General features: G+C 43.7%; 1 protein-coding gene across 11 annotated transcripts; it reads right to left on the bottom strand.

Moving 5' to 3' along the window:
• Positions 1-26,825: 26,825 nt before the first annotated feature.
• On the bottom strand, positions 26,826-56,145 carry CHST10 (carbohydrate sulfotransferase 10). Of its 11 annotated transcripts, none has more exons than XM_037056770.1 (7): positions 56,039-56,145; positions 45,365-45,453; positions 44,697-44,827; positions 38,668-38,759; positions 32,640-32,874; positions 29,265-29,370; positions 26,826-27,855 (listed from the first exon to the last, which is right to left on the bottom strand). In XM_037056770.1, exons 3-7 carry the CDS (start codon positions 44,794-44,796, stop codon positions 27,318-27,320), a joined length of 1,071 nt encoding a protein of 356 aa, XP_036912665.1. In that variant the 5' UTR covers positions 44,797-44,827; positions 45,365-45,453; positions 56,039-56,145; the 3' UTR covers positions 26,826-27,317. The 11 variants fall into 11 exon arrangements, with proteins under 11 accessions (XP_036912665.1, XP_036912673.1, XP_036912664.1 ...); XM_037056778.1 differs by lacking the exon at positions 56,039-56,145 and adding an exon at positions 55,798-55,973; XM_037056769.1 differs by lacking the exon at positions 56,039-56,145 and adding an exon at positions 55,652-55,884.
• Between the last annotated feature and the right edge of the window lie 12,876 nt (positions 56,146-69,021).

The raw sequence follows: 69,021 nt of genomic DNA, 5'->3' as shown, positions 1-69,021 counted from the left end.
GGAGGTAAAAGACTCAGAAAACTACACAATACAGAAGAAAGAAATTAAGGAAGATACAAACAAATGGAAGCATGTACCATGCTCATGGATTAGAAGAATTAACATCATCAAAATGTCCATACTACCCAAAGTGATTTATAGATTTAATGCAATCCTTATTAAAGTACCAATGACATATTTCAGATATAGAAAAAACATTTCAAAAATTTATGTGGAACCATAAATGATGCCAAATAGCTGGAGCAATTTTGAAAAAGAAGAACAAAGCAGGAGGAATCACAACACCTGATACCAAACTGTATTACAAGGCCACTGTAAGCAAAACAGTCTGGTACTGGCATAAAAAACAGACTCATAGACCAATGGAACAGAATAGACAGCCCAGAGATAAACCCAAGTCTCTATGGTCAATTAAGATTTGACAAAGGGGGAAGAGGCATAAAATGGAGTAAAAATGGCCTCTTTAACACATGGTATTGGGAGGTCTGGACACCTACATGCAAAAAAATGAAACTTGACCACCAGCTTACACCATACACAAAAATAAATTCAAGGTGGATAAAAAACTTAAATATAAGTTGTGACACCATAAAAGTCCTAGAGGAAAACATCGACAGGAAAATCTCAGGCATTTCATGCAGCAACATCTTCACTGATATGTCCCCTAAAGCAAAGGACATAAAGCAAAGAATAAACAAATGGTACCACATCAAATTAAAAACCTCTGCCTGTCTAAAGAAAATAGCATTAAAATGAAAAGAAAACCAACTATATGGGAATACATATTTGCCAATGATACCTCAGACAACGGTTTGGTCTCCAAAATATTTAAAGAACTCACATGACTCCACTCCAGAAAGACAAAAAACACAATTAAAAAATGGGCAAAAAACTTGAACAAACACTTCTCCAAGGAGGATATACAGAGGACCCAGAGACATATGACAAGATGTTCAGCATCACTAGCCATCAGAGAGATGCAAATTAAAACCGCAATGAGATACCACTTCACATTTGTTTATGATGGTCAGAATGGCCATCATAAACAAATCAAAAAACAAGTGTTGGAGAGGATGTGGAGAAAAGGGAACCCTAGTGCACTGTTGGTGGGAATGTAGAGTGGTACAGCCACTGTGGAAAACAGTATGGAATTTCCTCAGAAAACTAAAGCTGCAACTGCCTTTTGACTCAGCAATTCCACTGCTGGGGTTATAACCTAAGAATCCTGAAACACCAATCCAAAAGAACCTATGCATCCCAATCTTCATAGCAGCACAACTTACAATGGCCAAGTGGTGGAAGCAACTAAGTGGCCATCAATTAAATGAGTGGATCAAAAAACTATGGTGTATTTATACAATGGAATTTTATGCACAGAGAGAAGGAAGGAGCTCCCACCATTTGCAACAGCATGGATGGAACTGAAGAGCATATGTTGAGTGAAGTTAACCAGGCAGTGAGGGACAAACACCATATGATCTCACCTTTAACTGGAACATAATCAATAAAAGAAAAAAGCAAAAAAGCATAACCAAAAGACATTGAAATTAAGAACAATCTAACAACAGCCAGAGGGGAGGGGAGAGGTAAGAGTGGGGGGAGAAGGATTTTCAGGAACTAGTATAAAGGACACACAGACAAAACCAAAGGGGAGGGTGGAAGCAAGGGAGGGAGGTGGGTGCACTCTTGGTTGGGGTGGGGAGGAAATGAAGACAACTGTAACTGAACAACAATAAAGTAATTTAAAATTAAATAAATAAATAAGTAAACCAATAAATAAATAAAGGACTACACTCACCAATTCATGACAGACTATGTTAAATTGAAAAACATCCAGTCCAACTATAGTGACACATAAATTTTATAGTTATTTTATAGTGACACATAAATTTTAAGGAAAAATATAAGTTAAAAATAAAAAGATGGAAAAATTAAGATAAACACTCATAAGGAGTTGGAATGGCTATATTAATAGGAGATAAAATAGATTTTAAAGCAAAAAGCATCATTAGTGATAGAAAGTCACACCTAATGATAAAAGGTTTAACTCATCACGAAGATAGTAAAATCTAAATGGGAATGTAGTTAATAAAACAGCCTCAAAACATTTAAGAAAACACTGATGGGACTTCTTAGGTAATGAGGGAGACTCCCTCCTGGTGGCCACTGGCCACAGTAATTGCTAAGGCCACATGGCCAAAGAGAGGAGAGACCAGTGCACTAGCTAAATGTAGGTCTCTGAGCAGTGAGTGATAAGCAAGAGAGCGTTTCTTTGCTCCACTGGAACTATGTTTGTTTTGGGTGTGGGATAGGCCAGGTACTTTCTCAGAATGACCAATTAACTTCCCAAACTTTCATGCAGTTTGAGTGGGTTCATCACCCCCCAACCTCTTCTTTCCCCAGGGGCTAAACTGACAGGCCTCTTTGGACCAGCCCCTCTCCCTGCCACCATTCTGACTTCTATTGTGTTGTGCCAGCCTTCCCCTAGCCCCACCCCTAACTGGGATCAGAAGAGGGTAGGACGACTTTCCCCCTCCATCCAACTGTCTTGCTAGCCTTGTGCACTCTCAGTGTACAAACCTCCCCTGCCAGCATCTTGGTTGAGGGCCAGGCGACCCTCCTGGCACTCTGTCCCCTCTGCATCTCTCATACCCCAGTCCCCCCACATGCAGTGGGTTTCCTTGCACTCGGGACCCACCAACAGAAAACAACCAAACCGAAGCTCAAGTAAAGGGGCCCTGGAAACCCCACACGTCCTCTCAGGCAGCACCGGAGAGGGCAGGAGAGGGCTGGAGGTCTCAGCAGGAGGGGCAAGGCATCTCATCTACAGGCAGGAGCAGGACCTCCACACTGGGCGCGGGGCGGGGTGGGCGGGGAGTTGAGCTGCCGCAAGACACAGCTTGGTTACTTGGGCAACATAGTCTCACAGTCCCCAGAAGTGCAGCCAGGCCCTGCAAAACTCAATGTCCTCACCGAGGTGGTTTGTGAAGGCATTTTTTACTGAATGCCATTCTTTCGGGACTTGAACCACTGACACCCTTGTGGCAGAGCGTAGCTCTGCGCACAAAGGGTTCCCGGTCCGGTTCCCAGGGCCTACTTTCCTGGGAGTGACGTGTGGGCGGTGGGGGCGGTGTGGGCGGTGGGGGCGGGTGAGGGGTGGGGGCAGCTCCTGTTCCCTGCCCTCGGCCGGTCTCTGTGGTCCGGGCAAGCTGTCTATTNTGTCCTCACCGAGGTGGTTTGTGAAGGCATTTTTTACTGAATGCCATTCTTTCGGTACTTGAACCACTGACACCCTTGTGGCAGAGCGTAGCTCTGCGCACAAAGGGTTCCCGGGTCCGGTTCCCAGGGCCTACTTTCCTGGGAGTGACGTGTGGGCGGTGGGGGCGGGTGAGGGGTGGGGGCAGCTCCTGTTCCCTGCCCTCGGCCGGTCTCTGTGGTCCGGGCAAGCTGTCTATTGTTATCAATGATCTATTTATCCCAAGGTATAATTTGAATAGAAAAACTTTTTACCTATCTGTATAAAGTCACAAGTTGGTTTGCTAGCATAGTCCAAAGGTAAAGAGTGTTTTAATGTTAACCTTTTTAAACACGTGGATTTAAAACAACTTCGCTGAATTCTTTAGTAACAGAGACTGATCTGACTGGCATTTCAAAGGAGTAACTGTTCCCCGGCACTTACTGTCTGACCAGACAACTAAAAGAAGCAAATGAGAGTTCCTAGAACTCTGATTGTCGTTGCATCTAGAGATTTATTTTCTAGAGAGCTGATTGTGAAACACTTGCTATAAAAAGACCACTTGGCTTCGTAACTAATTGCAGATAATCTGGCCAGCAGTGTTCCTTTCTCAATCACAAATGGTAATGTAGTAGAGACTGATGTATCGTGTCTTAAAGCACTGGACCGAACGGTACAAATTGTAAAGACGGGTATTAATAATATGTTCCATACAGCACCTCACATTCCAGCAAATGGCCAATAACTGTTATACTATATTGATGATTACTTATGAAATAAGTTAAAAACACTTTTATATTTTTCTGTTGATAAACAGTAGAGTTTAGATTTTTTTCCTTTCAACTATAAGCTTCTTACTTGCAGGTCTTTTACAAATATTTATCATCACAGGCTTCTTACCTCATGTCTCTGTGCCCTCCTGTAGGGAAAGAGAAGAATAATCTACCATACATTCCTTGTAGTATAATTATGAAGATCAACTAAAAATTATACATGAAATGTCTTTGTAATGATATCTTTGGGACAATATAATTTTTCTGCACGTTCTAAAACTTGTTATGGTATTTATGTCCTGCAACATGGCTGAAGGTAGCGGAGAGGGGCTTCTGTGTTTGAAAGGACGCCTTCGGCCAGAATGAGAGCAAAGCGCCCACTCACCCCGTGAGCTTCCTCACTCTGCCCCCTTCCGGGCTCTGCTCTGTTCCTTCCTGAGGGAGAGAGACTGACCTAACACACCCCATTTTCTTATTACAAGATCATGGAGGATAAAATTTCCCAATCTTATTTTACTAGGGAACATTTAGGCCCCCTTTAGGACATCTTAAAAGAATTTTTGCAAGGCATACAAGCAAAAGATGATTTTAAGTTAAAAATTTTGAGAACAGAATTTTCTTTTAAATTATATTATAAAATTGATTTTATACCGTCTATAAAATAATATGTAAATAAAAATAGTTTTCCTGATGTTAAAGACTCACATCATCTAATTATATTAATTAGTTATGTACAAAAAATTTCTCTACAAATTTGTTAGTGCACATTGTTCTCGTTCTCAGAAATGAATGTGTACCAAAGTATATGTTATTATTTAATCATGTGTTTGGGCCTATAAATACACTGTGTTTATGTCTTAATGTTTGGAATTCTTAAACTCCATACTTTGAAGAAATCAACAGTTTCCTACTTATAAATTATACTTTGTTAGTAAACAGCCAGATAATGGACTTACATGTAGAGCTTTCATCTGAGAACAGTATAGTACGGATGTGGGTAGTTGCCCCCAACCCATGTGTGAAAAGCAAATAGAAGTAATTGTCACTATATTCTGAATTTTTTAACATTGACTTTTCAAATACTAGACATCTCTGTGTCCACTATTAGAATGTTGGTGACAAGAAAACAGTTTGTTGGTCTAATGAAAGTCCTCTTTTTTTTCCTGAGTGTCTCATAGATTTTATTCATGTTCTTTGGGACAAAAAGTGTATTATTTATGTTTCTATGGGTTGAGGTTCACATGAAAACAGCTTTTTTTCTTTATTGTTGTTCAATTACACTTGTTCTGCCTATTTCCTCATTGCTCACCCCTACCCTGAGCCCTCCACCCCCATAGTCAATCCACCCATTGTCCATGTCCATGAGTCTTCTATTCTGTTTCTTTTTTCGTGTTGCTTTCCCCTTCCCCCTTTTCCCCCCGTTATCCCCATCCCCCTTCCCCGCTGGTCACTGTCTGTTTGTTCTTTATTCCCAAGTCTCTGGTTCTATTTTGCTAAGAAAGTTCCTCTTAAAACATATTTTAAAACTCCTTACTAATTTTTTATGTTTCAACATCACTTTTTTTATTACAAATACTTGTCTATGGAGGTGGACTAAACAGTATATTCCTAAAAGTAAAAACAGTGTACCAATGGGTAACAATTACAACCCTGTGGGGACCAGGGGCACCTGGCCCAAAACTGAGTCAGAGGACATTGTGCTCACTGGATCCACACTCGGAGACTCTGCAACGGCTTGATTGAANTCTTAAAACATATTTTAAAACTCCTTACTAATTTTTTATGTTTCAACATCACTTTTTTTTATTACAAATACTTGTCTATGGAGGTGGACTAAACAGTATATTCCTAAAAGTAAAAACAGTGTACCAATGGGTAACAATTACAACCCTGTGGGGACCAGGGGCACCTGGCCCAAAACTGAGTCAGAGGACATTGTGCTCACTGGATCCACACTCGGAGACTCTGCAACGGCTTGATTGAAAGGGTGAGACCCTTTAAATCATTATTTTATTCATTAACTCTTAAAACAACAAAAGTAATTAGATGCTATCGTTTCCTTTAATGATGTGGGTCTCAGCACACCTTTGTAAACTGTCGAGGGTTTGGCTGGGAAACATTGCCCTGAGAGAATCGAATGCATTGTGCCTACACATTTGTGCCACTGACACACACTGTTAATTGGCCCCAAATCTGGTTTTACACCCAGGGTGAGTTGTCTTCTGGTGGCTAAATTACAGAATTGTAGGACTGGACAGGAACATAAGCATCGTGCCATTCACCCCCATTTATTTGTTTATTTGGGGATTAATTTATGCAATTGCAGATTCCTAAAGTTTGAGAGATTAAGTAGTTAGTTCAAAGACGCACACTTATTCAATGACAGAACTATGTCTAGACCCCAATGGTCTTGACGGAGTCCAGCAATCTTTTCACAGACCCATTGCTCAACAGTGCCTTGCAGAAATCCCTACCTTTTTTGCCCTCTCAGAATGTCCATTTGCTTTATGCAGAATAATCAGATTGAAATGATTGATGCTTACTCCGCTTCTTCCTCTCCTTTCCTTTCCAACTCTCCCAGAACATTGTGACTGTTAATTCACTGAATCTCTAATTGGTGTGATTTTAGGGACTGATGAGGGAGGGATAGGACTGGTTGAATCTGAACTTGGCCTCCTTGAGAAAGAAAGGAATAGAGCCAGCACTATTTGGTAGATTATTTGGTGAATCTTTACTCCCTGCTTTTATGACCTCCTTTTTCTGTTCAAAATATTTCACTACTGGCCACCTCCTCTCCAAATGCTTCTCCTCAAATAACCAAATTTCAAAGTATTTATATCCACTTTCCGAGAGGTGCTAGATGATCACTTATGTGCAGTGATTTAAGCTTATTCATGAGCCTGAATTCTCTAGGAGGTTGTTCATATTTAAAAATGAAAGTAATTAAGACAAATGAATGTGTGCTGCTCCAGTATTTAGGAACCCACTTGTCACCATGCTTCTGCAGCCCACCTCTTCTCTTATTTTTTCAGGCAGTAACACACCAAATGTGGAGCCACCACGCTTACCCAGTCCTACCTCATTCTCACATTTACAAACAAAGCTCAACTGAAACAGCACAAGTTCTCCAGCTTAATCCCAGAAGTGTGACAGAGTGGGTCTTGTCAGATCACTGGGGAGCAGAGGCGGGGACCCCAGAAGCAACACCTCCTCCCCAGAAGGGAGGGGGTTGCAGGAATCACCTAGGGCAACACAGGATAGGAGCTGGGGTCTGATAGGCTTCCAGGCCCCAGGCAACTGTAAACTAAGCCATTGAGGCTGCAGGAATCACTGTGCTGAGCCAGTGGGTGAGCAGCTCCTGCCCTGGGCCTCACAGAGCCCACACAGACTACAGGGGCGCAGGACACCTTCCTCTGGCCAAGATGCTTGTGCCCTTGTGTGAGGCTGGGAAATTCCAGAAAATGGCGGCCAGAAGAGAGGCAGAGACACTGTGGGGCTGAAACCATGGCGGATATCGTCTGAATTGGTTGGGATTCAGACACTTTCACAGCACGTGGGATTTGGGAGGAAGGATTTAAAACGGTGCTCATGCAGGAACCCACTCTTCCTCGCCCCTTGCCCCCCGTTGGGGAGGGGCAAGGGTACATGTGGGACTCTGCAGGGAGCCAGACCCACGTGCAGTTCTCATCTTGCCCTGCTCCCATGGTCTGGAAGAGGCCCACCTGCAAGATGTGCACCTCGCCAGCAGTGGGGCCGCCATGACACAGCAACTTTACACTGCTTCCATCCTGTCACCCTGAGAGAGGCACACAGATGTGTGGTTCAGGAGAGTTCCTCAGCCCCAGCGATGTGAGCAGCATTGGGTGCCAGGGCCCCAAAGAGAGAGCCCCTTGCACAACTGGCTGGAGTAAGTCAGTAGGTACCTGGCCCCAGAAGAGAAAGGGAAATAGCATGAAGTGACGTTGACACTGGATCCCACAAGTGCACAGCCCAGGGGGAGAGAGCCTGAGGATAGAGACATGTTCATATAGATACCTTGGGCTTCAAAAGGGTAAGGAATGATGGGCCACTTTGGAGCATGGGTTTGGAATTCAGTCTTTCTGGGAACGGGGGGATTTCTGTATTTTGTGGAAGAGAATAGGTTGGAGCAGGGGAGACCTCAGCTCCCCCAAAGTGGAAACCCCGTTTACAAAAACCTCTTTCTTTTCTCACCTATTTCCATGTTATGCTTGTACGCTTGTCCAGCAGGCGGCTGGACCACAGGCTGCTTGGTTATCGAATCCGTATATGCTGGTAGGGGTTGAACAACACACAGTACATGGAAGCCTGATCCAGTTTGATTTGGGGGATAAATTTGGAAAAAAGCCAATACCCTAAAACTGCTTAATTTTTTCAAAATTATGAGAGGGACCATGAACCACTGGCACAGGCAGCTGGAAGATGTTAGTTGCATGGTACTCCCTTACCACCTGCTGCATGTGCCTGCCTCCTTCACGAAACTGTGAATTTGTGTGAGATGGTGATGTATCTTCCCAACACCTCACAGCACGCAGCCTGCCTTGTAGTTTATACCCAATAAACCTCTGCAGAACGAGTGCCTCACCTCTCTTACGCCCACAAAGCCTGCATGACCCTGTAGCACCTCGGCTGATTCCACTCAGTAGGACACTGGTGTCAGTGGATGAATAACTAAACCCTGAAGAATGGCCATACTGGGAACTTTCTTTATCAATCCACCCCTGATACCCCACTTCAAACACACATGTGCACACACTAGAATGTGTTGTGCTTTTGACTTTGAAGACTTGGAGGGCAGCAAGGAAATTGATTTGTTATCCAAGTGAGTTATGCTTAGTGATCCAGACAAAAGCATTTGCTGTCAATGATCTGATTTGTTTAACATCATAAACCATCTGGAGCAAGAGCTCTACCATGCTTATGTGCTAGGGAGCTGAGAAAGAGCCTCTTGGATCACGCCGAACAAACAATACAGCAACCCCTTCCTTGACAGTTGTCAAGATGGGTACTGGATGCCTAGGGGAATCAGACCCAAGGGCCTAGATCTGGGGTGTCAAACCCATTTTCACGGGGTGGGGGGCACATCAGCCTCCAGGGTGCCTTCAAAGGGTGAAATGTAGAGCTCTTTGCCCTTAGTTAAGAAGTAGCTACATTTATACAGTCCTAAAATTACATTTGGTCCTTTGAAGGCACCCTCGAGGCTGATGTGACCCCTGGTGAAAATGAATTTGACACCCTTGGCCTAGATGCTAGCTGGGATTGGTGACCCCAGCACACCAACGCACCAGCTCTGTAAGCAATAGTGCACCAAAGGCCAGGGTGAGCCGGCCCACAGCTCAGACCACAGAAAGCACATTCCGATGCTGCACTGAGCAGATGGAATACTACAGCATCTGTGTCAGCTTCCTGACCATCCCAAACTCTGGGGCCAAACGGGGAAGGTGTATGCACGCACCTGTGCCCAGACAGGTGCTTTGATGCTTCATCTCCTAATGTAGGGAGCACCCCTGTGCTGCTCCCAACTAATAGGAGTCAGTAACCCCCCAACTTCTTCCTCACTTCTCTTATTTTATGTTAAAAATAAAAATGAGGAAAGTGAGGCAGAGAGAGTTGGACTCAGGAAATTTGAATCCTGGCAATGGGTTTGGTGTCTTCTGCTCTTGTCCACACCACAGCATGCCCGGCTTCCTTCTCTCCTCATCGCCAGGACGCAGACACCTGCAGTGCCATTTGCAGTGGTGGCATGTTCTTGCCCTGGCCTCCCTTCATTCAACTTTCACCTGAAAGTTACCTCCTATGGAAATATTTTTACAAGTTCTTTTGTTTTCTACATTATTTTGGGTTCCTTAGTCTAACCTTATGATCTTCTACAAAAATAACCCATTTATCTTTGGCAATATTTAAATAATGTCTCTAATGTATGATAGTCATTTTTATAAGGGATAACCAATTGGTTAGTGTGAACAAGTAAAAGATGTCTTAGTCCATGATTTCTGGCAGGCCAATAAGGCTGAAATACCAGTCCAATGCACTAAATAAAAGATTATTATTGCATGTTCAGGCAGATAAAACTGAGGATCATCAGAAACATGTTGAAATACATTCAGATAACACATGTTAATTATGTTAGTGGCTATGAAATTTAGCAGCTCTCTTTGGTGTTCTGTCTAGGTATTAGAGCAATGTGTTTAAATATAAAGTAAGTCAGGGAAGTTGGTCGGATTACATGTATATATATTTATGCAGAGATAAAGGTGTCTATGAATTAATTACTAATCCTGAAATATTAGAATTGGGGGCACCTTCAAAGCCTGAAAGAAAAAAGTTTAAGTTTGCAATATTGCAAACAAACTTTAAATTGTTCCTACTCACAGATTCTAGAAGGTTTTAATTAAATTCATGCATTTATAAATTATCAACAATAAAATGAAGTCTCACAAAAATTTAGGTGTATAAAATTTTTCTTAAATTTCCATTTTATTGGAGAAGAAACAGAAAATAGAGAGGCTGGATGATCTGGCCAATGCTGAGCCTGGGGAGGAGACTGGGACAAAGGCCCGGTCCCAAGATTCCACTGGTTTATCAGGTTTGGAGTGCCATCTAGCTTTGACGCCAGGATCCCTTTGCAGAAAGGGGAGATTTAATTGATTTAGCAGAATAAACATCTTGGAGAAGATGACTTTAATTAATGTTGTGCTCTGTGTTTATACTTCCATAAAAAGTGAAAAATAAATAAACAAATAACATTGCCAGGCTGCTCCACTTCTACTGCAGGTAGTGTTTGATGTAGTCACTCTGAAACTGCTCGTCAGTGTTGATAAGGTGAACAAATGCATCTCTGTGGCCAAGCAATTCTATTCCTAGTGCCACCACACATGCACATGGTCATTCACCAAGTGACATGCACAAGAAATGTCCATAGCAGCACGATTTCCAACAGTGAAAGAAACCTGGAAATGATCCGAATGGCACGCATTTGCTGTATTCGGCTCTCGGAACACTGCAGAGGAATTCACAGAAACATCTCCAACTGTGCATGACAACACGGACACATCTTGAAAACATGCTGCCGAGAAAAATGAGCGCATACCCAAGTGGGCACTACAGTGGGATCTTGCTTATTAAAAGTTCAAAACCAGGAAAAATGAATCTAACCTCTTAGGAGTCAGGGTACAGTACCTGGGGTGAAATAGGGTGGCTTTTCAGGTGTTGGCAATGCTATTTCTTAATGTGGGTGCTGGTTCACGGGTGTGTTTACTCAATAAAAACTGAACAAGCTACAGATAGAGGATAGATAAATAAATAGATACAGGTTTATCAGAAACATGCGTCAGAGAGTCATCTGACTACTGTCATTGAACAAAAACAGAAGTGGAAAGAGAAAAAAGATTCAGGAGGAAAGAAAACAAAAAACCCCAGATGATCCGGAAATAATGGCTATTGTTTTTATACATGTGTAAATTCATTTACCAGTGTCCACATTTTAAATGTCCAAACCTACAGAGAATTTTTAAGAGTTTATTTGAGCCCAAACTGACAATTGCAGGAGAGCAAGATCTGACATGCTTGAGAGTGACAGTTTTGCAGTTTCTCGTATGCATTTGGAGTAAAGGAGGGAAGGGAAGGAAGATTATACATGGTGGGAGAAAGCAAGGTGGGGAACAGATTATGGGTAGTTAAGATTATGTTCCGTTGTGGGCAGTTAAGCTCTGGAAGAAGGGTTCTCACCATGGCTGGTGTGGCTCAGCGGATTGAGTGCTGGCCTGTGAACTGAAGGATCACTGGTTTGATTCCCAGTCAGGGCACATGCCTGGGTTATGGACTGGGTCCCCAGTTGGGGACATGTGAAAGGCAACCAATCAATGTTTCTGTCCCTCTCCTTCCACTCTCTCTGAAAATAAATAAAAAACATTTTTTAAATAAAAGGAAGATTCTTAAAAAAAGCATTTCAGAGCTGGGTTAACCTAGATACACAGAAACAAAGGAGAGGGCTTGCTTAAGACAACAATGAGCCTTTTACTAAAGAAGTTATGTGCCCGGGGAGTGACTACCCACCATGAACTGCCCAGTGCGTAATTTATGAACAGATCACTGTGCGAGGCTTCTTTAGGCAGAAATCCTTTGTGTCCACACTGTCAGCTAGTGAAGAGGTTTTCCTGCCCAGTCTCCGCAGCAGTGAGCTGACGTGGGGAAGCAGAGCCAACAGGTTCTGTGATGTGGGGACGATCTGAAAGCCCTGACAGTTCAAGCGACAAGTGTGACAAGTGGTCTCTGTCCCAGCAGTTCCTCCACCTTAGGTAGGCCAATGTGGGTTTTATCAAATAGATTTCTTTTGTACTCTTTTCTTGAATAATGGAGTTTTCCTTTTTTTTTTTTTGCCCTAGAAGAAATATGAGAATCTCTAAAGTAGAATTTTGTATTATTATTTTCCGATATTCAGAAGAGTTTATGTTGGTGCTAATGAAGCTCCAGTGTGATAACGATATTCATAGACCTGGCAAATGTTGAGGATGTACTAAAAATTCTACCTGCACATCAAGCATGGTAATGAAACATTAACATGGAACAATAGTTTAAAACTTAATTGGATTTCAGTGGTATTTTCTTTTATGTTTAAACATATTCTGACTCTAAACATAATCAGTGGTTACCTGAGTTATCGAACAAGGTGAGGAAAGACTGCCGGCTGTGCCTCGCGGTGGCCAGGGCAGTGGCAATCCCACTGCAAAGACACGGGCAGGCTTCCCTGACCTGCCAAGGACTGGTGTTACTCGATACTGCCTTCCCCATTGGGAAGGACAGGGGCATGTCCGGATTTCAGTCCCCCTTTCAAGGTTTCTGCTAGCCTCCCCACCCCACTTTGCCTGCTGGGTCTTGCATGTCATTCTCCTTGCCATTAGGGGGATTTTCAATCCCAGATTCTGCCTTCCTGAGGAGATAGTGCTAACCCATCTTGCTATTCTGTCTTCAACATCCAGCTACGCTGCTTCTTTCTCACCTTCCAAATTTGTCAAATCACACGTATATACTCCAACTGTTATTAGTGGAAAATGAGTTCTTGTGATGTCATGAGGAAAAGAATTTCCTGAGACCCACACAGGAGGTTGGGGATTTGTGGTAAACTTTATTGATGATGTAAAATAAGGGAGCCCCCCTCCTGACTTCCCAATGTCCCATCTCCATCTGTCCTACCTTAGAAAATGTCCAATCTTGTATTCAGAAGGGCCGGTATAAAGGTCACTGCCAAGAGTTACAGTTCAGTGTTAAACTACAGTCCAACCCAGCATCTGGCTATCTGAGCAGTGTTTCCAGCTGCAGTCCACTGCTGTGCTGTGGTTCAGGCGCCCTCCTGAAGCCTATGTGTGTAGTCCGCACATGGGTCACGCGACTACTAAGGCCACGTGGCTATGGAGAAAGGATATGCAAGTCCGTGGAGCCAGTGAGTATACTATCAAGGCTATGCATGCTGGAGAGCACTTCTCTGTTCCCCTTCGGTCAGATTAGCTTGGGCTTTTACGATCCCAGGTACTTTTTTCAAGATGACTAATCAACATCCCAAGTTTCTGTGGGCGTCTGATAGATCCGCCCATTACTTAGACTGACAGGCCTCTGTGGGAGGAGTGTTAATCCCCTTGGCAGAGCAAGGCTGTGATTCCCTGGGGTGTACAACTGTATAGCTTCCCAGCTAAGTAAGCAGGCCATGCTCCCCATTGTATTAAGCTGTGTCTAATTCCCTTTGTTCCTCTTTCCCTTCAATAATTAGCTAAACACTGAGGTTAACAGAACCACTACATAGGAAGTCTATTGAACTAAAGAACATTTACCAACCCATACATGAACTGATATGGTTTAATAACAGCTGAATGGAAGTCGGTGATAACTTTGTGAATGCTATAGAAATTTATTATGCACGTACATTTCATATTCACTTGAGCATTTCTGAATAAATACAGGTTAAAAAAGAGGTTGGGGGTAGTCAATAAGCCCTGTCTTGATTTAAAAAAAGCTCTCACTACCTCCTGCCAAGCAGGCATGTCTATATTTCTACATTACTACTTGTCATGGTTGTTGTTGTTGTTATTATTATTATTTGGTTTCTTGATACAGATTGGGGTCGCCTAAAATTTGGACAAAATTACCACAGGAGTCCAATATTTTCACAGCTGCTGGAAGTCTGCTCAAGTACAGTGATTTATTTTAGGCTATTTATTTCCATTATAAAAAATTATTTTCAAAGTTAAGGCAATGAGCCAGACTTCTGTTCCAGCATTAATTCTAATCAAGAAGGAAGGACCATTTGGCAGTGTAGGAGTGATGGGAACTGTGAGGAGTTTCCTGTCATGTCAGAGCGAATTACGGACAAGGTAAAGGAGGCTGACATTATTCGGTATGTGCCTTATGCCTTAAAAAGGCATACTTCATACTTTCCAGAGAAAAGATAATCACAAATTCATCATAAAACTTTATAAAAGAAATAAGATCATAAGCATACATTTCTGATAGTGCATTGTTAACTGAGGTCACAGTGGTGGGCATGGGGAGGAAGTTCAGATTATGTCCAGTCTCACAGGCTTCAGAGATTTGGCCTTTGTCTTGAGTGAGGTGGGATGCTATTGAAGGGTTTTGATTTGACTTATGGTTGAAAACATTCATACTGGCTGCTATGTCAGCTTATTATAGATTATTTTATCAGCTCAGTAATAAGACAAAACATTTTAAACCATACACTTATATTCTCCACCCCACCTTTTGTACTATTATGTCCTAGATTTTTTCTGAAAAAATTCTTTGCCTTCATTTTTGAAAACTATATTTGATGAGCACAGAATTCTATTTTGAAAGTTACTTTTTTCAGCACTTTAAAGATGTCATTCCATTTTTTTGGCTTGCATAATTTCTGATAAGAAGCCTGTGATTATGCCCTGGCTGGGTGGCTAAATTGGTTGGAGCATCATCCCATACACCAAAAGGTTGTGAGTTCGATACCTGCTTGAGGCACATATGGGAGGCAACCAATCAATGTTTCTCTCTCACATTGATGTTTTTCTCTCTCTCAAAAAAAATCAATAAAAACATACCCTCACATGAGGATTTAAAAAATAAATATGTGATCATTCTTATTTTTGTTCCCCTTTATGTATGTCCTTTTATTCTTCTAATTGCTCTTAAACTTTTCTATCACTTTTTTTTTTTTAGAAATTTTATGTGTCTTAGAGTGGTTTTCTTTGTGTTTACCCTTTTTGGAATTTAGTGTGCTTGCTAGACTGGTGGGTATATAGTTAAAATCAAATTCGAGGGGTTAGGGGCCATTATTTCTTCAAATATATGTTTCTATCCTTTTTCTCCTTTGGTATTCCAATGACATGAATGGTAGACTATTTGATATTGTCACATAAGTCATGGAGAGCCTGATCCCTTGTTTTCACCCTTTTGTCTTTCCATGCTTCATGGTGGATAGTTAATAATTGCTGTCTATTGCTACGTCTTTACGTTCACTAATCTTTTCTCCTTCAGGGTCTAATCTACAATTTCTTTTTCCCATCTGGTGATTTTTTAAAATTTCCAGATGTTGGTTTTAATCTCTACAGATTCCATTATGTTCTTTTATACATTTTCCACTTCTCCCCTTCCTGTATTAATATTTACCTTTAAATACTTAAACATCATTATAATAATTATTTTAATGTCCTTTTTCTGCCAATTTTGTCATTTCTGGTTCTGCTTCCATTGTCTGATTTTTCTCCTAGTTAAGAGTCACTTATTTTCTGTTTCAGGGCATAACTAACCATTCTTTTTTTAAAAAAGATTTTATTTATTAACTTTTAGAGTGAGGGGAAGGGAAGGAGAAAGAGAGGGAGAGAAACATGAATGAGTGAGACATACATCAACAGGTTGCATCTTGCGTGCCCCCAACTGGGGACCTGACCTGCAACCCAGGTATGTGCCCTGACTGGGAATCAAACTGGGGACATTTCAGTTTACAGGCCGGCACTCAATCCACTGAGACACACCAGGTAGGGCCACATCTAGCAATTCTTAATTGGATGCTGGAAATTGTAATTTTTGCTTTGATGAGCACCTGAATTTTGTTTTTTTTTTTTTAAGGTATAGAGTATTGCCCTGGCCAGTGTGACTAAGTTGGTTGGTCATCCCATAACTGAAAGGTATTGGGTTTGATTCCTGGTCAGGGCACATACATACCTAGGTTGCAGGTTCAACCCCTGGTCCAGGTGCATACAATTCCTGGTCCAGGCCATCTGGGCATGTCTGGGAGGCAACCAATTGATGTTTATCTCTCTCCCTTCCTCTCTCTAAAGGCAATGAAAAAAATGACCTTGGGTGAGGATTTTTTAAAAAGTGTGGCCATTGTTCTGGTAGCAGGTTAAGTTACTTTCAGTCCCTTTTGAGACTTCTTTTAAGATTTGTCATGATGGATCTAGGGATACCTTTATTTTAGGGATAGAATAGCCCCACTTGTAAGCTGTGGCTCTTTTTGGGCTCTCTACTTAGTACCTGGATGATTAAGGAGAACTTTTATTCTGGGTAATGGTGGGCCTACATAATTCCTAGGTCTGTGTGACCTCTGGGAACCATTAAGCTCATTGTTCTCTGATCTCTACTTGCTCTGCCTGATGGAGTCTTATCCTGCACATCACATTATTCAGGAAAGACTCAAGGGGACACCCATGCAAATTTCTTTTTTTTAATGATTTTATTTATTTATTTATCTTTAGAGGGGAAGGAGAGAGGGAGAGAAACATCAATGTATGGTTGCCTTTCGTGCATCCCCTGCTGGGAGTTGGCCTGCAGGGAACTGGCCTGCAACCCAGGCATGTGCCCTGACTGGAAATTGAACCACGATCCTCTGGTTCGCAGGCCCGCACTCAATCCACTGAGCTACACCAGCCAGGGCTCCATGCAAATTTCTGTAGCTCTTTCTGTCTTTAATTTTGTATCTCTCTCTCTCTTGTATTCTGTACCACAGCTTCCAGTTGCTTGTTCTCCAATCTCTGCTTCCTAAGCTTAGAGAATTCTACCTTCTGTTTGGGACCCATTCGCTGCGTAGGTCCAGAACGTGCCTCCAGACAGAAAGATGGAGTACATAGTTGAAGTGTCATGTGGATAAATAGATAGAATTTGGAATGCATAGAATAATAGGAAGTAAACTATCCCACATACTCAGTATTTATTATGGAAATAAAAACAATTCTCCCACTCTTAAGATCAATATAAATTTAAACTGGGTAATAAGTGAAATAAACGCATGGAAGAAAACTACTAAAGCAAACAGCTTTTCTGGCCCCAGGAATTCCAAAGGGAAAGAAATTGGTATTTTAAGTTTTCCACAGGCTCTTCATTTAACAGGATTAATTTAAAACTATTCCAGCGCACTGCAGTGGGCATTAAGAACAATAGTCAACTTGTGCCATGTGGGAAAGATGACTTGCCTGGGAATAAATAAACATGGATTCCAGTATTTATTATAGCTGTTGCTATGTAATTTGGGGGTGCAGTTTCCTCATCTACAAATGAGGCAATGGCCAGTGTTCTATCTAATCCCCAGAGCTGTTTTCAGGATCCAATGAGCTAGTGTACATGAAAGTGATACATAAAATATAAAGGGTCAGATAGAAGGATTGCCATCATTAGAATGACCAAAATTATATCAAGGTTGGGAGTAATTTAAACCATCTATAGTGGGTGCTCCCAGTTAGGAGAGGCCAGTCAGATTACGTGTCATGAACACAGCAGAGGTCACAGAATTGACCCTTCCACAAGGAGAGCCTGAGCAGAGCATGGATAAGCACCCCAGAGCCGGATTGCTCACCCAGTCTGCTGGCTCTCTTCTTTTAGACTGTGATAGGAGAAATGCATTATAATTAGCTGACGTCCAATTATCAGCCTGATTAGAGGTGCCTGCTGGGGAGATCAGCCCCTCTGGTGTAGGTTCCTGCTGTATCTGTCACAGTTACTTTGTTCCTGGATAATCAAGGGCTGACTGTGGTCTTGTTTCCACCTTGATGTTTGTTTTTCTGCAAGTTGACTTCCACCTGGTCACCTGGAAATTGGAAGTAGCCTGTGCTATAGGGTGAGGCAGGGCATACCTCCCAGACCTTGCTGTTTGCCACATACTACATAAATGCTATACTATGCCAGGGAGTGAGGGAGTGTCTTCACCGCGCATGCCTGCCATCTTCAGCAAGGGAGCAGGAAAATGCTATGACTGTTTGCACTTGCCCGCCCCAGCCAGGAGTGGGAAATGCCGCAACTGCCTGTGCAGGCAGAAGCATGCCACATCCAAGCTCACCCCCGTGTTAGCAGGGCAAGTGGAAAACAAACATGGCATCCGCCAGCGCCTGCGTCTCCAGAAAGAGTTTCAACTGTCCACCGCTCTTCCAGAAGGTGCTTTAATATCAGCAAATGAATATCCTTCATATATACATTAGGTGCTTCTCAAATTTCTGCTTTTGTGCTGGATCCTGGGGTTAGTGAGACCTCAGCAAGCCCTTTCAAAGGAGAATCTCGGTTTCCTGTTGCCCTTTGGGCCCCTTAGACATCAGTCCCCTTGGTTTTCTAAGCCAGATGTTTTGGGCTCTCATCTCACTGGTGGAGATTCCAAGTGTTGGGGTGCCTGATGTAGGCCATAGACCACTTGCTCTTCTGGGCGATGCACCAGACTAGAGAGATCCCTCCCTATTGAGTGTCACCCCACCAGGGATGGGGTTGTTTTTGGTGCGAACAAGTCTCTGCCTCTCCCACTCATCTCGATGCGGTTCTCTTCTGTCATGAAGGAGCAAGTTCATCTAGTTTTCAGATCTTTTTCAGAGGGAACCAATTCATAAAATGTAGCTATAATTAAAGATCCACGAGAGGAGCTGAGTTCAAGGTCTCCTGTGCTGCTACTTTGGACCCATCCCCAAGATTTTGTTCTTTAAATCAGTCATAGGATTCATAGGATTCATGCAGTATAAAAATAAGGCGTGAAAAAAAAGAAAGAAAGAAAATAAGGTGTGAAAACACCCCAACAATCTGTGACACAGTGAGCAGGAAATGGTGTGGGTTTCTGTGGAACTACCAGTCATTCTTAAAGCTCGAAACTTGTGGCCAAAAGCAGAAACAAGCAATCATTGGTGTTCCTGGAGTTATTGGTGAAACAGTATGAGGATGTTGATTGGACAAAAGCTCTGTGGCCTTTTTCCACACTGGAGCTCATTGAAACCGAGCCTGTACAGCACTACAATGGAAATTTCTCTGAACCATTCCTTTCCATACTTTCCTGGTAAATCTTCTTTACAGAGTAGTTCTTAAATATATAACTACATTTCATATACCGCCAGGCTATTTGTTTCCATTCTCCCGAATCATCTGGTGAAAAAGCAAGCAATGGGTGGTGGGGGGAGGCATAAAACAAACCTACTCATTCTGCATCATCTGCATTCACGGCTCTCTCTGGGCCTGGTACCCACTTCTCAGCTCCCTCACTGCACTCCTTCTGACTCATTGTTTAAAGGACCACACCCACCATGGCCTCTGCCGGTGGCTACATGTGGGTTCCTACCTACATTTTTATTTCTTATTTTTTAAGATATTTATTCATTTTTTAATTTATAGGGGAAGGGAGGAAAAAGGAGAGGGAGAGAAACATTGATGTGTAAGAGAAACATTGATGGATTGCCTCTCATAGGTGTCCCAACCAGGGCCCGAGCCCACAACCCAGGCCTGTTCCCTGACTGGGAATTGAACCCGGGAACTTTCACTTTGCACAATCACACCCAGTCAACTGAGCCACGCCAACTAGGGCAATACCTCCATTTTTAAAAGCTATCTTCTATTAATACTGAGAAGGCAGAAACAATGGGATGCTGTGGCTTTCCTGCATGGGAGACAATGATCTCATGTAACAGAGGTTGAAGTTTGTCGTTGGAGTGTGCACATGATGGATAACAGGGAAAGCAAGATACCAGTAAATGAATAGAGTACAAAACTTTTAAAGAATGAAAACAAAGGGATTCACATAAAAACAAAGCATACAATTTATGTTTGCCAAGAATGGAAGTGGTAGGCTTACTGAAATTAACCTGTACATGTGTGTCTGTGTACAGATAGACACACATGTACATACACAGATATATGCATATATATCTCGCACAAAACTTTTTCTGCATATCTTTTTTTATTCCTTACCCTAGGACATTTTTAAAAAATGCTTTTAGAGAGATAGGGAGAGAGAGGAAGGGAGAGCGAAAAACACTGATGTGAGAAAGAATCATTGATTGGTTGCTTCCCATAGGCTCCTGGACCTGGGATCAAACCCACAACCTAGGAATGTGCCCTGTCTAGGTTGTGGGTTTGACACTCCAACCAAATGAGTCACACCACCCAGGGCTCAATTGACTACTATGTCTATGTAGATTACTATGTTTTCTGGGTTCTTATTAAGCAAAAAGTTTATTCTGTAGAATAATTCTAAGTTCACACAATTGTTGAATAGAAAAATTACTCATGCCTGGGTTTTGTTGATGCTGATAAGTGTGAAATTGTGGACAGGTATTGAGAAAGACTTTTTTAATAAAACTCCCACCAAACCCCTGAAGAGTGTGTGTTCAGGCGGAGGCAGTGGAGCCCTGTGTGGTAGACAGCTGCTTTCTGCACCGCAGGCAGAGACAGCCCTTGGCAAACAGAATACTGCCCATGGCAGTTCCCCATCGCTTTCAGAACAAGACAGAGAGAGTTATCTTGAATCGTTCCAACTATCACTGGGGCAAGTTTCAGCATTAGTAAAATCATGGTGAAGGCTTTCGAAGACCAAAACAAGGGGTTACAGATTTGAAACTAACCACTAGCACAACCAAAAAACGAACAAACAGATGAAAAACCCTTCAGGCGTTAGCAGCCTTTTACTAAGAATTATCTTCTGGGAAGGAAATCTTCTACTGTTTGTATTTAGGGCTTGTGATTTAATGAAATCAACACAACTTCATTTTCCACAGCTCCAAGATTGTTGGCAAGCTCTCTGTAGACTTAGTTTGCTTTCCTACTCTCTAGCTTTTCCATAGAGAAAACCTGACCATGTTTGTTCTGGGCCTAATTTCAGTACAGTAGTGTTTTGTACTGTCATCAGAGCCTTCAGCTCTAAGACTATCTTAGTGAGTTTCCTCGTTCACAGGAAGGGAATGTGGGTTTAGTGGGCACTAACATAGGAAGCAGCGCCCCCGGGAGGAGGATGGTGGAACAACTCTGGCTGAAAAGCTGCAACTGGACAGGTTGCAAGGGGCGGCCCCAGGATCCCTTACCTTGTGCAGCATCTTCTTTGATGTCCCCAACCATAAAATAGGTATTCTCACTTCTGCCATCCTATTTCTCTTCTCATACTTGGAAGCGTACATAATGCCATGTAGTTCAGAGGTCCCTGACACTTTTCTCCTCAAGAACCAGTTTTGATTTATCCAAAATTTCATGCATTTCCACAATTGGCTATTTTGAAGATCAGTGAGAGATACCACAATTGGAGTGGTGAAAATTGTAAAACATCAGAAAATTAAATGAAAGTAACCATGAGGTTTCATGTAGTTTTTGTTGAGGGGCAGGGGAGGAGGAAACAGACTGTCCCCGCTGCTTTCCAGAGCAGGTCCCGAGGCCTCCCAGCTCTCCTGGCCTGGGTGGTCACTTGTGGGAGCCCGCCAGGCCGCAGGGGACCAAGGACAGAGTCCCCCACTGTGAAAATGGTGGAGGGACTTGGTTTCTGGTCCCCGGAGCCGGCGGGTATCTTGACATCTTCCAGACCTTCTCCTTCTCAGCCTTGAAGGAAAGAACAAGATCTTGGCATATGCGTCATGTTCCAAGGAAATGATAGTAATGAGGACACTGTTATCTTTGGGCTAATGTTCTCAGGATATGAGAACATCTTGCCCTCTTGATAGCTTTTGGGAGTGTACAAACTTTTGTAAAACAACATTGTTCTCAGGCCACTGCAGTTCTGCATATAAGCCAGCAGTTCCTTGAATAAAGTTGCCATTTGCCAGCAGAGCTTATGGTCCTCTCCATTCTTTTAAGTCCCTCGCCTCACCTCGCGACCACCCTTGCTGCTGCGGGCAGCGGCAGTCACTGGCCCCAAAGTCTACAGGTTTGGTTACTATGTCGAATATCTACTGACCAAATAAAGACTAGAATGCATCACTGTGGATTTTCTTACCCTTCCAGTCTGTAGACAATTGTGCAGTGGGACTGCTATGCATAGTTCTTTAGCTTCACTCTCTATGTAACTTGAAGGTTGGTTCTAGTATTTTTGCCCTTTATAAACTTCTTTAAAATAATTACATTGGTTTATCCTTTTATTAAATGATATCTGTCTATGACCACCAATTTCATGCTTAGGTATCTACCCAAATGAAATATATATATGCAAAGACTTGAATGTATATGCTCATATCAGCATGATTATAAGAGCCAAACACTTTAAACAATCCAAATACACATGAAATGGTGAATAAATAAACAAAATGTGATATTTCCACAGGATGGAATACCCACTCAGCAGTAAAAGGAATGAAATATTGACACATGACAATATGGATGAACCTAAAAGACTGCTAAGGGAAAGAAGCCATACTGAAGAATTTACACAGTGTGATTCCATTTATGTGAAACCTCTGTTAAAGGCAAAACTATAGAGACAGAAAGATCAGTGCTGTGACCTGAATTGAGCTGCCAAGTGTTCTCAGATCACTGTGCTAACATGTACAGGAAACAGAAGTTCTGAAGTGTATCTGAAGTGTTACTTTACAAGATGAAAGTGCAAACTGTTATTATTCTTTTACATAGGGCACTTTCCTAAGGGAAAAGGCAAAGCACACCCTATAAGAGCATACATTTAGAAACTGGGCCCTGGCTGGTGTGGCTCAGTGGATTGAGCACAGGCCTGTGAAGCAAAGGGTTGCCTGTTCGATTCCCAGTCAGGGCACATGCCTGGGTTGCAGGCCAGGTCCCCAGTAGGGGACACATGAGAGGCAACCACATATTGATGTTTCCCTCCCTTTCTTTCTCCCTCATTTCCCTTTTCCCTAAAAATAAATAAATAAAATATTTTTAAAAGAAACGAAACTGGCTTCTCTATGTGTGTGTGTACGTCCCTTTTTTTAGCACCCCTCTTCTCAAGCATTGGGGTGGGGTAGAAGCAGTGCCCACCAATTCCTACTCCGCAGTCAAGTGCAGGCATCTGGAGAGGAAGGAAATGTAATGGCTGCTGCAGCCATGCCAAGGTGTGCCGTAGATGTGCAACCAAGGGGGTCAGTGAGAGTCCCTGTAAAAAACCACTGTTCTCAATGACTATACCTAGTTGATTCAACATTCATGGAGCACCTACTGTGTTCAGGACCTGGAGCTACAGTAATATATGGGAAAAGTCCCTAACCTTGAGAGTCACATACTCTTGGGTGGGAGGAGGGGAAGTGGCTGCTTTGGGGTAAAGGAGAGCAGGAAATATGAGGAGGTATCTATTCTAAAAATTCTTTCCAATAATAGATAACTGACCTGAAGCTTCCTTGCAGTGAGAACAGGATTTAGGTTTATTTAATCCAATGTTCTGTTGGCTATCACAAGCCCTGAGACTTGCAGGACAATGATGACCTAGCTTATCTGCCTTGACATAGATGGACAGGACTGGGGAGGCAGACTCTGCTCTCCTTGAAATTCCTCTGTGCCAAAAGGTTGAAGACTGTGGCCCAATTCCACAACTGGCCCATCATTATGTCCCCAGCACTCTGTACTCTTTACCATGAGATCCTTGGACATGATGGGGCTATAAAGTGGAAAAATCCCTGCCTACAAGGAACAGACCATTGTATTGTTATGTGTGCAAGAAATAATTTTATTGTTTAAGTTACGGAAATCTTCATGTTTATTTGTTAGAGCAGCTAATGTTACCTAATAAACAAATTTTGTATTTGATACTGGTGCTGCAGCTACAGAAACATAAAATACCTGAAAGTATAGTGGTTAGGAGCTGGCAAAAAGAGAGAAGAAAGAGAAGAAAAAAAAAGAAAAGAAAGAGATTGAAATGAAGGAAAGAAGAAAGGAAGGGAGGGATGGAGGGAACTGGAAAGATTGAGCATTATGTTGTTATGTGGTGGAGAAACATTGAGTGAAACTGTCATAATATGAATAACAAAGAACAAACAGACTGCTAGAGAAGAGGCAAAATGGTAATGTGTGTTATACTCCCAATCCAGGCCTTGTCTTATATGCCTTCAAGGCAACTGCTATTAAGTTTACAGGGAAACTGGCTTGGGAGCAAAGAAGAAAATTGTAATTCCTGCTCTCTACCCCTTCCATCTTCCCAGTCAGTGTACCTGTCACTTCCCATGAGTCTGCCGTTCTGCTTAGCTCTGGATCCTCACAGCCCTGGTGTAGGGCTTGAAAAAGGTACCTTGAACAACTTAATGTTCGTCAAACAGGTGGTAAGGCTTCCTCTGATTCATATTTACCATATTTCCCCCCTTCCAATCCAGGTTTCTGCTCTTCCCCGCTTGTGGAGATTTCAGTTGAACAGTCATGCTGGGGTTTAGAGTGGGAAGCAGGGTCGGGGGACCAACATCCCTGAGGACCCCTCTGGGACCCCTCCCCACTCAGAGGCTCTGGCTCCCAGGACCCTGAGAGGGACGCTGCCTGGGTCCCTCACACCTCTCATGGCTGGCAAACTGCAACATCTGTGTGTGCAGTCAGCCACTGTGCACATCAAATCTCATCTCAGCTCCAGACATGTCCCTGTAATGGTTTTCAACACGAGACCAATAAAACTAACATGTGTAGACAAGCCTAGTAAGTCAATCCAATGTTAAATTTGTAAATTTAGGAACAGCCCTCCATGCCTTAAGATATCTTCTTGGATGCAGAGTTGCTTTTTATGCTTCTTTCAAATCTAGGCTTAATGTTACTCCTGAGTTCTCACCTAGACATTTCCCATCCGCCACCCCCTCTAGCTGCCCATCTCCTTACTGGAGGTGTCTCTGCCTGGGGAACAAGCTGTGAGCCCTGACCCTTGGTGACACCTCAGCCCCAAACCCATCTTCATGCCCCATTCGTGGGGGCCCTCCAGCCCCACCCCTTTGGCAGGTCCAAGGTCAGCTGAGAAGGCTCGGGGCTGAGGATAGCTCCTGGAATAGGCACGGGCACAGGTTGAGACAGCTGCTCAGAAGACACCTGCCAGGCAGGGGAGGTCTCCACTGTAGGCAGAGTGTTCATTTCTAGGAAGGAACCAGCCAGGTTAGTTCCAGGTGGCATTTGTCAAGCTCTCTCTGCACAGCAGCAAGGGGAAAATCTGCCTGCAGCGGCAGGAGAATGGGCACCTACTCTTAAGGCCCAAGGGAGGAAGTGGAGTTTGGAGACTGAAGGCAGTGAATGACTTCAGCGGAGGGTGACTGTGGTGGGGCAGTTGCGGGGGACAGGAGTCACAGGGCAGGGGTGGCAGTGGGGAACAAATGCTTTGGACGTGCTATGAAATGTCCAGATGTTCTGGTGGCGATCCCTACTTGCTTGGCAAAATTGGTTAGGAAAACGACCAAATGCAAAGAAAAATGACCTAAATCTAAAAGCCAGAGGGCTATGGGACATGTGGGACCCAACTTCCCAACCCTTATTTCAGAAAAAAAAGCTATTAAAAAAATTAGGACTAAATTTAAGGCCTTAAGTTCAAATATAGCATTCACAGTTATATTTCAAATATAAAGGAGGTAATCAATTAGCTGACTAGGTGTGAAATGACTTTAACAAGACTTCATAGAAAAATAACTCATATCTTTCACGTGCCAACTGAGCATGGCAGGCTGCCACGCTGGCCGCCCTGCGGCAACGCAGCTGCGGCAGGCTCACTTGAGCCTTCCCTTCGGTGGCCCGTCACCAGCTGCCATCTGAGCACTCCTGCACTCCCCCGCCCCCGTTGCCAGGCCTTGGGAACCATGCATGGCTGAGAGAACCCTCCCTGGAAGGGCAGCACATGTCAGATTTGGACATATTTTTTATTTTAATTTACTTTCACATTTACAGACTCAGGCAGCCCTTCTGAAAAAGGGAAGGTTGAGGTTGCCTAGAAGAAAAGCTGGGCTCATGGGCATTTGGGACTTGTCACAGGGAAACAATCCCATATCTCAAGGGCTCTCGGGGTCAGAAGGCACCTGACAGAGTGGCCGTGGCTTGCTCCTCAGTGCCTGGAAGATGTATTACTGGAGGCTGCCTCAGCCCAGGATTTTATTGCTGGTGAACCTCACTATCCAACTCAGAGTCCAGGGTGATGGCACCATCAAAAACAGGTCCAGTGGCGAGCAGCTGGCTGAGTTGAGACTGAAAGGAGTCAACTGCACTGACTGCAATGCTGCCCTGCTGGCCTTCAGCCCCAGGGGAGGGCCCTGGAGGAGAAAGGAATAAAAGTCTTCATTGCCCATCCAGACAGGACAAAGACGAAGAGGGACAACAATCAGGACGGGCATGCCCAAATCCACAGCAGCCTGAGCTCCAGAACCCAACCAGCTTTCCCTTTTCCCATGCCACTTAAGGCCCCCAAAGACGTTCGCTTTCTCAGGTGGAAAGAACAGACACTCCCCTCACTGTCCAAAATTATATCTCTAGGGCTGAATGAGATAATCACTTGGCTGGCAGAGGCTCAGAAATATGGACTGGTAGTACACAGGCATGTATTCTGAAAAGATAGGCTGCCAAAAAGTGCCCTTGGGTCACCCCTGAATGTCACAGGAAGAAGACAGTCATGGAAAGAATGGTTTACTTCTATGATTATAGCAGTGCCAAGATGAATGCCAGGGGTGTAATTTTATTACACAGATTTGGGCCTGTATTAACCCCTGCAATTTCTGCACAACATAATCTTTTCACGTTTCCCGAAAGTGCTGTGTGCTGCTCCTGTGACCCCCCATTTAGGCGACCTCCACCATCTGGGGGAGCTGCGGGCACCCTGCCTCCTTGACAGCTGAGGGAAAGGACTCCTAGTGACATATAACTTTTCCTCCTGGTCTTCAGACTGCAAACGTATAGTTCTTTTCCCTAAGGAGAGCAAACACCTACTGGCATCGGTAGGGAGTGGGGGACGAAGGCCCTCAGTGCACCTGCTGTTCAAACTGCGCCATCACGGTCAGGGTGCAGCTTCATCGGCCGAGGCGCCCGCGGCCCACCACCGACACAGGAGTCTTCAGGAGGGTGATGGAGGAAGCATCATCCCTGTGCTCAGGTCTCCATCTGCTTAGCCTCTGGTCTAACAAGGGTATCTGAATTCACAGTCCTACACATTAGTTTAGCAAAAAATCTGGCTTCTGATACCCAAAGAGCTTAAAGTCCCCTTGGAAACGGGCATACAGGCGGCGGATGTCCCGCTTGCTGATGCCCAGGAAGTAGCGCTCCACCTTGGTTCTGTTATACACGGTGATGCCCGGAGGGATGGTGGGGTATGACACCAGGTGGTCTATGCCAGCCTCCCTTAAGATGTAAGGAGCGTCGTCCTCCAGGGTCTCATGGTGACCAATCACACTGTATGTTATCTCACAGGGTGCACACAGTTCTACATACGTCACCCAGTGAATAATGTGGTCCCCAAACTGAAGGTCCAGCCATCTGTGGTTGGGATCGCCCAGGTAGCGCACAAAATCTTCAAACTGGATGCCCCGGGTCTCTGTCCGGTTCCTCCTGTATTTCCTGATGATGCCGGGGGCAATCTCGTGCCTGTACCAAGGCTCAAAGCGGGGATTGTGAACAAATTTATCCTTAAAAGCAGAAATCAGTCTTTCGAAGGGATCTCTTACAATAAAAAACTTGAAGTAGGTTTTCAAGCTAAAAAAAAAATGAAGAGAACCAAGAGGTTAGGCGGATGCTGTTGGTGCCGGTTGTGAGGGAGGCAGGAGTGGACACTGACAGCGGAACAGCAGCCGCCGGGTCCTGAACCCCTGCCCGATTAAGGGGTGCCTCCTCCTTAATCCACTCCAACACCACCCGTTTGTAGCCCCGGCTTCTGCTGAGAGAGGCAGGCTCAGTCCAAGGCCACACTACCACCCCCCCACCCTTGGGGGGACACAGTAAAACCATCTATTTAACCTATTTTTTGTTTTACTTGGATATTTCAAAACTTTAAGAATGTTTAAAAGTTTTGCCTTTGAGCAGAAAATCCTAAGGGCAGGAATTCTGAATGAGTTAGAACAGCTGAGGCCAGAGAAAGTTACTTTATGTATCTCTAAAGATTCAATCCAAAATTGCCGGGGCCAACAAAAATGTGAAGATGTGGTAGGAGAAGAGGGAGAAGGAAGCTTCAGGCTCCAGCTGGCAGGAGAGGCGGCCTGGGAGACCTGCGGGAGAGGCAATAGTGGCACCAGGGAGCAAAGGACCTGCAGCAGTGACTGCGATGACAAAACAGTGAGGACACTGTTGTCATAAGCGTGCTTACTCCAGGCCAGAAACTGCTCCCCGTGCTCCCAGGACTTGACTCATTTCCTCTCATAAAAGCCACAAGACATAGGGGCTCAGGAAGGTTAACAGGACAGCCCTGGCCTGGATGCTGGCTCTGGCATTTAGCACCTGCAAACTGAAGGGTTGGTAGGGGTTGGGAAGATGCGAAACCAGGGCTGGAACCAATGAGAAGGTGTTGAAGAGTGAGAGAGAGCAAAGTTCAGCTGGTCCCTGACTTTCTTATCCCTCCTAAACATCATCGTATGGGGCCATTTCATAACTCATAAAGAGAACTTTTCAATTTATTAGCTAATTTGTAAAAGCCAGTGCCCATCCTTGCTGTGCCTGCTGGTGTCGGTCTCCCAGTCTGTGCTAGGTCTGGTCCACATCAGCACTCCTGGGGCAGTGACCGTGGAAGCAGGGATAACACTTGCGGGAAAAATGAAAAAGTAAGTGGGGTTTCCCTGCAACCTAAACCCATTTCTTATGAAATAATGATCGTATTTAGTAAGAAGTCCATAAAATTGAACATACTCAAAGCAAAACAAAATCGACCACTCATTTCTATTAGGAAAATGATATAACAACCTTCATCTTAATGGGCTATACAAAGGTAAGGGCGGACAGTAGTTCGGAAATTCTCATCAGACTTCTGAGTGTAAGTGCACTGAACTCCGGACACACAGACAGGCAACTTGCTGCCTCTCGACCACACAAGGAGTCCTTGGGACACAGGGCAAGCATGGAACGGGGCCAGGGGTTTTACCAAAATGCCCCTCTCCACAGAAACCTGTTCCTACCGCTTCTGAATTTCTGCGTTGCTGAAGGAGGAAAGACGAGGGAGGCCATTCTTCTCATGGTCGTGAACCACGTTTTCAGGGATCTCTTCAATGGAAGGAAAGGCTCCTGGGACGTAAACAAGGGAAAAATTGTGTTGACCATCTCGGTGCTACCTTTAGAGAAGATTTCTGTCTCTTGACTTGAACCCACGTTCCCCACAAGACACACCCCAAAACCAGGACGAGGCCTTTGAATTCCAACTAAGATGACTTCACACGGCAAGATGAGAGTGGGGGGAAAGCTTTTAGTAATCTGTAAGCCAATTAGAGGGAACAGACAAGTTAGGAGGAGGAAGGTAAGGGAGGGAGCAAAGAATGGAAAGAAGGACAACACCTATCCCTGGAACGCACTGGAATTGGGTTAAATCTGCCATGACCAACAGATCGCTGTGGGCTGACAGAGTCCCTGAGACCAACACCACTCATTCTACCATGAAACTGGGGACATGCCAGCACAGCAGGACCGTGAAACACACCGTTTACACCCATAGCACAGTTACGGGCCAATTATGCGGGGAGGCAAGGTGCTCCCAGGACCATATCCCTGAGCCTAAGGTGCTTCCTAGGTTATAGGGAACCTGTCCGCATGGCAGTGGCAAATGTAGCCCAGCCCCTGATTTGGAAAACCAGCGGGAGGGAGGAGGCACACAAGAACTGAGCCCACAGATCAGTTTTCCCATGGGGAACCAGGCCTGCATTGTACCTAGGCTGCTTTAAGGCTTGCTTTTGCTAAAACTCCCTCACCCTAAATTGAGGCAGAAACGTTTACTGCATATCTTGAAAGTAACTTCCTGAAGTCTGTGGTAAACCTCCCAAGGATGGAGTGTAACCAGTTCAACCACCTTTCCCCTTGCATTTGTAACATCCTTTTCTTGTAATTAGCAACATCTTCTCCTTTGTTATCTGTAAAAGGTAATCACCTACAGTGAACCTGTGCATAGTAAATGAGGACCATCCTTGATGTAATGCTTCTAGAAAAGCAATAAAAGCCTGTCCAGGGGGGCTGGGGCCCTCTCTCTCACCCACAGAGTGGCCATGCCATCCCTTTTCTCCACATGACTTCTGCAGTCCGTGTGAATTTGTTCATCACAGCCACACCACATGGACTCTGCCGGCCGGAGTCGAATCACTAGGGAAACTCACAGGACCCCAGACAGCAAGTGGCACAGATGCTTAGTGTGGGAATGAAGTTAGTGTCATGGGAGTGACATCAGACACTGAAGCAAGGATCCGGGAGGATAAGGAGCAACTAAGAAAACAAGAGGATGCAGAGCTGCAGTGCTGGAAGGCAGGCCGATGAATGTGATGGTGGGGGGCACCCTTAGGTTGGTGAGTTGGGCAGTTTTTATTCTTTTCTCATCTTAGACAATGAAAATAAAGTATCACTATCTGAGCTCCCACCCAAGTCTCTGCAAACCTTTACTTCCATCCTTGTGTTAATCCTGTCATGTTAACTTGGAGTCCAGCAGGGAAGAATCTGTCGGACCACCTGAGCAGTGGCCACTGTGCTGTCTCTTCAGTTCAGTCCTGCCCCACAGGTTTGAGCACCAGCCCGGAACTGTATGCTAACTGCTGTGAATGGCTCTAAAATGTGCAAGACTGTGAAGTGAACCAACTCTGTGGATTTGTACATGGACCTGCTCAGGTACCTGTCCCCATGCAGGTGCATCTAGGGCCAGCAGAAGTCAGCCACAAGGACCACCTGTTTCTCTACAACAGGTGTACCTTCTTTTATTGCACTTCACAGATGCTGCGTCTTTTTACAAACTGAATTTTTGTAAATTGAAGGTGAGACCCTCCACCAACGAGATTATGACTTGCTTCACTGCAATACTTATTTTATTGCAGTGGTCTGGAATGGCACCCACAGGATCTCTGAGGTGTGCCTCTATGTCACCTGGCAAACCTACTCCTGTTTTTGTCCTGCCCTTGGAAGCGAGTGTACTTCTTTAAACACTAATGCTTTTCATACGGTGGTGGCAGATTTCTAAGACTCATGCATTTGTTGTTTTAAATTTGATTTGTAACCTTATTCCACAAAGTCAAAATTTCAATATGCTATCAGACTGCTCAAACACATTCATTATATACCAGAAAATGAGGCAAGTGTCTACCTCCCTCCCCGGTCCCCCAACCAACCAATGAAAAGGCCAAATGGCAACAAACTGACCACTGAGAACATGGCAGCAGCAGAGACCCAGAGACCCAGGAGGACAGAGACCCAGACCACCCTCCGCAGGGGTCCCAGGTCTGGTTCTTCATCCAGAAGTTGCACTGATGTCAACCGGACCCATGCTTTGTTCAAAGTTGAGTGTGACAGAGCCCATAATGACCTGGGGTCCATTCAGAGTTAGGTGGGGTTTAAACTAATAAACACGGTGTGTGAAAAGAGTAGTGAATAAGCAAAAACTATAATGAATGAGGTCACTTTTCAATGATCGAATGTTTTCAAGAACACATCAGATTTCCTGAAACAGATCAGTTAAATACTCTGAATATAAATGCTTGGTGTAAAGTGGAGACCCTCTTTACCCACCCGAGTGGCACAGAATGCTGTCTGGGGGGAAGGAGACCCCCACACCCACTGGCAGGGCTCCTCTCCCAGGCACTGAGGTATGGGCCCTTCTCACTACAGGAGGGACAGCTATGGGGGTAGCTTCCTGGCGGCTCAGTGAACATGGGGCCTTGACTAATGAGGACAGAGCCGGTGACTAGTAAGAATCAGTGCTATGAATCTGAACAGGAATCAGGGATCCACTGGGTGGGCAGGCTGCCTGAGGTGGGTACTCTTCTGTGGAAAGCATGGCCTTGGCAGTGGCCTTTTAAAAATAAACAGTATCTAAATTAACCCCACCGACTTCCTTTCTGAGTGCACCCAAATGAAATTTTATTGGAATACAGCCATACTTACTTACTGACCTGCTGTCTGGGGCTGTTTTACACCGCGTAATAGAGCGCGCACGGCTGAGACCCTGTGTGGCTCTCCCATCGCTTCGCACGGCGGCAACACACGTGTTCCTGTAGCAGATACAGGCTCACTGCCTAATGACCGTAATGTTTTGCTACTGAATAGCAAAACATCAAAATAATCTACACTCCATTGTACCTTAAAGATGGAAGGTTTTAAGTCCACTTTTCACCACCAACTTTTAAAGTACAACACTAGTAGGAAAAACACAACAGAGAACTGTCTGAAAGGTTACCAGCCCCTTAGGAGCGGTCCCTTCCTGTGGCTCCTTTCTACCTCCTTCTGTCCCCCCACCCAGGTCACGGTGACTTTCCCACGGCAAACCCTGAGGTCTCTCATGTGGGGCAGACCACAGGCACAGCACGCACCATTTAACACGATCAGCACTTTCTTCCACTGGGTGTTGCCTACTTTGGGAGTCTGGCAGAAAAGGATCTTGTACTTGTCACAGACAAATATTCGGTCCAGGACAAACTTGGACACTGCGGTGTGTGACAGGTTCTTCAGGGCCTCATCCCTGCAGACATTTCGGATGAGCTCCAGGCGCTCCGTATAGACCAGGGGCTGAACAAGCTGCCTGTCTGAAAGCATCTTCCCAGTCGGCTGCAGGTAACAGGGAGGCAAAGGGGCACGAAGGCTTCATTAGTACAAGACAGGAGGCCCCTCAGGAGGCCCTGCTCCCTGGCCTCATGCTGGCACACACCTCTGCCTATCACAGACACGAGCAGGGCCCTGTGGACCTGATTCACCTCCACGTTCAATCAGAGACAGCAAACTCTCTTGTTCCTTCATCCTCAGCTTGGACAAACTGAGGGGTGGGAGGTGGCCTGTCTGCTGGTCACTTTGCTGATGAATGATGACCCATAATTTCCTGGAAACTGTAGGATGCTTCTCACTCGGGGTTTCAGTGAGGGCCAGTTTCTGCTGCCTTCATTCTCTCTAGCATCTCCTTCCATGTGACTGTGAGTGTGCATATGTGGACTGTATCTACGGCTGGCTGTCTCCACACAGGGTGACTTTTGAAACTAGTCTGGTGTAACAGTATATCTGGTTTATTAAGTAAAAAAAAAAAAGAAAACCTCAGGTCATTCAGCATGTTTTGCAAATGCAGAAACCATGACTCCGTTTCCCCAGTGAAAAGCATACGGTGGTGTTTCTCTGTAAAGGTAGTTAAGGAGAGGGGGCGGGGGGCGTTGCTTGGCAGTCCTGTCAGTCTTACTGCAGTTCAGCCACCGGGAGCAAACATGGGAGCAAACGCGGGAGCACACCAGCACTAGTTTGTTCTCGAAGGAGTTATCAGACCAGGTGCGAAAACCCTGTGAACTGTGGGGTGAAGGCTCTGATGCCAGAAACCTATGCCCACCGGGAAAGTGGGCCTAAAATCCGAGCAGGGGCAGGTGTGCTGGAAGACCCAATGAGCTTGGGACCACGAGGACAGCTGTGAGCTCAGCCTGCAGCTAGGTTTCTGAGCCTGGGATCCAAGCTACGTAAGAGTGGGAAACTGTAATGGGGAACTATAACCCACCCCAAGATTCTTTTGACATTATCCTGTAAGTGCTGACTCTAATACATAGCTTGTAGATAAACAGCGTGTTTATATAAGAATCCTAAAAACTAACTTCAAAAGATACAGACACTGACCTTCACGCATCCCAGCTCCAGGAGATTTGCTGACCTTCAACCATGGATCCAGAATGACATGAAGTTGAGATGACATGAAGCTGGGATGGCTAAACCAGGATGACACACACCGGACCGTCACTTGCCCTATCAGAATGGACTGTGCTCGTCTGCACGTAGAGAACTTGCAACCCCCTCCCCTGATCTCTCTGTTCTGTTCCCCTCTCCCTCCTTATAAACACCTCTGGCTCCACTGAGAGGTGGAGATGGGCTTTAAGACATGAGTCCCCCATCTTCCATGTGGCCGGCATCTGCAAATAAGCCACTTTCCTTTACATCAGCACCTGCCTCTTGAGTGCTGCCTTTCGTAGCAGCAGGCAGCCGGACTTGGGTTCGGTTACAGCTACACAAGGGAAGGGCTATACTTCTTTTATTCTATGATGCCGCCATTTTTGAAGTGCTAGTTCTGACTCCACTGAGTTATCTAGAATAGGTCTCCAAATAGTTTTTTGCCTCCTCAGAAACACAGTATACAGGAGGCATAACTTCTAGCCCATGTGCAGCTAAGACAGGGCCTCTGTTGCCTTCACACAGAACTCGAATGAAAATACTTGAGTCACACCTCTTCCCACAAAATTATTTTTTTAAAGATTTTATTTATTCATTTTTAGAGAGAGGAGAAAGGAGGAAGAAAGAGAGGGAGAGAAACATCAATGTGTGGTTGCCTCTCCAGCACCCCCCACCTGGGACTTGGCCCACAACCCAGGCATGTGCCTTGACTGGGAATCAAACCGGAGACCCTCTGGTTTGCAGAGCAGCACTCAATCACCTGAAGCACACCAGCCAGGGCCCCACAAAATTCTTGAGCAGAGGCTTCATTGTATTCTGGCATCAAAACAGCAGAGAAGTCAACCCCCCGCCCCCCACTGCCATTTCTTTGTAGCCAATGCATTTTTAATACCTGGGTGGCTTGTAGCATTTTTCCTTTTATGATTCTATCACTTTCATCACTTTGCCAGGATATCTCAGTGCATGTCTCTTCACTGATTTTGCCTGGAAAACAACAGCCCTTTCTGCCTGTATCCTTGGCTCAGGAAATGTGCTCTCCTAAGGACATTTGGGTGGGTGGGCTTTATGTGAGACAGAGAGGAAAGGTCACGTTAAGTTAGGAGGTGCTCCAGCATTCACCCACAGCAGTACACTTCTGGTACAATATGGCTGCCCCAAAATGCTGCCCTTCTCCTTAACCTGCATTAGAGAAACATAATTGTATCTACCCTGGGGAAATAGAGTCACAGACCATATAAAACCTAAATAAACAGTTTTTAAAAAGGAAATATACAAAAGTTAATGTTCTTTTCTTTCAATTTTGGGTGTTTCTTTAAAACACACAAGTATGTATTACTTCATAAAAAAGTTGATTTAAAAATACTGGCTAGGGATGTGGGCACATATAAAGACTTCTAGAAAGTTCTAGAAAAGTCTACAAAGTGATCTGCAGATTAATTCTGCTACATTTGGGTATTTTATGTACCCAAAGGAGGCTCCACAAAATAAGCACATCATTTTTCTCTTTTTTCAGCACTATCTTCTACAAACCTCCACAAGAGCCCTCTCTGGATTTCCCTGCAGGGCCGGACTGTTCCTTTCTCCCTTCCTCATTATCCACAGGCCCCTCTCTTCTTCCCTCTCTTCTTTTTTCTACAGAGTGACACCCACTCTTTCCAGCCACTTCCTGAAGCCTTCCTTCCTCAGGGCCTTTCCACTGCCCAGTAAATCATGGAGCTGAATCATGCAGTTGGCAAGGAAAGTGGACACAAGATGGGCTCATTGGATTTCCCTTCTCAAAACAAGGCTGATTTGAAAAGGCAACACAGATTTAAAAAAAGTTCAAGTTCCAAAGTATGGCACCCCTTGGACCTACTTCAGAACTTAGAATATCTGTAACATAAAGGCCTCTCATTAATGCTCAATTCAAAATCCTCGTGCTTTGTTAGGCTGCAGAATCATTCATTTGACAAGTATTTACTCTATGCTTAGATACAGTTACTGTATTTTTGTGGAGACACCAGGAAAGCCTTAGCTGAGTAAGAACATGCATGGCACTGCATGTGCATGTGTGTGACGTGCAATGTGTGTGTGTGTGTGTGTTGGTGGATGGTGGGGAAAAGGCAACGCTGACTAGGTAGCCTACTTCTCCAGCCTCACTCCTTTGGCAACTTCTGGTTACGGCCCCGTTACTCAGTATTATGAAATGTTTCTGTTGCTCTATCTATTTATTCCCTTCAAGTTACAAAGAACTTCTCCCCAACATTTCAAAGCAGATGGTCCCTCTAAATTAACTTTATCAAATGGACCAAAATGCCCTTGTTGTTTCTGTTAAAATATTTTAGGCTTGCCAGGTAGTTCATTTACGGGCCAGTTGCAACAAACAACCTGTCTTCCCCAAGGAACTGGGTCAGTTACACAGCAGGAGGAGGACATAAGCCTCCAAGAACGAGGACACTGGAAATTTCGGGATAACAGGTTCCACCCCACTACCCAGCTGCCTGCTTTTCCTTCATGGATCTGCTACAACCAAGTTCCCTGATACGCGTAACCTTTTGCAGGACACTCTTGCTCTCTCCTGTGTTTGAATTTCCTGGGTCTCCCTGGTAGGGGAAGCATGTCTCAGGGGTTCGTATGGCCCCTTCCTGAAGTGAAGACACCGTGGAAGTGAGAGAGAGCACCTGCACACCCACCCGCTCTGCTCCTTTGCAGAGACCCCTCCGATACTCCCTCCCCAAGGAGCACAGCCTGCTGCCCTGGCCTCCCGGGACCAGCACCAGCCAAACTGCCTTCTTGCTTTGGTCTAATTTAACCTCATTCCCTCATCAAAGCCCTCTCTGACTCACTTATCCAAGCGTCTCTCTCTTCTCAGTCTGTGCTAATTATGTTAAACCTCTGATCTAATCCTGATCACAGATGACACTAGCGAGCAGTGCATCACAGGGCAGCACCTCTAAGCAAGTCCTATTGAGAAACTGCGGAAAATCTGTCGCTTTCTGAATTTGCTTTTTTTAAAAGGTTGGGCATTATCTACAAAGAAAAAAATTGTTCTCATTCAATTGTGTTTGCTGACTGATAATTCACCTTCTATTTTTCCCCTGTAAATATACAAAACCAATTTTAATGTCTGATGTTACTTTCTACTATTTTCCATTCACATATTCAGCTACACCCTATACAAAATAAACTTTGAGTGGTAAGCTATGCAACCTGATCTCCTTCATAAATCACCTTTCTTTGGGGAAAACGTGCTGAGCTCATCATCTGACAATTCTTGGAGTGAGTGAATTACATCTGACCACCGTTCCGTTTCCTTTCTCCTCACATCGGGTTTTACTGAGCATCAGTGGGAGAGGGGAGGAAAAAGGAGGGGGCAGAGAGCACTGCGTGGCAAGTCCAGGCCCACTACTGCCGCACCAGACACACTGAAACCCAGTACCTGTAAGGGACAGTCAGGTGTGGCACTTTGACCGCACACGGCGCCTGCAGGCCAGCAGTCTGTGCAGTGCGGCTGCCGGGAGGACGTGTGTCCCTCTTCCCAGGCTGCAGCACCCTAGCAGTGCCCTTGTCTCAACGCCCTTTATTCCTTCTGTAAAATTCTTACCCTAACTTACTGATCCAAGTCACCAAATATCAATTTCCTTAATTCTTTCTATTAAAGTCACCATCCTATTTGCTATAGGTGTGTTTCTTGTCTCTACGGTCCATCCACACTTTCCTTTCCCTGGAACACCTCACACTGAAGCAACATTCCAGGCCCATCTGATCAAAGAGTTTGCTGATTTGATCTTTATTACATCCGTGTGCTGTGAAAAGTTAACTCCAGCAGATCATTACTCTGACCACATGCATGCTTTCTGGACTTTGTGGGTTCTAATTCATTGTCCTTTGCTGTAAGTTATGAACAGGAACTATCCCTTTTCTGCAGTTTAATTTTGGGCTGATAAACATCTTTAGAGCTTGCTCTATCCATTTCATTCTTTCCAGCATAACTTCAGCCGAAACCTTCCAGATCGAGAATGGGAGCCAGCAAGTGAGAGAAGATCTTAAAGGGTGTCCCTCACTTCAGCTAAGGTATGATTAGGAGTTTACATGTAAAAGGAGCCTCAAGAGGAAGACAGAGATCAGAATGTCAAGGAAGGAGAGCACTGGGAATACGTCAGCAGCCTTGGGCTCTGCCACTAACTCCCACGTGATTCCGGGTGATCAGCATTTTCCCTAAACTCAGCTCTCTCATCCACACCATTGGTTACCTGCTCTTCTGTCCAGGACCCCTTCTAACTCTAAAGTTCCATGATTCCAGTTTCCCACACCCTTGGTTTTCTCTTGACCTTGCCTGACATCATCCAGTCCCCTAGCAAGGCTCCCTGTCAGCTGGCCAGAAATTTGGTACAATCAACATTTATAGAGCACCCATGATGTGCAAAGCACTGTGAGGAACATAAATAGTTGTGACTTGTGCCCCCCACCCCCAAAGAGAAGCTAAAAAGATAAGCAGAAATGTGCAGAAGTGACCAAAGTAGGGACTATAGAGCAGAACACAATGATAAGTGGAAATGGCTGATGAGCTCGCAGAGGGGGGGCCAGAGCCCACACAATGGTGGGGCCCTGCTGGTGCAAGGGGGATGGAGCAGAGACAGGGACACACAAGTACGAATGGGAATAGGCAGCCCTGCTCCTCTGCTGACCAGGCCAATGGGACAGTGCCCCCTGCCTTGCTGTGCCCACCTTCAGGTCCTCAGGAAACTGCTTGTCTCCCTGTAGCTTCCCTGTATCCGGCATGGCTGTCAGCAACAGGAACTCCTGCTTGACGCTGTAGGCTAGGAGACAGAGAGGTTGAGATGCCTTTCACGGAGGAGCAGACACACAGGTCAGTGTGACAGAAAGATGCCCCAGAAGCAGACCTGCGCAAATATGCCCAACTAGCATCCGAAAGGTGCACAAGCACTCTGGGAGACGAGGAAAGTCTTTCCAACACGTGGTACTTGAGCAACTGAACAGCTATAGACTCATACGGCTGTAAAACATTTTTTAAAACATAGGAGAAAATCTTTGGAAAAGTTGATAAAATAAACCTCAAAATAAAAACCACTTATCTGACTAAGGAGTAGTATCTAGAATACACAAAAAACTCTCAAAACTCAACAGTAAAAAACCATCCAAATAGAAAGTGGGTAAGACATGAACAGATGTTTCACCGAAAAGGACACACAGGTGGCAAATGCGCACAGAAGGACGCTCCGCATCACGAGCCACTGGCAAAGGCAAATTAAAACCACAGGGAACTGACAGAGTACGGGGGGGGGGGGGGGGGGAANGGGGGGGGAAAGGAGGGTTACAGTTGCTTGTATGGAAAATAATGTAACCATTAATAAATAAGGATGTAAGAATAAACCGTGTTTCGTGTATTCACAACTGTAATCCTACTTCTGCCACACCTTGTAGTTACAGAATAGCCACAAGGATGTAAAGTACAATATAGAAAATACAGCCGATAACACTGTGATAACTGTACAGTGTCAGAGGGGTACTAGATTCATCGGGGTGATCACTTTGTAAGTTACAAATGTCTAATCATGAGGTTGTACACCTGGAACTAATATCATACTGTATGTCAGCTATAACAGGAAAAAAAACACCCCACAGTGAGATACCACTTCACACCTATCAAAATGGCTAAAATACAAAATAGTGAAAACACAAAATGCTAGCAATGATGCAGAGAAAATGAATCACTTATGCATTACACATGGCTCGTAATTATCATTTTTTAAAAAAAATCAAAACCAACTCCCTTTAGGTCATTAATACCAACACTGCACATTCCACTGCAGCCCCCACCCCCATCCCAGTCCTCGCCTCCCCGCCCCGCCATCACAGCCGTGAGGAAGCCCCTGCACAAAGCCCTGACGTCGTCCCTGCAGAGGAAGGGTGAGAACATCTTACTGTTGCCCTGACAATAATAATCCCATCTCCCACAGCTTCGAGTTAACTGACTCCAATCAAAATCTGTCACACACCTTCATGAAAACTCACTAAAGTCTTTTCTCCATTTTCTAGGTTTGGGTTAAAATGTAACCTAACCAAAGTTGTACACAGGAGCTGACTTACACCTGCAATAAGGACAAAGAGCGTTACATTTATGGTGCGAAATTAAATAAAAGCATCAGTGCCATCAGCTCAAGCTGCTGAATGCACTCTGTGGACTCTGGGACCAGCATCTGTCCCTGCTCCTCCTGCACGACCTTACCATCAGTGAGCACCAATGGGCTAATGAAAACAGTAACATTCCACTCCTGCCTGGTCACTTCCTCTTTCCACAGTTCTCTACCACCACAAGCACTGCAGTGTTTAGCTAGTTCAACACAGGGCAGTAGGTTTCGCAGAAATCTAACCTTCCTTAATAAGGTTTTAAGTAAGACAGTGTATCCTGAATTCTAAACGGTTGACTTATCAATGAATTTTTGAAAAGCAACCTATTTCATATGCTCATAAGCACAGAGAACAGGCTTCATAGCTGTGGAACAGTTTACAAACTGGCCCGTCATCTGCCAACTTTTCACATTTTTATGATTTTAAACTTCCTGGTATTTGCTCCCCGATTCCCCTTGGCCCTGATTTGACTAGATCGAAATAAACTGATAGCACAATTTATGTTTGGTTTGGTTTTTCCATTGCTTTGCCAAGAACCACTTATTTTCAGCAGATCGATTATCTGCATTGTAACCCAAGAGTAGTTCTCTGCCCCTGTCAACCCTCAGGAACAAGACTCCAGCTGCAAGACCAAGGATTCTGATCTTCCAGGTAGGGCAAGGTGCCTTCAAAATGTATTAGCATCCTTTTGTTACAGGCCTCATTATATTCACATATAATGTTTTACAAAATATCTTTAAAGTTACAAGCAACAGGCTGCGTCGGGAACCGCATACACTCATCTCCCTGACCAGCCTGCGCCCAGCCCCCCAGCGCCACCACTCCCAGGGCACAGACAGAGGGCAGGCAAAGACAGTGACGTCATTGGCTCTGCCCTTAAGTGGCTTACAACCCAGTTGAGGGGTTATGTGGAAGAAGATTAGAAGTCAAACGAAAGCCAGCGGGAAAATGTGCCTACATTTATGCACCAGATGCCCCAGGATGTCATTTTTGATTTCAAGTCTCAATGTCCCAAGACGTGAAATTCCCACCACTGAATGGGATTTATTTCCCTACAATAAAGCTAGTTATCATCCCCGATCCTAGTTCAACACGACACTGAAATTTGTTAGCCAAGGATAAGTTATTGCCACAAATATCTCCACAGCTTCATTGCTGAGCTAAAGAGAGGCCTTAACACTATTAAAAACAAAAACAAACAAAAAAAACCCACACAAAACATCACCGACGACAAGGTAAGCGTTGCTTTAAACAGCGGTTGAGTTCAGGACAAATCTCTTCCCATCAGCCTACCCAGCAGGGAAACCATTAGGAACAGGCAGGTGAGAAGAAAACACACACATCCACTGAGCAGTTCTAGAACAGGGCCCATTTCCCAGAGAACAGAGCCAGAGGGGTGGCCCCACGCACAAAGGAGTTACAACCGGCCCCTCGACGCTGGGACCAAGGATTCCCTATCTGCTTTATCGGAAGTGGGCCTTCATCATAACTGATACTGCTGTGTTGTCAGTTATTTCCTTGTGATGCTCCTTCACAGTAGGCTTCTGGTTCAAAAGCTAAAATACTGTGGACACCAATGAAATAAATTCTAAAACGTGAGAAAATCTTGCAGACACAAGTTTACAAAACTCTTCCAGTTTCCTGTTGGGCTCCAAGATCCACTAGGGGTTTTAAGTGCCCATCCAGACAGAGGGGCCCCTCAGGCTAAGTGGCCGTTCCCAATAAACCACAGGACTCAGAAGCAGTAGACACCTGAACCATCCCCACCCAAGGTCTTCCCTGACGGCCTGCAGGGGCTGTGTTTAACTTCTCCAGGGGGCTCAATCATCCAAACTGGCGAGACCCTCCTTGCCGATGAGCTCACAGCTTTCATACAGAACTCAGCCAACTTTGTGGTTCTAGCCAGGTACTCAGGGACTATCAGGTAAGATCCTCCGTGGTTGAGAACGGCTGACCTTTGTTGTGGGCCCAACAACATAAGGTTCTTACTCTGAGCTCAGTGCACACTGTGGGGCCGACACCACCCTCACTGGGGCTCCGCCCTCGCAGGGCCCTATCCATTCTTCCCTGAGTGGGAATGTGGGGAGCTGGGCCAAGTGTGCACTGGCTCTAGAGTTCCCCCTGGAGTGGTCCACACCTCTGCGCTCCCGTGCACTGTCCACAGCACCGCACGGCCTCAAGAACGTCAAAGGGAAGGAGGAACTGCCACTCATCTTAAAGGGCTGGAAACACCCACTTAGCAGCACTGAGGACTACCGCACATCTTTTGTCAGGCCTAAAATCCCAAAGCATCAAATAAATTCAATAAAAAAATTTTAAATAAAAAATAAAATAAAATCCCAAAACTTTCCATCCTTCTCTGCAGGGTTTCCCTTCTTTCCCTCCAGTTTTTTGCTCCCCTTTACAAAGCCCTCTAAGCTTCTACACTTTTCTGAAGGCCGTCAGCATGAAACTGGATGCATCACAGCAGAACAGTACCTCGTTTATCGGTGGCCACTGAGGAGTGAGGTGATCTTCAGAGAATCCAGAAAATACTATAATCCAAAACACAGGTCTAATTTAACTGTTTTTGGTGGAAGCCTCATAAATATATTACCTGTTCTCCTACTTAAAAAAATAAACCATAAATAATTTAACCTCATGACCTGTCTCTGTTACCAGGTGACATTTAAAGGAACCCCAAGTAAAATGCGCGGACTCTTGGCGACACGGACTTCATCTTCTCAGCAGCTCGGATTCTCATTCAGCCCCCCAGCTTTGATCTACATTTAGGGCTCTCCACTGGGCCACACTCCTACATTCAGATTCCCTTGGTCTCCAGTTGGCCCCAAGCAGCAAAGGTTCACAGAGTCCCCCAATATTCTGAAGTGCCAGGGGAGGAGAACCACTGCTCTAACGCTTAACAAAGGGTCTCCATCCCTGGTACCGCGGACCCTGCTGGAGCAGCGGGAGCAGTGTCCCAACTGTCAGGCCGAGGTCATCGTCTCAAACTCCAACAAGACTCCCAGATTGGGCCATTGTTGTTCTGACAAAGGTGCCAATCCCCAGGGTGAGCCATGATTACCTGTGATGCTCCTGGCCACCCTGGATACATGAAGGTGTGACACTACCTTTCTGAGAATGTAAAACCCTCAGGTTCTCATGAGGGCCCCTGAAAGATGAGGGGTTACTTGTGATGACAGCCCATTGGAGCCCCAAGTGCTGAGGGCCTGATAACTGTTAGTGAGTGGAAACTGGCACTGAGAACTACACCCTGCGGCTGATTTCAGGGCTGCCCTCTCCTGCTTGCAGATCTGCCTTCCAGCCTTGTTGTTCCTGGACAGACAAGGAGACACAGAGACTGGGGGCAGGAGGTGGGGGGCACTGGGCAGCCCTCAGTACCGCAGGGACACACTCAGGAGCTCTAGGCAGAGCAGGGTCTGCAGCCTTTTCTGGTCACAGGGACAGCACAGACCATGCAGGCACCAGGAGAAAATTGGGAAACTACTCATGTGGATACTTTAAAAAAAAAGATTTTATTTATTTAATTTTAGAGAGAGAAGGCAGGGAGAAAGAGAGGGAGAAAAATATCAATGTGTGTTTGCCTCTCGCACACCTCCTACTGTGGACCTGGCCCAAAACCCAGGCATGTGCCCCAACTGGGACTCAGACCAGCAACCCCTTGGTTCATAGGCAAGCACTCAGTCCACTGAGCCACACCAGCCAGGGCTTGTGTGGATACTTTTCTGATCTTTCCTAAGGGCCACCAACTGCAGGAGGATGTGCGAAGTGTCGTGCAAAGAATGCTGAGCACACCCATGGTCACTGACACCCTCCTTGTAGGCAGACCTCACCAGGCCAGCACAACACTGCTCCTAAGCCTGCAATGTCTCCCCTGCACCTCGCCTCACTCTGCTGCTGAGAGGAGTCTCTCAGGAATCCACGAGAACCACCACTGCACCTCCTCACCCGTACCCAGCACTTTGGGGATCACTCTGAGAGCCTTGCTGTGCCCAGGTCGGTCTTAGAGGCTGTCAGAGCAGGTAGCATGTCAGTGGGAGAAAAAACACTAAGGGCGAGGTAAGCCAAGGACAGAAGCACGACCTAGAAGCAGCTCTGCTGAGGCTGGGCTTGGTGTTCTTTAGGAGCCCCTACTGACTGCCCACATCACGTCCAGGGGAGTTGAAATCTTCAAAGACCACCAAATGTGCGCATGTTTAAATCACATTCTTTCTGAAGTACTGAAGGTGACTTCCAAATATGTGGCCACCAGTGTGCAGCACCAACTGGCACTCAGGCACACTGAGTAGCAGCTCCTGATGACACCAAGCAGAACCAAGTCCCAGATCCTGAGCCTGTGGGACGCCACGGAGAAGGCACTAAAGAACCCGCAAGAAAGCATGTTCTGCCTGCCCCCGGGGTGGTGCTGGGGGGACTGTCCCCTCCCATTCCACCTCCTACTCGCACCTCTGTAATGTCAAGGATTCGGTTGCCATGACCTCCATGTTCTTTTGGAATGAAAGTCCTTGGATTCTGTGACAGAGTCATCCACACGTATACCCAGGAACAGTATCACAGCGAGGTCTAGGTTAGCCAAAATTAATTCCACAAGGTAGCATACCTACCATCCGGGTCTTTAAAGGTCAAGGTGATGAATTTACTGGCCACCATGAACATGAAAATCACCCAAAAGCACGCGGCCAACAGAAGCCACTGGTGGTGCATGTTGTCAAAAGTCAGCCATTCACTGATTTTCCTGGAAAATACAAGCAAAACGCTCCCGCTGCTTACAAATGCACCAGTTAAACACAGGTAATAAAAAGAACAGGTGGTTTCAGTTAATAGCATCAGTACAAATATTAAAAAAACTCTTTATTGATACAGAGGGTATTTTGATTCGGTTTTTAACTTAACATCTTATTTTTAATTAATAATAACTTCTCAATTTGATAATTAAGTCAAAGTGAAAACTCCTTTCCTGAATGGAAAGGAGCCATATCTATTTGATTTGGAATGTGTGATAAAATTTTACTTTTTCAGATTTGCCTCTTGACTGCTTTCTGGACTAGGCTAATACCAGAATGTGGCTTTTTTAGCCCAGCACCCACCAGGGCTGGACGCAGGGAGGCAAGAGGAGTCCGGCCAAGGGCCAGGCCTCTGTGGAGGCAGAAGCCATACTGAACAACCACAAGCAGGCTGTTAGTATCCTGACTCGCTGACAAGACGTAGCCACACCTAGAGTCTGTACACGGGGGAAACAAACATCAAAACTTCTCCATCTCCATTCACTTGCCTGCAAGGGCCTGTGCAGAACCTGGGGGGTGGGTGTTTTTCATGCTTCCACTGCCTGGGAGAGATGCAGGCCGCCCAAGTCACACTCTGCTGCAGAAGACATATAAAGAACCAGGAAGTCACAGTCAGTTCTCAGTAAGAGAGACAAAAATGTGTTTTCACTTCACCTTTAACACAGTGCTTCTCCAAGCCAAACCAAACCACTTAAAGAGACCGGCTGGTTTTTACCAGAGCTGAAGCGACCCATCACTCCCGGGCAGTGGGGAGAACTGGTCCTCTCGACATGTGCTGATGGCAAAGGACTTCAGAGAGCTTCTGGACACTGGATGGGACAGAGCCCAGTGAGGACCCAGGTGACCCACTCTCCTTGTCTCACAAATGTTTTCTTCCTAGACTCTCACTGTAACCAGGCAGTGAAACCCAAACGCCCTCCACCAAGTGGTTACCCAATCTACGCCTGAAGACGCCCCGCAGCGGGGAGCCCACTGACTTTCCATGGTGGTGTGTGTCACCCTCTGTCGTCCTCAACTGCCCACACATTAGGCCCAGTGTGCTTCCTGGGGTCCCTAAGTAGGGGACTAGGTTAAACAGATTAAATAAACAGAAATAGGACACCCAGTTAAGTTTGAATTTCAGAGGAACAATAAATAACCTTTTTAGTGTAAATATGTCTCAAATATTACATGGGACATACTTACACTAAAAAAAAAGGCAATTTGCCGACTCTCTGAATTTCCAATTTAACTAGGCATCCTGTGTCTTATTTGGCAACACTACCCAACAAGGGGCATGCCAGTCCCCCTCTGCCTGCCTGAAGCCAGCTGGCCTGTCCAAGCAAGTCTCCCTTCCTCCTCTGTCGCCATCCTTTGAGGCAGCTCTGCACAAGGCAGAGAGACCTGGGTGACTCTACCACTCACTGGCTCTGTGACTCAGAGGGTGACTTGGCCTCTCCAACTCTGGGTTTCCCATCTCTGAGATCAGGTCTTCCTTCCAGGTGGGTCATGGGATTAAATGAGAAAATGTACATAAAGGACCAGCACCCACCTGCCCTGGAGCAGACCCTCGACAAACAGGAATTGGCCGACACCTCAGGACCCTCTGACTTACCGATTTAATCATGGTGGTCGGAAATTAATGTGACAGGGTGGTCTGCCCCATGAAGAAAGACAAAGAAAGGCCAAAGTCATCCCAGGCAACTCAAGCTACTAACCCTTCCCTTCTAATGACAGGTGAGATGCAGACAGTGCCCAGAGGTGCTGGGTGCCACAGTCCTGAGTCCGACAGACTTGTCCCTCCCAGACAGGGACACTCGGTGAGATCCACCCCCGTAGGTCACAGTGTAAATGCCTCACTGAGAAACCCAAGCTGTCAGCCTTGTCTAAGAGAGGCAGAGGGGCCAGTGTGGGTTGGGGAGTGAGTACAGAGAACGGAGACAGGTATTCAGCAGGCGGTGTGCAAACTGAACAGAGACATCTGCTGCTATGCACTGATCTTGGGAAGATTTAGAGGCAGAGGAGGAGATGCCAGTGCTGAGTGACCTGAAGCTTGCAATCCACACTTTGCTAAGTGCCGTGGCCAGTGAACACAGATAAAGGGAACCCCCTCACACATGCAGACACACCTCCCCTGCAGAGCAGGGAGCAGAAGAACCCCTGCACTACCCACTCCGGCTTCTGGATCTGCTCATACCTGTGTCACCTCCTGGGTTTCGGGCCCTGAGCACCCTGCCTGTGTCAGGCCTGCCCTTGGGAGGTTTTTAAGGTTTAACTTTCTGATGGGAACTAATTTTTTGAAGGGATCTAATTTGAATCCACCCACTGAGCTCACCTCTAGATAAAAGTAGGGAGATAATGAATAAACAACTTCACATGAAAATGGAGACCACAACATCCTCTCTCCAGGAAGCCAGGTGCCTCAGGGGTTGGATTTCCACATTCGGGCTAGGCAGAAAGTAAGTCTGGCTATCCTGAAGCCTTGCCCTCCTTCCCAAGCCTTGGATTTTCACTTAAAGTCAGGAGCACCTTGTTTTTTTCACCCAGGCGCTCTCTTCCTCCACAAGCTGGTGGGGGAGGGTCAGTAACTGAATAGTGCTATAGGCCCGATTTTCCCATCTATGAGGGAAGATACAACAGCCACCTCATACTTACCAGTGGGCCATGAGCCCCTGTGAGACAGAGTGTGCCAAGTACCTCCTCAACAACTTGTATCATCCAATGTTTTCTTTCAGATGGGCATTTTATTTCAAAATAGTTCAATTTTTAAAATTATTTTTCTTAAGATATCTAGAGCACCCTGTCCCCTTCCAAGCCTGCCAGGGCACCAAGGTTGGGAGGAGGAGGCTGCAAGGCTCCTACCTTCCTTTCATCCCTTCATGGCCCACCTGGACTGGGAAGGGAGGGTGCTCAGGACACGTGGGGACTCTGCAGGGGGCTGCAGATTTGGGAAGCTTCACCTGCATAAACTCTAGCCCCTGGCAAAAACCTTCTCTTGAGAAGTATACGGTCATGGGCCCTGACCAGCGTCTTCAGCCATCCAGACCAGGCTGAGGCCTGCTGGAGGTCCCCTGGTGGGCCACAGGACTTAGGCTTATGCAGACAGAGACTGGGCACGCTCTCCGACTCAGTGCTGCACAGCAGAGGAAGATTCACCTCTCCCCATCACGACCATATTGGACCGCCCCAAAGCCTCTCCATGACTTCACCTAGTTTTACTCCCTTCACTACACCTGTCACAGCTTGACTGCTTTTCCGGGTTCACCAGCTGCTTCCCCTAAAAGAATGGAAGCCAGGACCAGAACAATGCTGGCACACGGTGAGCCTACCATCATTTTTCGCTGAATGACATCAACCAAGGAACCTATTAGGAACACTCCGGAGAGTTGAAAGGCACTTTAGCAGACACCTTGCCCAAATTTCTACCCTGAGAGTTTCCACATTAAAGTCTTTACATATGAGGCCCCTTTATTCTTCCAGTCTCCTCAAAATATTCCTCCATTCTCTACATGAAAGCAGTTATATATTAATATCCATTAACTTGAGACTAGAAAACAAAGCTACTAGGGCTTCAGTATTACTTGAAAATAAAATTATATTTTATAAGTCATGGCACTTACATGCATTTGAATAGACATACAACTTAAAACATACTGAATGGGGAGATTAATAAATCCTGCTGAAGTCCAAAAATTTTTTTTTAATTTTAAATAAAACTCTTCACCAAAAGGTATTTCAAAGACATAGATAAACTGTCAAGACAGATCAGTAAACAAAAATGGAAAAGTTGCAGAACTGAATGCATGATCCTATTTGCTAACAAATTACACATGTGTAAATGTACATGATTATATATACATGCAAACGCATACATACATGTAATGCATAGAATTAAAATTTGAGGGAATGAATGGAGCCATTTTTTGCTTTGTACAATTTTTTAGTTTAAAAATATTTTTACTGTAAGCATGTATCCATTTTATAATAAAAAACCAATAAAGTATAGAAAACACTACCTATATACACGGACCCTGCTGTTTTTATTTCTGTGGTTTAATTTTTTTCTGCCTTACTGCTGCCAAATGCAGTGCTCTAACCACTTTGTAAGGTATGGGAAAGGATGGTAAGTACTTTTCTAGCTGGGAAAAACTGGTATAAGTGACAAAGTCAATATGGACTTGAATATTTAATAAATACATCTCTGTCTCCTCTTAGTTTTTAAAATGATTTAATATTTGAAATATAACATGCAGAGGATCATATAACAAACACTCTTATAGTTTAGCTGTACTTGAGCTTTTTCAAAAGGAAATAAAGTGTACAATTAAGGCTGGCATTCCCGCATGCCCGTCCCTGGCCCTAATCCCTTCTCCCTCTAGAGCTGCCCTCTGTCGGGGTGGTTCCACTTTTACCGCATCAGACACAGCTCCTCTGACAGAAGCGGCAGCAGGGGCTTAGGAAGGCGCTCTCTGCAGCCCAGATGGAGGCAGCGCAGTCTGGGGAGGGTGTGGCCTGGAAGGAGCTATTGCACTCTGTAAGGATGCTTTCATTACGTATGAGAAACATGCCAGTGGGGAAGCCCAGCGCGGGGAGACGCACAATTTAAACTTTTTTTTCTTCTCATGGTCCAGCAAGAAAATTCACAAGTTATATATGGACTCAAGTGAAAAAGCTGTCAAAGTAAGCTGGTTAAAGATTTATGTAATATAATAAAGAATGAACTATTAAAAATAATTAAAAAATTAGATAAACTGGGACTTGTTGTCCAAGTGGCATGCTATGTGCGCCAACCAGAACCAGTAAGAAGAATGCCTGGTCCATCTCAAACTATGCCCTCCTCTCAGGTCCCGTGTCTCTACAGTGTACAACACACGACGACAAACAGGAGTAGATGTACACTTCATATACTTTTAAGGACACAACCTAAAGACAATTATATTTAATAAGACCCTCAGATACGGTTGTATCCACCCATCCGACAGAACAGGCGCAGGGATACAGCACTGACGCCAAACCACACACACTCCTTGTGGAGCCTGCAGTCTGGTGAAGGGACCCACAGGCATCGAATAATCCATCCAAGAAGTGGTAGGAAGCGGAGGGTTGTGGTGCTGTGAGAGGACAACACAAGGGGCCGTGACCTGGGTAGAGAGGTCAGGGACAGCACAATTACTTACGGAGGTGAAGGTGCAGGGCTCCGGGACAGGGAACAGCATGGAACACAGGCCCAGAAGTAGGATGGGGCAAGCTGGGGGCCCCCAACTGAAGGAAGGCCGTGTGGCGGGAGTTTCCAGAGCTTGGTTAGACGTGAGCCCAACCAGACGTGGTCAGAGAACCTTGGGCCTTACAGAGCTGTTACAGAACTGGGTTTCTACCTTGTGAGCCGTGGAAAGCCAATGGAGGGAGTCTTACATGAGAAGAGGGTGACAGTCTGGTGATCCTACTTAAGTTTTGAAGCAGGAAGATTCTAACCAGGCACAAGCAAGTCCAGCTAAATGCTCCATATCACACATCATCACCCAGGTCCCTAAAACCAGCAAATGAACCAGTAAGATCCACAATGGATGATGGGTTAGATTTTATGAATTCTAAAGAGTGCTATGTCCAGTTAGCCATGCATGTTTTTGCTTTGTGATTACCTGCATTCTGAATCCAGATACTGTATTTTGCTATGTATTATGCACACTTTTTTGCTCAAATTTTTGAGAGAAAAGGATGCACATTATGCATGGGTAGTACTAATTCCATATCTATATAAATATTTTTATTTCTTTTATTTATGCTCATGCATTAAAAGTACAACTCTAGAAAGCAATAATGATATCAGTATGCAAAATAATGTCCTGGCATATGATAATCGGTTTTATATATAAATAAATATGGAATTAAAAAATTAAAACAAAAGATTTTTTCCTGAAAGTTTGGGCCAAAAATGTGGGGGCACATTATACATGATGAAATATAAGTATCTACCTAATGGTGTCTCACTTTATGTTTAGGGCAGTGGTTCTCCCCACCCTGACTGTATGTTAGAATCACCTGGCAGTCCTTAAAAAATATAGTGATGCCTGGGACCCTAGGATCACTCACTGGTGCTCAGAAAAGAGGAATCTTTGGAGATAGATTCTAGGCAGGTTTTAAAAGCTCTGCCCAGGGTTTTAATGAGCAGCCAGAACTGAGACCCACTGGTCTGGGCTCTCAGGCCCTGTCAGATTTTCATGACCAAAGGAACCCCCTGGGGAATCTTGTTACAATGCAGATTCCAGGCATTCTAACATAACAACCACTTTCCTGTCATTTCTTTCCATTATTAAAAGGAAAACTGGTAGCAAAAGACTTTCTGCCAACTAGAGTCTATTGATGATCTGAATTATACCAGATCTCTGAAAAAAAGCTTCAAGAAGTTTAGTTAGAATCAAGGCCTCCATCACTGCTCCCATTTATTCTCTTTTCCAGCCCTCCCATCATCTATAGGTAACTGACTCTGTAGAATTAGGGTTTGACCTTGAAACCATCCTGATAACTTGACCCAGTTTTTTAAATAAAAAGCATTCCAGCTCCCTCTGCCCGTGCTCCTCTAAGCCCACCCCACTGTCTGCACTGCTCACTTGAGTGCACCCGTTCTCCACGGAGTCTGCCTCCTGTCCAAGGATGGCACCCACAAGGCTCACTATTTCTGCCTGCAGAGTCCGGGCCTGGCATCAACAGTCCTTCTCAGTGGCTCTGCCACAGGCCTTGCAGCCTGGTGACAAATGGCCTTTAAAAAGCCTGACATTTTCTGTAATTAACTTTCCTTTGTTCAAGGAGCCAAGACAACTCCCAAAATGCCTCTTGCCGCTAATGATGGCATACCTGAGTGTGCCCCAGGTCTCTGTGGTCACGGTGTGTTGCTCTGAACCCAGCATATCCATCTTCAGAGCTTTCTCATTAAAGGAGATTTTCATGTGTCAAGATGACAGGATCTAAACTCAAGTCAGAATTGGGCTCTTTAAAACCCGTAAGGCAGAACTGGTGGTTAAGGGACTTAAGACTTGACGGAGAAAGCAGGGGCAGGGAAGCAAGCACATGAATGAACGGGTAAGAAATCCTATTCTGTTTCTCTCCCTTTCTCTGAACTAAAAGAAAATACACACTTTACATGTTGGTAATTAATAATAATGGGTTTGGTACTTATAGGCACACCTTGGAGGTAGTCTGGGTTCAGTTCCAGACCACTTCAATAAAGTGAGTACTGAAATAAAGTGAGTCATAATCTTTTTGCGGGTGGAAGGTCTTGCCTTCGAATTATAAAAAACACAACATCTGTGAAGTGCAATAATGAAAAACACAATAAAATAAGGTATGCCTGTATTACCATCTTTTTTGGTACAAATTCTCTGTCCCCTACATTTTCAAAACGATGCTTGTAAATCCATTTTGCTCAGCTGCCAATCGCAATCCTGCCAGCGGCTCCCCCACCTCCGTGTCTGAGTTGTCACCCAAAAGCACAAAGCCTCTCTGTATTCGTGCTGCAGAGCTTGACTCCCACCTGCCACGCTCCACTTCTGCTATACACATTTGCTTATTAAGGGTTCTGAAAAGTCCTGTGGTAAATAAGCCCATCTAACTGTTTAAAACAGCTTTTTCCCAAATGTCATTCATTCAGCAATATCTATCAAGTGCCTACTCCAGGCCAGGAGTATTTCTAGGCCCTGGGGACACGTAAGGCAATATACACTCCCTGCTCTTATGGTGCTTGGTGCTGGCAGAGGAAGATAGGCCATAAACGAACAGAGCCATTAATGTATAGGGTCACATAGGTGTAAAATCCTATATACCCACTGTATAGGACACTCAGTGCCACTGATAGTAACAAAGATGAGTAAGGGATAAAGGGAGCACCTCTAGGAGGGCATGATGCTGAGAAGAGGCAGAACAGAGTGAGGAAACAAATAAGACCGCCACCTGGGTGAAGAGCTTGTTCGGGATCCCAGAATCCCAAGGGCTGCAAGGAGGCCCATGCCCCTCGTGGACTGAGCAAGAGGGTGGGTAAGGCTGGGGCCCTAGTGAAGGATTGTGTCAGTGGCCCTTTACTGAGATGGAAGCTCCTGGGTCCCCACCCCATCACACACAAACCCCAGGGAAAACATCATGTGTCCAGTGTTCAGTTTTTAAAATACGCTTCCAAAACATATCCAGACACTAGAGGAAATTTTATGAAAATAATCCAGTAATGTACAAGGATCTGATAAACCCCAGGTGGACTCACGGGGATAAGAGAAATAGAGAGGCAAGGGCTGAAGTAATGAGGTACATTCTACAAACAAATAGACCTTTTCATACTTTTTGAGTTTGAACTAAAATATATTATCTAATCAAGAAAATTATTAAATCACAATTTTATAAAATAAAATATTTCACATGAATTCATAAAGTTCTATTATGATCACTGTGATGTTTAGATTCATAGTTAGGGTTTCTCTCAGTCTAAGTTCAGCAATTTTTTTTGTCTGCTTGTCCATCATCATTATGCTTTACCATCTTAGATGACTGATCATCTATAGTTACATATGTTCTAACACAAGACGGATGTGAGGTTAAGAGAGATTCTCATGAATAACAATAATGAGCAAATACGTAAATACCTGTGTAGGGCTCACTGCATGTCAGGCACTTCTCTTAGTAGGTACTAAACTCAACTAATCTCCAGCTCAGGCTTGCTCCTATTATTATATTTAAGAAAACATTTCTTTTAAAGCTATGTGTACACACTCAAACAGTTTTAATTTCCCTAAGATCTTCCTATGAGCAAGAAAGGAGGCAGTAAAAATACTAAATGACATGAATCTCAAGTAACTAGTGAGCTCACATTCTCCTTCATTTACCTTCTGAGGCCTGGGGGCAACACTTCCCTGTAGTATCTACTTTGACGGAGGTTCTTGCTTCCTCTAGCCACTTACAGGATAAATAAAAAAAACCCAAAAGCACCGAGAGGGTGCTTAAAAGGGACAAGATTAACTTAACACAACTTGGTTTATACTTGGGAAGAGTTAACCACTTTAATTATTCAAGCATATTTTGCATAACAGGTCTCTTACAGAAGTGGGTATTATTTGGATTTCAAGTATTCTAAATGTATCAAAAGAGCTAGCTGTTTAAAAGACTGCTCTGCAAGGTAGTATGAGAAATTAAATATGTTTCGTAGTAAAAATAATCAAACCCTATTATACCTATCTTATATACTTGCTATCAGATAAAGAATTCTTGTGTAAGATGACCAAATCTTCCAATGCAAGGTGTTCTCTGGGTTTCGTATTTCTTCAAGCTTTTACATCCTGGCAAATTCTAGCCAAAGGTCCTATTATGAATGAATAACTGGAAATAAGTCAAACTCATGGAACTAGAGAGATTGTAGATCGAACAGAATTATCTGGCAAAATAAACATGCAACTAATTTAACACAGAATACTGCCCAGCTGCCTGGAATGCATGCAGCAATCTAGTTGCGCTTCCGTCTGCTCTTCAGAACTCGGTGTGAAAATTAAGAGCAATCTCATGTCATGAAGGTTGAAAGATCAAGCTTTCTGTACCCAGATTCTTTCGACCTGTATCAGGAGAAAACACTCTCTTGGCTTTTGCAATCTCTAAGGCCCTGCATTCAACTCTTCCCCTTTTTCCATTTCTAGCTCGCCTACCTTTTTATTGTATAACCTCAAACATTTTAAAAATGACCTGCCTATAACTACAAATGGCCTAGGATATTTACTAATTCTTTCCTTTCTTTGTTCAGCTTTGTAAGCACTTCAGTTTTCACTCCAGAGAAGGGAGGAATTTTTCTCCAGGCTATTTCTTGGAGATTCTTTCCTTTAGGGTCAAGAGCAAAGGTGGATTTTTCTTTCCATCTTAACCCAAGATGGACTCATTTTAAGGGTGAAAAGGGAAAAAAACGTTTTTCTCTTTGTGTCTTTTCTTTTTAAACCCAGTCACTAAAAAAGATTAAGGGTAGGTAGGTGTTGGAGACCAGCAAGCAGGAGCTAAACTCAGCTGCCTAATTTTAAAAATGTCTGAGACATTTCTCACCCTGGCAGTTAAAAACTGACCAATACCCAACTCTTCATGGCTCAAAGCCCCAGACTTTGGGTGTTTCAGACAAAAACCCCTTTATGACAGGGCTCCCGCTCAGCTAACCAAAACCTGGACGCGCTGCTTTCTATTCACCGCCAGCCCCTTCTAGCAGACTTGGAAAACAGAAACAACAGCTTTGGAAAACCTGGTTCATCTTCCCAGCAAGTAGTGCAGAAATGTATGCTTCAACCTCAACTTCTGACAGGCCTCTGCACTGTCAAAATCAGAGCTGAAAGCACACTCGGGGCTTGTCTAGCAGAAGACGTGCATCTGCAACCATCCCTCACCATCCAAAATTGCACACTTAGGGAAGGTTGCACATGGTCCCTCTCGTCTGCATGTTTCTTGCACTCAAGTGGAACATTTTCTACCTATTTCCGCCCCCAATTACAAATACAAAATCTCGGCCAAGGATGAAAGAAATAAGTTACAGACACCGAGTGTCCATAATTCCAGTGAGCCCAGCATCCCCGGTGAGGACGCCGCCCCATTGCATAACTAACATAAGGAAGGTTCTCCCCATTAATCCCGCCAACTAGGGAGGTCCTCAAGTCACCAAACACACTGAGATGCTGCTCGCAAAGAAGAACTGATACCCCCCACCCCGCTCCTTCCATCCACCGGGGAGGATGTGAGTCGGGGTGTGGGCATCTGTGGAACCCACCCACCCCCCCGTCCTTCCCCAAGCTCACCCTCCGTGGAGCCGAAGCCCTTCTGCGGCCCTGAGGCGACGCTCAGCGCGGCCTCGCAGGCTTGGGGACGAAAGGTGCGGGTCCAGCGTCTAGGAACCTGGGAGGCCCGCCCCGCTGAGGCCCCGCTAAGGCCCCGCACCACCCACCAAACCTGGAATGATGCGGCCAAGGCGCCGGAAAGAGGAAGCCAGGCGCGCCAGGCCTTCTCGGTGGGCGAGGCCACCACCCGCCGTGGCCCGCAGGCCCCCGCGCGCCCCCGCGCGCCCGTACGCGCCGCCTGCAGGCTGTGCGCGTCCCCGCCACCCGCTCCGCCGAGCGCAGGCCGCCGCTTGTCCCGCCTTGCGCGCGCCGCCTGGACCACTGCGCGCGTCCCCGCCGCCGTCCCACCGCGCACGAGCGGTCCGGGGCGCGAGCAGGCGCGAAGAGGCCAGAGGTAGAATGTTAGGGGCGTCCCGGGGCCTAGTCTCCTGAGGTGTGTCATCGGCGCCTGATGTCGGTCTAGGCCTTGCGCTCCCTCCTCCCCATGAAAACGAATTACACCCCAGGAAATTACCCAGAGAAGTGTGACCAAACCACCTCCCACCATGTATCCAGCTAGAACACAGGTTTGGTGCTAGAGAACAACAAACAAACAAACAAAAGAACAAAAAAAAACACCTTGGAAAAATGGGGTGCCTGCCTACCTAGTAAAAGTAGGGCCTTCTGTTCTTTGCCGGGCTGCTCTCAACTGGCTATTTGGGGGATGTAACTTTGTTGGCAAGGTAGAGTTGATTAATAAACAACTGAGGCTAGGGCAGTGCACAGCCTTGTGGAGTTACAACTTTAAAAATGTTTTCAATTACAGTTGCACACAATAACATGCTAGTAACCTGCAAAGGTGGGTAAGACAGTAGGATTTTAGACAGTAGGATTTTAGTAACCAGGCTCTAAAGTTACTTCAAAAAGTGTTGGAAGTTTATTGCACTGGAAAAAGTAAACTCGTTTTATTTCGATATAACTTGCATGTTTGTTAAGTATCTAACTACATATCTATTTAGCAAATATGGTAATACAAATACATACACACGTATTTTTGTTAAGCTCTCAAGAAAACAGCCCCCCCTTTTTTGCCTACCCTCTTGTTTTTTTTCCTCAGTGAGGTAAATATAATATCGATGAGACTTGGCCTTTCAGGAATTCACTTTTAACGTGAAATTAAAGCCAGAATAGCTTAAAATTGCAAGGCATTTTGCTTGGCCTAAATATCATTGCAATAGTTAGCCCTTTCTTTGAGCGCCATGGTCAACACAAGACATTTACTTTTTGAGAATTTGAGTGGATACACATACACGGTAGAAGCACAGTAAGGAAATTTGGACCTTGTTGTGACATGGAATATTATGCAGGATTTAAGGGTCCAAGCTCTGGGATTCAGACCACATGGGCTCAAATTCTTGTTCCACCACATCTGTCTTGTGACCCTGTCAAGTTCTTTTATCTTGCTGTGCCCCAGTTTCCTCATCTAGAAAATGGGGATATTATATAGTATTTACCTCAAAGTTTGCTAAAGAATATAGAGATACTGCACCTAAAGTACAAAGCAGAGTTCCCCACCATAGTAAACTTTACAACAAACATAAGCTGCTTTCATTATTATCATGCATTGCATTCCCAGGATGCTGTTCAAATACAAGGTCTGGCAGAAGTAACGCCATTGAGTGTGGTTGGTAGGGTATGTGAACGTCTCACATGAGATGAACAGCAATTTGAACATTTCACCTAAAATGTCCTATGGTGTGCTTGAATGTAATATTGTTAAGTTACAGAATTATATGCTTATGATTTTGTAGGAAAAGATTTTTATGTAATAAAAAGGTGTTATTTGTGCCAGACCCTAGATTAAAAGATGTAGTTCTTTCTAGGCACTTACACTTTGGGGACTAGGGTAACTGAGTATTTTTCATAGGGTTTTTCTAAATTATTCCAGTTCCCCTTTTGTTTCTATAAATGAACTCCAGCAAAATTTTGGTAGTTAGTCTTTATAGTAGGATAGTTTCAAAAGTAATGGTTCTCAGAGTGTTATCTGTGGGCCCTTGGAGGTCTCCTGGATCTTTTTAGAGAAGTTGCAATGTCAAACCTGTTTTCATAGTAATACTAGGCTATTAGTTGTCTTCACCATTCAGGCATTTGTTCTGAAGGTGCGAAAGTAATGGAGGGAGAAACTGATGACACAGCATGAATCCAAGCAACGGAACAAAATTGACTTGGTAGTCTGCATTCATCACCACCATGCACTTAAAGACAAACCCACACACTCAAAGCGTCACAGAAGAATGTCCGCTTGGAATGTAAGGGGCAAGGCCCATAGCACTCCTGCTGCATACTCAGATACGGGGTTGTCCGAAGGCAGAGCTCTTGGACAATGGTTAGCAATGCAAAACAGCTAGCTTCTGTTTTTAATGGAACACCATTTTTACTTGAAAGAACTGACGAACTAATTTCACAAACTTAGGCATTCCGCAGACATTGTCTACAAAATGAATGCAATGGGCCTGTCATTTCAAGGAAAACAACTGATAGTGTTTGTCATCACTGGTAAGATTCAGCCTTTCGAATGAAAATTCAAACTTTTGAAAAACTTGCATCTGCCACTGTGAGTTTTGACAGTGTCCCAGTATTTAAAGGTTTCCTAATGAAAACAATGGTCAGTGGTCATGCTAACTATATATGTATATATATATGGTATACTGATAGACTGATTGTGGCAAAATAAAAAATATGTATCTGGCCTTTTTTCCAGTTCCTGGTAGAGAGCTTCTAAAGCTTTTGTAGTGTCCCAGATGATAGGGTTGACAGGATCATTTTTGTTCTAATATTCGGTCTTTGTTCCTGGTTCCTGACAAAAACTCCTAATCCCTTGGAATTTTCTCGGAGCATCTTTCGCTCTGATGAGGGACCTCTACGTGGGCCCCTCGGTAGTTTCAGATAGGACTTGTCACCACAGAGACCAAACCTTAATTAGAGGCCTGGAACTTTCAGCCCCACCTCCCTCAACCTCTGCGAGGGGAGAGAGGTTGGAGATTTGCCACATCCGATGCTAACCAGGTCGGCTGACACAGTCACGGCTTGGGGACAAAGGCTTCACAGAAGCATTATCTAACCATGTCGGTTGACACAGTCACGACTTGGAGATGACGGCTTCACAGAAGCGTTTTCCAGCAGGACGGACGTGGCATTAATGGATATATGGTGTTGCTTTTATTCTTACTGTTTCTTAGTATTCTAACCTTTACACTTCTGATAATTTGGAATCTCCTAGAATTAATGACCACTCTCAGAGAAAAAACAACAGTTGGCTCAAGTCCTAAGCAATATCACCCTGGCTGAATTAAGGATCGTACTTTACTTATTTGTTCCTGTGAAAGCCACCCAAGAAAGAACAGTTCAGGGAAAAATATGTTTTCCCACAGAACTGCCTCATAGAATAGCAAAAAACCCCTTTAGAAAATAGCCCCTGATTGTCAAAGATTTGTTAGAATAACAGCCCCTCCTTTACCTTGAATAGGAATATATATCAATTAGAATTAGACAGGCATAAAAACAGAAGAAGCTGGTTAGCTATTACAAACTAAGCACTTAGAAACAACTACCAAGGAGTCAGAGTCCTCAGTATACAAAAATCATTTTAGACAGCAAGATAGATAGCTAAGTTAGATATTACAAAGGCTTATAGTGTATTTCCTAACCTCTGCTCGATCTAGCGTACCTGTTGCCAATGACAATTTCTGAGAACTTTAATAAACAATAAGACATTCAAACTGTATACATAGAACCATTTCAAATTGTCTGATTAATGGTTTTCCTGGTCAAAATAACTTTTGTTTAACATAACTGAAACTATGGGACCTTTCGTATTTTCCTGGTTACCTTTGTATTGATTTTTTCTGCTTAACTGATCATGCTGTACACCTGTAAATGTTAACCTATGCCAAAAATGAAAATATAAAAAATCAGCTTGTACTTGCAATAAACGGAACAGTGCTCCACCTGCCTTTGAGCTGTGTAGTTGCCTGTTACCCAGCGCCGACGCCTACTCTCACCTGAGGACCCTTAGATGGGCTGCGGCTGGACCGCGGCAGAGATTGAGTTAATAATTGATCATGCCCATGTGATGAAACCTCTATGAAAACACCTAAATGACAGGGTTTGGAGGGCTTCCTGGTTGGTAAGCATATTGAGGGGCTGGGAGAGTAACCATGTGGAGAGGACACGGAAGCTCTTTGCACACCACCCCCCACACCTTGCCCTACGAATGTCTTCCGTTTGTCCGTCCCTGAGTTCCTTTCTTTATAGTAAAATAGTAAGTAAACTGTTTTCCTGAATTATATGAACCTGTCTAGCAAAATCAAAACTGAGGAAAGGAAGGTTGTGAAAACACCTGATTTATAGCCAAGTCAGACAGAAGGGTGAGGACCCAATATTTGTGACTGGCATCTGAAGTGGGACTGAGCCCTGGAAGATGTGGAGTCTGACACTATCTCTCGGTGGTGTCAGAATAAAATTTAATTGAAGGATATTCATTCAGCTGGTGTCTGGTGAATCAGAGAATTGTTGTTGGTGTTGGAAAACACACCGGGCTGCTGAATTGTAATGTCACAGAATAGAAGTTCATCAATAAGTCTGTGGATTCTGCATTATACTAAACTTGAAGAAACTACCACTTGTTGAGTTTGGGTGTAGTGTTGAAGAAAAATACCCCAAATTACCTGAAAAGATGATTAAAATACTTCTTCCTTTTTTACTTATCTGCCCAAGGAAGAATTTTCTTCATATTCTTTGACCGAAGTAACATTGCACAAGATTGAACACAGAAACAAAGATGTGGGTCCGGTCATCTTCTATTAAGTGAGTTGTTACAGAGATTTGCAGAAAGGAAAAGAACGCTCATTTTTTGTTTTAGAAAATAACTTTTTCCTTAAAATGTGTTATTTATGATAACATATAATTGGGATATCATCATTTTCAAATGAGTTAATGAATAATTGTTTTCAATTTCTCGGTTTTAATGACTCATATTGTAAGTATGGATAGATTTAATCCAGATTAATAAAAATTGTTTGGGTTCCTCAATAATTTTTAAGAGCTGTACATGGATCCTCAGACCAAAACATTTGAAAACTGCTATTTTAAAAGAAGCCCTAATTATTAATGCTAAAAGAAAACTACACCAGATTGTTTTGCCCTCCACAGCTGCCAAGTGGGTACCTTTAAAGTCAAGGCTGGAAGTGCCTGGACTGGAGGTGATACTGGGGAATGACAGAAGTTAACCGCTCACCAAAAACTTGCCATCTGTTTGAGCCAAACCTGTGCATTAATCAAGTAGATACCTTTAGAGAAGCCTAAATGCCTCTATGGGGGAACAGGTTATATGGAGAACCATCATCCTACAAGAGTAGGAATTCGTCATTTCCTCTGAACATTCTGTGCTATTGAGATTTTATAAACTTCTCCCCAGTTCTTTAGCATTTTATGGATTTGGAGTCCTTTAGCATTGGTGCTATAAATGGACATTGTTTTTCATTCTTGCCTCTTCCCCAACTTCTACCTACCTACCATGGGAGGTTCCTGCTTTCTCCATGTCGGCCAGGACAGGAGACAGTTCCCGTAATACTGACCCTCCTATTTCTGATTCTATCTCAGTGGACACCAGCCACTGACCTTGGGGTTTCTTTGAAAGAAGTGGATTTGTCAGCCACCCTGGACTGTAAAGTAATGATAACTTGCATACAGGAAGTGAATATCCCAGTTCCTTTTTCTGAGCCCTCTGAAAAATTGCACTTGGCTTGCTTGGTGAGTATATGAGGAGAAGCTTACCAGAGTTGAGATTTTGTCCAGTTTGAGGCTTTAAGGGAGCCACAACCAGGCATCTTTATGTAGTTCTAGAACTGCAAAATGTCCAGTTAAGTAGAGGGCTCTTCTCAGTAGACGTGTTCTTGAAGCAAGGGTTATTTATACAAACACACACAAGTTGATTTCCCTTTCCACTTTATAGATGGCTGGGCAATTCAGAGGTTTTTGTTTGTTTGTTGTGTGTTTTACCAAGAGATGGCTGAGTGAAACAGGGTGGGTTCCAGGCTCGGAAAATCTCCAATGAATTTATTATGGTCTTTTTGTTTTTTAATTATATTCCTATATTTATTTTTAATATTATTTTGTGTTAGTTTCAGGTATACAGAATAGTGGTTAGACAATCATATACTTTACAAAGTGTTTCCCCTGATATTTCCAGTACCCATTTGACACCCACACATAGTCATTACAATATCATTGACTCTATTTTCTATGCTGTACTTTACATCTGTGACTATTTTGTAGCTAACAAGTTTTACTTCTTAATCCCTTCACCTTTCTCACCCAGCCCCACATCCACCTCCACTCTGACAACCATCAGTCTGTTCTCTGTTTCTCTGAGTCTGTTCCTGTTTTGTTTGCTTGTTTATTATGTTCAGATTCCACACAGAAGTGAAATCATATGGTATTTGTCTTTCTCTGACTTATTTTTCTTAGCATAATACCTTCTCAGTCCATCCATGCTGTCACAGATAGGAAGATTTACTCTTTTTATGGCCAAGTAATATTCCATTGTATATCTGTACCGCTGCTTTTTTACTTACTAGTCTATTGATGGGCACTTGGGTTGCTTCCATCTTAACTGTTGTATAACACTGCGATGAACATAAGGATGCATATATTCCTTAGAATTAGTGTTTTGGGTTTCTTCAGATATATACCCAGAAGTGTATACTTTTTACAGTATACAGTCCCTTTTTTAATTTTTTGAGGAGTTTCCATACTGTTTTCCATGGTGGCTGCACCAATCTTCATTCCCCACCAGCAGTGCCTAAAGGTTTCCTTGTCTCCACATCCTCACCAGCATTTGTTGTTTGTTGATTTGTTGTTAATGGCCATTCTGACAGGTGTCAGGTGATACCTTATTGAGATTTTAATTTGCATTTATCTTATGATTAGTGACATTGAGCATCTTTTTATATGTCTATTGGCCCTCAGTATGTCCTTTTTGGAGAAGTGTTTATTCAGGTCCTCTGCCCATTTTTAAGTTGGATTGTTTTGGGTATTTTGGCGCTGAGTTGTATGAGTTCTTTATAAATTTCAGATATTAATTATGGATGGATGTTTTATCTTATTAATAACTTATTCTAAATTTGCTAAAATATGATAGGGCTTCATATTGCAAAAATACACCAAGGGAATTCATTTCATAGTTTAAGCCAGAGACATTTTTAAGACCTACATTTTGAATTGTTGAAAATATATTTTAAATAACCCTAAAATGAAAGAAAAAAAACCAAAGAGGTGTTGAGCTCTTGAGATGAGAAAAGACCCCAAACACATCCCATTGTCAGGTTAGGTTACACTTTCGATGTACTTGGCTAAGGACAGAAAATTATACTGGAAGTAAGGTGCCCACACAGAGTAGGTTTGGGCCGTGTGACTGGGCCAATGAGATGTACACAGAAGTGATTTAAGCCGCCTATAGGGCTTACCCTTAAGAACATGCCATGTGATCCTGAAGTCTCTTCCCCCCAAAATGTGCCATGCATTCCAGAAGGCAGACACACAAAGTACAAGCAGCTGTGGTCCCTAAGTAACCATTTGGAGAAAAGTTGCAGCACCTGCATAGAATAAGATGAGCAAGAAATCAGTGTTTATTGTGTTAAGCGGAGGGTACTTCAGGAGATGTACCTTATATGACACAGCCTATCCTAATACAATATTCTAGTTCAGTGATAAGAGCACTGGTCTCAAAGACAGGAGACTCAGGTTCTGTAAGTTTGAACTATTAAAAAACTGCTGATAATTAATAGTTTTGATATTCAAGAATGGCAGTTTCACAAGATTCACCCTAATGGTTCAACATCTGTAACCAGCTGGGTATGTGACATTGAATAATCCACTAATCCCATTTCAATTTCATTTTTCTCATCTATAAAAATCAGACCTAATAGACCTTTTAAAACATCCCACCCAATAACAGCAGAATATACATTCTTCTCAAAGACTGATAGAACACACTTTAAGATATATATGCTACATGCTAAGCTGTAAAACAAGCCTTGATAAATTTAAAAGGATTGAAATTATACAAACTATGTTCTCTAACCACAATGGGATCAAATTAGAAATCAAAAACAGCAGGAAACTTAGAAAATACACAAAATTAAATAAAATAATGCACTCCTAAATAACCAATGGGTCAAAGAAGAAATCACAAGAAGTTAGAAAATACTTTCAAATGAATAAAAAGGAAAGCACAACATACTCAAACATGTGGAATACACTGAAATCAGTGCTCAGAAATGTATAGCTACAGATGGGAACATTAAAAATAAAAAGATCTGAAATTCAACCTAAACTTTTTACCTTAAGAAACTAAAAAGAGAACAACAAACTAAACTCAAAGCAAGAAAAAAGAAAGAAAGAATAAACATTGGGGTGAAAATAAAATAAGAAGGAAACTAGAAAAACAATAGAGAAAAATTAAACAAAAAGTGGCTCTTTGAAAAGATCAACAAAATTTATACACCTTTTCCTAGACTGACCAAGAAAAAAAAGAGAGAAAGCAAATTACTAAAACCAGAAATGAAAGGGGAACATTACTACCAAGCCTACAGAAATAAAAAGGATTATAATAAATACTATGAATAATTGTATGCCAACAGATTAGATAACCTAATGGAGTGGATAAATTCCTAGAGGGACACAAACTACCTAAAATTGACTTACTTAAGAAACAGAAGGTACATAAAAGTGAGAGATTGAATTAGTAATTTTAAAACTTCCTATAAAGAAAGGACCAGGCCCAGGTGATGTCACTGTTGAATTCTACATTTAAAGAAGAATTATTAATCCTGACTGGTGTGACACAGTGGACTGAACACAGTGGTCTGCAAACCACAGGATTGCTGGTTTGATTCCCAGTCAAGGCAAATGCCCAGATTGCTTACCAGGTCTCCAGTAAGGGGTGTGAAAGAGGCAACCACACATTGATGTTTCTCTTCCTCTCTTTCTCCCTCCTTTCCCTTCTAAAAATACAATAAGTTAAATCTTTTTTTAAAAAGAAGAAGAGTTAATACCAGACCTTCACAAACTTTTCAAAAAGCTAGAAGGGGATAGAATACAGCCTAACACATTCTATGTAGCTGGTATGACCCTGATCCTGAAACTAGACATAACAAGAAAAGTACAAGACCAATATCTCTTATGAGTATAGATACAAAACCCCTCAAACTGAATCCAGCAACACATATACAGGGTTATATACCATGAACAAGTGGGATATATCCCAGGAATGCAAGGTTGATTTAACATCTAAACAATAGTCATATCAATAGAAGAAAAGACAAATCAAAGAATAAATACAAGCAGAAAAAGCATTGACAAAATTTAATTCCCATTGATGATAAACACATGCAACAAACTAGGAATAGTAGGGAACTTTCTCAACAAGATAAGAAATGGCATCTAAAACCACACAGAATCATCATACTTACTTAATGATGAAAGACCAAACACCACACCCTCCACCTCCAATCAGGAACAAAATAAGGATGTCTGCTCTCATCACTTCTATTCAACATTTTACTGGAGGTTCTAGGTAGGACACTTAGGCAAGAAAAGATAATACAAGTATTATCAAAATTTATGACAAAGACCTTAACCTAGAAAGGAAACTGGAGGGCCTGTAGAAGGAGCCCTCATACCCTATGTCACTCACAAAATACCTACAGAAGATCTCCATGTTTACAACAGAGCTCTGTGGTTATAACAGCCCTTCCCCTTAACTTCCTCTTCCCCTCTGTAGAAAGGGGCTTCCCACTTTCTCTTGTTCTCTTTGTATTGGGTTGGCCAAAAAGTTTATTTAGTTTTTTTCCATGTGTCATACCAGCATGCAGCCATTTTGATATTGAAGATGGAAGAACGTACACAACATTTTGTTAGTAATGCTCTTTACTTGAAGAAAGGTAAAAATACAACAGAAACACAAAGATTTATGCAGTTTATGGAGGAGGTGCTGTGACTGATGATATGTGTCAAAAGTAGTTTGTGAAGTTTCTTGGTACTGTTGACATTTTGACCAAGTAATTCCTTGCTATGGGGCTGTCTTATACATTGGAAGATGTTTAGCAGCATCCCTGGCTTCTACCCACTAGAAGCCAACAGCAGGCATACTCGGAATATTCCAGTCAATAAAGTTATTGGTGAAAATAAAAAAATGTGTCTCTTATTTTACAGAAAAAAACTAAACAGTTTTTTGTTCAACCCAATGCATGGCTTGCTGTGGCTGTGTGTGCTGTATTGCAATATTTGCTTTTTCCCAAATAAATCTTTTTGGTGAGGGAATACTTACTTGACCTTTGTGTACAGTTGACAGTATCCATATTGGAAAGGAAGAAGGTGGAACTATCTCTATTTTCAGAGGACATGATCTTGCATATAGAAATTCCTAAGGAATTCACTAAAACACTATTAAAAGTAAAAATGAGTTGAACAAACTTATAGGATAAAGCCCAATATAAAAATCAATTGTATTTTTATAACTAGCAATGAACAATCTAAAATGAAAGTAAGAAAACAATTCTATTTATAATAGAACCAAAAGGAACAAAATTATTAGGAATAAAGTTAAAAGAGGTGAAAAATTATACTCTGAAAACTACAAACATTTTTGAAAGAAACTAAAGAGCACCTTAAAAATGTCAAGATATCTCATGTTAATGTATGAGAAGACCTAATATTGTTAAGCTAGCAATACTCTCCAAACTGATTTATAAATTTATTTCAATCCTCATTGATCTTCCCACTAGCTTTTTTTTTGCAGGAATTAGCAATGCGACTCTAAAGTTTACATGGAAACTCATGAAACTTAAGTAGCCAGAACAATCTTAACAAGTAGGATCTAAGTCAGAGGGATAACATTTTCCAATCTCAAAACTTACTACAAAGTTACAGTAATCAAGAGTGTAGTACCAGCATAAGAATATACAAATAGATCAATGGAATAGAATTCAGAGTCCAGAAATAAACCCTTATGTTAATGGTCAATTGTATTTCCAACAAGGTTGCTTAGACAATTAAAATGGAATAGTTTTTTTCACCATATGGTGTATGGGACAACTTCCAGTTTTCATATGCAAAATAATTAGAATTAGGCACTTTCCTCACACCAGATTTAAAAATTAACTCAAAAGGATCATAGACTTAACTGCAAGAGCTGAAACTAAAATGTAGCCCCCCTCCAAATAGGCATATATCTCTGTAGTCTTGAATTAGAAAATGGTTTTTAAGATATGACACCAAGATGCTCAAAGAAAGAAAAAAATATAAAAAATAGAAGGGATTGCACCTCATCAAATTTTAAAAATGTGCTTCATAAAATGTGATCAAGAAAGTGAAGACCCACAGAATGGGAGAAAATTTTTGCAAATCGTATATCTAATAAGTGACTAGTATCTAGAATATATAAGGAACTCTTACAATTTCATAACAAAAATCCAACTCCATATAAAAATGGGCAAAGATATGAATAGATATTTCTCCAAAGAAGATACACAAATAGCCAAATGCTCATGAAAAAAGGTTGAATATCATTAATCAGTAGAGAAATGAAAATCAAAAGCATGAGATACCACTTTACACCATCTACAATGGCTAGAATAAAAAAGACAATAGCAAATGTTGATGAGTTGTAGAGAAATGCAACCTTCGTGCATTGCTGGCAAAACTATAAAATGGTGCAGTCACTTGGAAAACTTCTTGGTAGTTCCTGAAAATGTTAAACATAGTTATCATATAATCCAGCAATTTCACTTCTAGCTGTCTATCCAAATGTCTATGCAAAACTTGTACGTGAGTGTTCACAGTGTCACTGTATAAAAGCCAAAGGTGGAAACAACACAAATGTTAATCAGATAATGAATGAATGAACAAAATGTGGTATATCCATACAGTGAAATATGACTTGGCCAAAAAAAGAAAAAGAAAAGAAAAGAAGGAATGAAGTACTGATACAACATGGATGAATGTTGAAAACATTATGGTAATTGAAAGAAACCACACACAAAACACCACTTTTTGTGTGCTTCCATTTATATGAAATGCCAAAAATAGGCATATCCGTAGAGTCAGAAAGCAGATTAGTGGCTGCCTGGGGCTGGAGGGGGGTTAGGAACTGGGAATGACTGCTAATAAGTCAGGATTTCTTTGGGGGGTGATGAAAATATTCTGAAATTAGATTGTGGTGATTGCTGCCCAACTCTGTGGCCAGACTAAAAGCCATTGAACTGTATACTTCAAATGAGTGAGCTTTAGGGTATGTGAAATGTATCTCAGTAAAAAATGGTAGTAAAAATGTAGATGTGTAGTGATTTTTAAAAAATAACCTCACATATACTGCAGTTCACTTTGCTGTATGTGTTCAGTATCTGGTGTACAAAGTGATAGCTGGAAAGGATGCTCAGCTAATAGGAGAGGTGATTCCCATTCTGCCTTTGGAGTAGACTCTGGTAAGCCACTTAACTTCTGGCCCCGGTTTTCTAGTATGAAAACAATCTATATTTTAAATGGCTGCTATGTTCCTTTCCTGCATTGGATTATTTTATAGAAGTTAGACCTCAATCTGTGTGGTCATTGTAGGGAATATATATTTATATCTGGGTTTAAGTCCTATAACAAAATATCAAAATGTAGAATGAAAAAGTGTCAGAGACATTTATCAAAGAAGAAAAATAGGAGAAATAAGAAGGGAAAAAATAAGTAGTAGAATTTTTGTGCATGTTGCATGCAGTTGGATAATTCAGTATCCATCTAGTTCAGGGGTGTCAAACTCTTTCTCACCTGGGCCCACATCAACCTGGCGGTTGCCATCAAAGGGCTGGATGTAATTTTAGGACTGTGTAAATGTAACTACTCCTTAACTAGGGGCAAGGAGCTTGGCACTACCACTGGGTGGTAGGGCTGGATAAACAAGGTGCAGGGCCGGATAAAACCTGGTGGACAGCCAGATTCGCCTGCGGGCCTTGTGTTTGCCACCTCTGCTCTAGTCGGTTGAACCATACACAAAAATTAAATAAAAATGGATTAAAGACTTGAACATATGACCTAAAACCATAAAATATGTGCACATAAGACATAGGCAGTAAGCTCCTTGACATCAGTCTTAACAATATTTTTGTGGAATTAATGCCAATGACAAGGGGAACAAAGGCAAAAACAAACATATGGGACTACATCCAACAAAAAAGCTTTTGCACAGCAAAGGGAACCATCAGCAAAACCCAAAGTCAGCCTATTGAATGGGAAAAGATATTTGC

The sequence above is a fragment of the Sturnira hondurensis genome, unplaced genomic scaffold, assembly GCF_014824575.4.
Source record: "Sturnira hondurensis isolate 20B ecotype Veracruz unplaced genomic scaffold, ASM1482457v3 Scaffold0009178, whole genome shotgun sequence".
Lineage (NCBI taxonomy): Eukaryota > Metazoa > Chordata > Mammalia > Chiroptera > Phyllostomidae > Sturnira > Sturnira hondurensis.
The sequence above is the reverse complement of the archived record's forward strand: the minus strand, read 5'-3'. Positions and strand labels throughout refer to the sequence as shown.

Excerpts from the sequence above, each read along its gene's own strand:
- CHST10 (XM_037056768.1), bottom strand. Across the intron at positions 29,371-32,639 it reads AGTGCTGATCGTGTTAAATG|GAGCCTTTCCTTCCATTGAA; the intron begins GTGCGTGCTGTG and ends TTTACGTCCCAG. Across the intron at positions 27,856-29,264 it reads AACGCAGAAATTCAGAAGCG|CTTGAAAACCTACTTCAAGT; the intron begins GTAGGAACAGGT and ends TTTTTTTTTTAG.